The following is a 72,089-nucleotide window of genomic DNA, read 5'->3' on the forward strand; positions in this document are numbered from 1 at the left end:
TGATTTTTCTTCTTTTCCCCAACCTTCTTTTATTTATTAAACTACTCTGGATACACCTTCCAAATGACATTTTTTTTTTTTTTTGGGCTCACTGTTTGTTATAGCTTCATCAGCCTTGAAATGGGAGCTGCAGGCAGCTTGATAAATGGATTGAAAAGCTGCTTCTGCCAGAATCAAACTAACAAAAACCCCTCAATATCCATAAACCCTTTTGTTTTAGCATTTCTAAACCAAACATTATTTCCCTCAGAGCATCACTGAAGAGTGACACACCAGGACCCGTCAGTGTTTCAGCAAAGGGATTCCTTTATCCGTTTATCCACAGGGCAGAAATTTGTCACTGGGACATGAACTGGACATGCAGCACTGGAGAACCTGGGGTGTGGTAGAGGGAGAGAGAGAAACAGTACTAGGAAGGCTGAGCAAATCTTGACTCCAAAATGTGCTGTGCAGATCAATGGAGTAAACAAGCCAAGATGTATGAAGTTGGGTACTGCTCACAGAGACTAGCAGCTGTCCTGCTTCCATGTAGCTTTTTTTTAACCTAGATAGTTTCTAAACTTTCCCTTTCCTTCCAATCCTTCTTTAAATATAGACAGCTAAATATATTCCTGGTTCAAAATTTCTGTGTTCAGCATGCTTACTAAGTTCCACATCTGGTCCGGCTTGGCAGTAAACTAGGGCTTTAGCTACTGTGATTTATTGATAAAGGTAAGTGGAACAGTCCCATCTGTGAATGTGTGAAATGTTCATAAGAAAATAAATACCCATAAGAAAGTGGTAATGGACCATCAGTTGCAAAGCTCCCAAACATCCAGGGATGTTAGGGACATGTTACATTTCCTGCTGTAGTATCACAGATATTGCAGCAAAGAGTGAGAGGGGAAAAAAAACCCAATTAAACAAAAAAACCCCACCAAACAACAGAAAAAAAACCTCCTAAAACAAGCAAAAAAATGAATGAAAATGTCTGACTTCTGAGAAAAAAAGACCAGTGGTGGATCCTGAGTGCAAAATGACACAGGTTTGTGTCCCTTTCCTCACAAATCTTATTTCACCTCTACATGCAAAGCAAAGAATGTAAATGTCCCCTTGGCCTAAGCACACAGGTATGTAATTTGCCAATGTGGGTCATATTGAGCACAGTGCACCCTGTGCTCCTAACACAGTTTCCAATATGCAGCAGGATGGCAGCACCCAAGGGCTGCTGCAAGGATGTCTGATAGAAAAATGAGCTTTGCCAAAAGCAACCGTTGTCTTGTCTTTGTTTCTACCCTTTGTTTGCCTGGTTTATGACTGTCTGTGTCATCACTGGGCTGCCAAGCTCCTGGGCTGGTTAGGGTCACGTCTTCCAAGTAATTACTCCAGTGCCATGGCCATGCTGTGGGCTTGTTTCCAAATTATGGAGAGCCAATATTACTGAGTTATTGCGGTGGCCCCACCCTGTATCTTTTTTCCATCTGCTCCAGTCCCTCTTAAGAACTGCCTGGCTTCAGAATAAACTTTGCTGTTCCTAGAGGCAGGAGGTGAGTATGAGTGGAGAAGGACAGAGAGATGGAGACAGCCTTTCTCTTGATGGAAACATGTGGCATGCACAAGGCCGTGCAGACAGGAATATTAATGGGAATAAGAGGTAAGAGATCAAAAGGTACCTTGACCCATGGGGTTCTCTGGTTGTTTAGAATGCATAATTGCAGTTTGTTTAACACCAAAGGATAATGGATCATTCACAGGAAAGAAGCCAGTGGTGGGAATCAATATTTCTATTACTGTGTTAGGAAAATAGCAGAAGAATGGCTCTTTATCTATTACAGCAAAGCAGATGAAATATATACTTAAAGCTTCTTGTAGAAGGGACCAACAGAAAGTTTGTTCAATGCTGGCTGTCAATTCAGTCTTGAGCTTCAGTGACTTTGAATGGATGATGTGTATCCTGTGCTTCAGATGTGGCCTGAGTGGAGGCAGGGTAGAGAACAGCTCTGCCATCCTTGATCTAGAGAGAAAAATTAAGCCACCATTAAGGTGAAATAAGGAACATCTGGGCCACTGACTGATGTGTGGAATAGTAGCCTGAGAGATTGCAACTGAGCACTTCAATCTCCATTTTCTATGTAGGCCATAATGATGCATATTTTTACATAGAAATATGAGTTACCAAGAGCTGATTTCACTTGGTAGAGCCAGAGCTGAGTTTGCACTAGCACCTGTGGGATTATGCATAAAAGCATAGATTCTTTTTTTTTTTTTTTTTTTGGAAAAATCTGTTTTATCAAAATGTTTGTCTGAAGCATTTTGTTTCCCATAAAATATTTGTTGAGCCCTATTTGGAGGATCTCACATATGGAGTAGTAGGAGGTGACTCTGAATAGGATTTGATGTAGAAAATCTGAATTATTGGCACTGACAAAGAATTTTGTTCTGAATTAATATATTTGGACTTGTATTTGTTGTGCATCAATATCTTGATCTCTCATCCACAAAGCACAATCTGTATATAATTATGATGCCACTTCCCTGTGAAAAAATCCACAAAAGACTAAGAATTTCCCTGAAACAAGCATATTTTCAGGTCAGCTTGGCTGAGCAGGCCCTGACTCACCAGCTATGTGATGCCACTATACACATTTGATTGGATCTGATGAGCATCCTGGTTTTCTGTGGTCCTCCTGCACTGGGCTGATTGAACAGCACATGCATCTCCCTTGCTGAATGTATCCATCAGCAGACCACTGGATACTTTTGAGCAAGGAAAACAAGAAAGGAAAACATGAAAAATCTCTAAATCATAAATCAACACTGAGAGAGCTGGAACAGGTTCTATCTTGGGGTGTATTGTGCACCTCACTGCCTCATACCCAACACAGGTTTTCGTGGCACAAGACTGACCTCCAGTGGACACTGACTACCGTCGTTGGCCTGTAAATCGGTAAAGATGTGTACAAATGGTCTTCAGAGGCCAGACGTTCAGATTTCAGGGCAGGTATTTGCTCCTTGGCTTCTTCAGGCCGTTCTGTGCTAATAACAGACCTTAGGAACAGTCTCCCGATGAGCTGATAAATGCAACGTGGTTACACTGAGATAGATAATTCTGAAAATGTCTTACTGAAGCAGGGAGGAGTTATCCTACCTATGACTTATCTCCTTACAGAGCAGAGATGGACAAAGCAAAATGATGAGCAAGAAAGGGGAAACAGAGAAAGGGAAGAGTCAAAACTTTTAGGGCATAAAGAATTTAATTTTAAATGAGCTTCTATCCATCAGAAAGCCCAGGACTAAGGGCAAGGACCTGACTGCAGCTCACAGTAGTTTGTATCATTCCCATTAACTGCACGGGTCAGTTATCAGAGCCTCAGGAAGGCTTATCCTCTAGTTGCACTGCTACCAGTGTTCGAATTAGTTAACTCAAGTATACACGCACAATTTGCAACTCTACCTTTGTAGGATGAGGGGACACACACTCCAATTTAACCTGTGGTTCCACTTTCCAGGGTAGCAAAGTGCTGGACAGAAGTGCTCATCTAAATGAGGAGGAAAACATCTGCATAAATAATCAACAGGGATTTCCTTCCTTCCCAGAGATCATGGGTGTTATCTTCTAATGGTAGAAATACAGCTCTTTGATTCCTCTTACAACTGCCACAAAACCCTCCCTGACTTTTATGCCGCTAGTGGGAGTTTCGTTCCCCCTCCTTCTATGCCTTTTGATGGCTTCATAGTATTTCACATGCCCTCAACACGTCTGTTTGTTGCTGCTATCTCACAACTCTTTCCTCACTGTGTGAATACAGATCTCTTGTCATTCTTAGAGCAGCATCCTGTTTCTACCAGTGAGGAATTACTGACTCCATGACAAAACTTGATGCACTTACGAAGAGGTGTCCTGACTGGGTAATAGTTACCTGACCTCCAGCAGAAGGAAGAAGAAATTTCTTATGCCAGTGTAGAACTTTTGTGAATGGTAAACCACAGCAGTATAACGTTATCTACTAGAAAGCGGGAAACCCATCAACTGCTAGAGGTAAATCCTGCTCCTTTTTTCCTAAGAAAACCTGATATCACCAGCTAAGGAGAGGATGAGGTATGAGGGACTACCCTGGATCTAGTCCAGTTAGTGCGTTTTTTGTCTCTGAGGGGATTTTCAAGGAGAGAGCTACCATCAATATATGACTTTTGGTCAACCAGAGCTGCATTAATCAAGAGAGATCTTTGGCCTGTCAAATGTACCAGTAATAAATAGGTCATCCTGGACTGAGTACATCCAATGTTCAGAGTCAGTATTCCTCAGGTTTAGCTCAGATTTGCAGCCAGGGCAGATTCCAATAGGCACAGACTTTGAACCTCCTAGGTACTTTCCACCTATCTGAATATGATGGAAAGATCTCAGTGCCCTTAACATCTCCAGGAGAGAAACATTCACCTAGCAGTTTATACAGATGTTTACTGTAGAGCTCAATGGTTGTGATGAACTTGGGTAGGCTGCAAAATGGGTAAATGAAATGCCTCATTTAAAAGCAGCTCAAAGGAATGGCAGAAACTATAAGCAGTTGAGAGAAGTCTCTGGAGGGAGCAGGACAGACACAGCTGAGCTACCTTTCCCAGAGCCTGCTTATCATAGGCCAAGGCCCTCATTTACTATTGACTGGAGGGATGTTTTACAAGTGCCCCTTCTGGTTGAGAGAGATGAAATCTGTCTGTAATTAAGTTAATTTGGAGTTGAACGTGGGCAAAGATAATGAGCTGGAAATAACAAAAGAAGAGTAAGAAAAAGGAGAAGGAGTTGCTAAGGAACAGATCTATTTCACTAAATCCTGCACCCCTTGCCCCCAGTCAAATAAACCATTTATTTGACTGTATCAAGAGCTCAAAAGAATGAAGGAGGTAGGAAGGTTATGACTTGGAGAACTGAGGCAAAAAGGGAGAGGAAAATATTTTGCAAATGACAGCTGTGGCTGGTACAGTTTAGTGGCAGAGCAGTGGCTTTGGGATCAGCAGGGTGGTGTCCTGTGTCTGACTTGCATTCCTGATCTGAGGGAACTCATCCAATGCTCTGGGCCTCCACTGGGAAGTGCTCTGGGACTGCCTAACACCATGTCTTGCTTCGCAAAGATCAGCAAATAACCCCTCTTGAAACCCAAGTCTTTTACCTTCTCCAGTATTTGACCCTGGTGAGAGTTCTCACTGGAGTCAAGCACCAGAGTGAAGACTTAAGACCTGTTTCTCCACAGCTTTTAGAAATTATGAAAAAATTAGCACGTTCAAGCCAAAAGAAGGATAGAAAAGACGTCTGTAGAAAAGACCAGAATGTTTAAAAGCCAGCAAAACATAAGTAAATAGGCAAGTTATGATCAATGAGTTTGTTTGAATTTGACAGAGCTTTCCTGCAAACATAGGGGAGGGAAAGGGGGTGAAACATTCCCCGCCAGTATGAGCTGTAATAAAGGACCTACTGCTTTCTGATTCTCACTCTCTGTGAAAATTGAAAAGGTTAGCCAGGTAATTGAAATCGGGACTGGAATACAAATATGATGTGAACACCCTACAGCTGGCAAATAAAGTTGCAGGGAAAAGACTCAATCCTCAGTAGAATTTCTTAGTGGCGAAAAGACAGGGGTGGATTGGGGGGGACATGATTCTTCAGTATACCTATTCCTCATGGGAGAGGAGATAGGGGAAGAAATGACACCTGAAGCAGCTAGATTGAGGCTAACACTTGCATGAGTGCTCCTTGCTGTCAGTGCAAGAGACACTAAAAAGTGGAGTGTGCTAAGGCTGAATCATGTATGGCAGCCATTGCTGCCTCTTGGAGTAATGTAGTAGATTTACTGGAAATTGGTAGGTTGCCATGCCAGCCTCAACATAGGAACTATTTCTTGTTATATACAGAAAGAGAGAGCTCCACGCAATTCAGCCCCTCATCTTGGGGCTGGGATACATAAGCAAATTAGGTATGACTGGACTGATGTCAGCCATCTCTTCATCTTCATTGTATGCAGGAACACAAGCTGATTTTCATTCCTTTAGGCTAAGAGCACAGAGATAGATGGTTACTGTGAAGCAACTGAGGATTGGTTCCTTGTTACCCCACTGTGTGCTGTATGTGTTGAAGTCCCAGTGGAGGGTCCTGTTATTGCTACTGTAATGTAATTTTTTATGTGTTGCTATTTCTGTGTTCTGTTTTTTCTGCAGGATCGGGTAACTTGAGCTGGGAGGAAACAGTGGTGTAGGGCTTGGGAGAAGCTGAGGTTTGTGGTATTACCTAAGTTCATTCAAAAAACCTACTGCATGTAGTACTCCCCTAGCACCAAGCTAACTAACAGAAACTTCAGTCTGTATATGATTAAATAAACAATAACTATACCTCCAAGTTCCTGTGTTAGTGTTTTATTTCCTTCCTTATGGGAAGGTTTTGGAGTTCTATTTCCCAAAACTGTGATGCTTGTATTTTTTTGCTGCAATTGCTCAGTGCTGCCCAACCCGCCTGCACTGCAGTCAGCAGCAGCATGAAAAGACTTGCCTTTGGAGCCTTTCCATTGAGCTTAAGCAGCTATTTAGCACATTCTGTGGCAGGACATGTATCTCTCCTGCCCTCACCAGTTCCTATAGAGGTAAGGGAAGGAACACTTCAAGCTTGCAAACAAATGCTGCAAACCCTACAAGTTGGTAGAGTTTTGAATTTCCCCAGCTTGTGAGAGCATGGTCTGGGTGTCCCAAAGGCTCCAGCCCCAGATCAATGAATGAAATGGTAGGTGAGCCCCTGAGGATGCTATTCTCCTAGTGTATTGTAGTGAGTTAGCAGTTAGCCATTTCTTTTGTTCACCTGGAACGTGATTTTTCTAGTGAGTCATTTCTAAGGGGGTCTTTTGGGTTCTAAAGAAATTAATCAAATTGAAAGGGACTGACAAATGTGCCTGTTCTGCAGCAAAGAACATACAGCATTTCAGGGTGACCTGTACCTAGCTGTCTAGCTTTGTTTTTTAGTTGTAGAAGATATGCATAAAAACTATCTGTAAAACACCTAAGGTAGATGACTGAAATAGATCAGATAAATAGGTTTCAGCACAGCTTTTCTTTCCTGCTTTGACTATGAAAGGAATCCAGATTTCCTCTGATGGAGCTCTTAGTATTGTAGACATTTGGGTCTAAGAGTCTTTTGGAAAACCCACTTCTAGCCAAAAAAACAAACAAAAGCCTGTTCCTCTGGGAAGAAACTTTGCTGCATTTCACAACATAGTATAATCCGAGGATGCATGAAAAAATAGTTATTCTGTCTTTTACAATAAATACTTCAGTATTCATTCATGAATTAACTATCCTGATGGGAAGCAAATGATTCCAACAGCTCCCATACTCCTAAAATTAAATATTCTTTAAAAATTAAGTGGATTGAAGATAATTTACCTTAAAATCTACAGCTGTAACTTTTCAGGGTTTCACAAAGTCTAAACACCAGCAAAAAGTCTTCCACTTGTGGTAGCAAATGAGCTTAGCTCTCTGCCTCTGTGTCTGGGGTATGACCAAAGAAAGCTGTTGACTAGTGAAATTGTGAAATGGAAAGAAACGCGGAAGAAAATGAGCAACCCTTGAATCTCCAGGTGAGATTCTTACATTATGGTCCATGCTTATTTTATACAAGGCAAATTCATTTTTTCAAGTCAGGTAAACCAGTCCTGAATCATGCGCAAGATGGTCACTGTTTTTTGGTGCGTGAGCCCTTATGGATTGTGATCTACCCTAACAACCTCAAAAGTTGTTTCTTTTCCTGGGCAGGGAAATCTACAAGGCCCAAATTGGGCAATTCTCTGTAGAATTTCTTTTTAAACTCTTTTATCCCCCAGCTCACTCTGAAGGACATTTGCCATCATTGCATCAGCTTAGACCAAATTCTATACCCAACTTTTAATCCTTGCAAGAGTTCCTGGTTGTTTGTTTTCTTGTCCTTTCCCCTTATTCCTCCTCAGTTTATTAGAGAACAGAAAAGTCCAGATTATTATTCTGTTTTCATTACTATAGTTCTCCTATCTGTTTGATACGGAAGTGCTACAGCTCAGCAGTTTGCTGTAGATTTGCTAGTCTGTGGAACAAGAAACCTCAGCGGGGAAAAACCTAGCAAGTGTCTTAATAAGCAGCAGAGAAAATGAGGCTTGCGATTGTAGAAAAACAAGGAGGGAGACCAGACCTGGCTGTTGCATAGCCTGGGAAGCAGCACTTTTTGCTTTGGGACCTTCTTCTGGTTGACAATTGTGTTGCCCAGTTTTTAACTTCCTCCCCTGAAGATGCTGTCTTGTAGAGCACTTGGATGCAACAAACCACACTGGGATTAGTGCTGTATTTTCATGCATATATACCAGTTGAAATAATTTGCCTTTTAAAAATTATTTTTAAAGTACTGTGATTTGTAGTAAGTAATTAGTTTCTTGGACTTGGTGCTGGCTGAACATCCAGGGAATCTCCATTTTCTGCTACTCATGTGACATCAGAGGGAGAAACAAGAACCACAAAGATTGATGGAAAATGGACCAGAAATAGGAAGAGAGAGAGACTATTGTATTTATTTTCATGTTACACAGATACATATAACCAGCTCTGCAGCTGAAGTGTACGTTTAGTTTTGCTGATAAACCATGGTTTAAACACTTCAAAATACAGCAGTGTTCAAAAATTCTTCATATAAACTTAACAGAATTGTCCACTTGCTGTCATGATGTTTTTTCTAGTACGTAACTTGGGATTAGATCTGAGTATCACTCATTGGCGTGCATGCAATTCTTCTCTCCTTTAAGTGCTTCCTTGCAGCACATTTCACACTGTCCATGTTTTGTTCACAGTGCTGCAGTGTTCCCCCTGCTCTCCACACTTTCTGCTCACACACTTGCATATTTCCCATAAGGAAACAGAAGCAGAGATATAAATCAATAGACAGTTCTGTCTAGGAAGTCATGCTTGATTTCAAATGAATATATTTTTATCACACTAGACCACTTTGAGGGAAAATGAGTTGTTCTCTGTTTTCTTGCAACAGGATTTTTTCTTAGCTGGTTGCCAATGTTTTTCAGCACTTGGCTATGAATGTTGTTAAATATATAAATAAAGGAATATCATCGGCTCTCATGACATCTCTATCCATCTTCCCAGTATTTTCATGTTTGGATCCAGCTTCTAAAATTCAGCCAGGTAAATATCAGAGCAGAGTGATGAATAACTCAAGCAGTGACCTTTTGGAAGAAAAGTCTCCAGTGGACATCAACTACTTTTTAGGGACAAAGTGCACTGACAACTTTCTAGAGATCTCCCCTCAGGAATGAGGGGTTCACAGGGAACTTAACTCAGAGCATTCAACCACAAGCCAGACCACATCTTTTCCACTGTATTTATTCATTTTTGGGCAGAATTTAGAAGAATTTTGACATGTCTCCCCCAACAACACTTTCACAGAAGGTTTGACTTGGTGCAAGACTAAAAGTTTTCAGCTTTTCTTTTGATGTTTGGCCAAAAAAGCTCAGTAATTTTTGGTTATGAGTGTCACTTTTTTTGGCTGATGACAAATTAAATGCGATAAAAACTGCTTTTAGAAGAAAAAAAAAAAAGTTAGTTCAGAACTGGAGGTTAGTTTCTGGTCATTGGCTTCTCACTATTTCTCTTCTAAAATTTCCCCATCCATGCATTTTTTCCCCCCACCACTTCCTTTTCCTCAGAAAGCACTTTATCTTCCCTAAGGACAAAAATTTGGCCATTTAATTTAATATCACACAAAATCTTCACCCTACAGCTTCATAACCCAAGCTTGACTGCAGGTCTGTGTGCTCATATGCATTTAACAATCCCAAGCTTAGCTGATGAGGTTGCAATTCTCCCATGAAGGGAGAAGAAGGGAACAGCATCACTGATTGATGGCTCTCTCTGCACCGATGCAAGACGTTGTCTAGCCCTAAATGCATAAAATGCATTCAAAGAGCCACAAAATGTTGCAGAGGAATGTCTCTGTTGTATGGTGGATGTGTGAGTATGTCAAACTATACTGTCTCCTCACTGCTTTGGCTGGGTGTCTAGGGTAGTGGAGAAGAAGATATGCTTTCAGTGGCACACAGCTGATAAGGAGGGTAACCCCCTGAACTCAGTTAGGGAGTTGCACGAGGATGGAGGCACAGGGTGAGGGAGGAAATCTCTGCTCAGGCGGTCCCCAGCCCCTTATCTGGGGCACAAAGCTCCATGCCCTGCCCAGGGTGGGAGAGCAGGGACCCGGGCAGCTCACAGACAGCAAGTCAGGACTGGCACAGCAGATTGGGAGGGAAAATGCACTTTAATGTCTGGTGGAAGGGAAAATGATAACACGGAACTGGTTAGAAATGTAAATGTCACTGATAAAACTCATGTGTCCACTTGGGGGTGGCAAAGTATTTCAGCTGTGTCTTCAGGGAGCAGGAATTGCCTTTTCTCTCCAGGGCCTTGTGTGTATCTCTTATGCTCTCCATGGCTTGTTTCTCAGGATTGCAGCTGGTAAAATGGCTCTGGCAGGAAACATGGGCTAAAATTCCCCTTGAGCTGAAGAAGATGACTCCCTAGCTGCCATAAGCCCCCCAGGTCTCGTCTCACCTAAGAGTCCCACAGAGAGAGGCAAAACAGAAGACTTTGGGGCAAACAAGGTAAAACCCTGTAGTAGCAGGAGTATAACCCACTCCTATAGTGGGAAATGTCATCTGGATCTCCAGTGACCAAACTGGAATAAGCCTTTATGCATATAGCATGTCATCTTTCAGGAACTAACATTCCTTTTCATTATGATAACGCTCTGTATTCTGACTGTTTAAGTCAGTCCCAGCCCCTTGATGACACATTGGATGATCTTCTGTGGCAGTGCATGACAAGCCTCAGCCCAGTGTGGTGGCTAAGCCTAGCCCTGCATCATGATGGGGAAGCATTTCTCTGAAACACAAGCAGCAGACTTTGAAACTTGGGACACATAGGTTTATAAAATTCTCTGTCATGTAATGGATTCACCCTGTCCTCCCTCTACAAAACTCTGTAGGGTCCCAACCTTGAAGTTAGTGGAGCTCAGACACTCATCAACTTGGATATAAGTGTGCTGCCTTCAGGATTTGTTTGCATGACTGGGACGTGGGACAGTTTCCCAGATCTTATATTGTGCTCTGTGGCAAAACCTGAATTCAGTAGATGCAAAATCACTGCAAAACTTTTTTATAACCTTTCTATCAGCTTCTCTGATCCTGCAGGTTTGTTCCAATTCTATTGTGAATAGTTTCCAAATTGTTTCCTGGTGATTTCCAACCCCATATAGATTTCTGACTTCTGCAATCCTCCCAGTGTGGGCAGATGTGAAGTCTGCTGAAGTATGACCACAGGGCTTCACTGGCAGAGACAACACACAAGTATCTGAAGTTCAAACAATGATAAGAACCTGTTGTGAACTGCAGGACATGGGACATAGCAGGGACCTACCACAGTTCATTTGTACATGGTCAGGCTTTGTTCAGATGGGCAAAAATGAAGCTGTCTGATGAACAGGATAAGCCTGAAATGACTGCAGACATTTCACATTCTCTGGACAGATATTCTCTGCTAGCTGCGTTTTGAGCAAAGAAGTCACAACAGGAGCAACCTCAGCTCCCAGCAGTGTCTATTTTCCAGGTAATGTACATGAATTTGTGACATGAATGTGCCATTTCAGCATTGTGTAGATATTGTCAGACATAGTATGAGGAGATATGCTAGTAATGTTGAGACTTGTTAAAAAATAACTCACTAAAGGGTAGTTTTTTTGACAAAGTGATTCAAGTCATTAATCACCACCCCCACCCAAATCTTAATTGCTCAAAAAGCAAAAGTTTGATTTTCATAATTATTGGCTTATTGGTTCTTCTGGCCCAGAAATAGCTACTGTTGGTGTCTGATATTTATCAGCCCAGCCCAGAGCTATGCTTATTTGTGACTACTTGCTCATGTTGCCAAGAGAGGCCTGAGAAGATCGTAGGGGTGAGAAGTGAGATTGGCTTGCCTCGAGCTAGAAGTGGGTAGGCAAGGCTTGTGCAGCAGGTTGCTCCATTTCAAACCAAGTAAATTGAAGTTTAGATTGGTGAACAATAAGCCATTTGGTAAGACTTCAATAAGCTGTGTCTCCCTGGTAACATTGGGAGTGAATCTCATTTTTGTAAAGCAGCTCTTTGTTGGCATATCTTGCAACAAGTAAACTGAGATTTCCAGCCCTCCTATTAACTTGAGGGTAATACAATTTTTCTCAACCACTTGCTAATTACAGTATCCTTGTTCATTCATTCAGCAAGGTACATCTGTGAGCTCTTCTTGCTGAAATCACTCTTTTAGTAGGGTCTTTTTTTGTTTCTTAAAGTCATATTATTTAACTTTTTTCTTATCTGGATTACAACATGGAAAGTCACAGAGCAGTGGAGAGCTGAGAACTGCTGATAGATGTCCTGTGGGTGCCGGGGAGACTTGTGTCTTCAGCAGAGTCCACAAGATTGTGGTCCTCAACCATGAAGATGCTCTGCTGGGCAGGAATCCTGCTTGTGGGATGGTTGGTGACCCAGTGCTTGCAGCAAGGAGGGATCACACTGAGGAATGCCATCCTGAAGCGCTGGGACAACAGATTGTAAATGATGGGGTTCACAGCAGAGCTCAGATAGAAGAAAACACCTAAGAGAAGAAGGGTTGAGGAAAGGAGATAAAGACCTCACTTTTGTGTGGAACAATCTCAGAGGAGGAAAATCTCTTAATTGCTTATACCACTTGATCAAGCTTGGCACAAGGGTGGAGGCAGCGATAGCACATCTCTGCCTGCTACTATCCAGGCAGAGGTATATCTGGCCAAGACCAGCTCAGGCACTGCAGCACAGAGGGAAAGGAAACTGGGAGAGAGTATTAACTGGAGCTCACTACCTCCAGCTGCTCAGGAACCAGCTCTCTCTTGAGCTGTACTGACCTGCCTCCAGCACAGCCCTCATTCCCGCAGCAGGATTTGCACAGCTGGTACCCCCATCAAGGCTGTCAGAAGATAACTTCCAGCTGAGGGGAGCTAATTTCTTGCAACACATCAGGACAACTGCATGAGATTGGATTTGTCTGAGCTGCCTAATGGCCACATTCAATGTTTTCCCATGGCAGACTGAAAATAAGATTCCTTTTTGAAAAAGCCTTCATTTTATGGTTGGCAGGGCCATAAACATTTGGTTTTATCACCCAGTTCTGAGCAGTATGTAAGTCTTTTGTCTTACCATTTGGTCAGGTTTCCTATTTGCCCCAGAGACCCTCTCGAGGATGATGCCTGATGTTGTGTATTTATTAAAAGTAGCTGAATGATAGTAGACTTAATTTCTGAACATTCCCAAGAAGGAAAAGCAGCTGGTAATGATACATGATATCCTTATTTTCTTTTTTCTTTTCTTTTTTTTTTTTTTCTTTTCTTTGTGAGTATTTAGACAACTGTATTAGACAACATGTCTAGATCTTGAAAATTGCAGAAACTTGCATACATACAGTTTTTATTTCATGCACAATTCTCATCACTGTCCACCAAACCACAAGAAGTTTTCCCATGCATGTCTCATGTCGCCTACAAAATAAATGACTACATATTTCAAGTAAACCACTCACAAATACTTTTTTTTTTCTTTTTTTGCCAGCCCCTGTGCAAGTGGAAGAAGAAAGTTTTACCTGACACCACATGAAGTAAGTTGAAGATATTAGCCAGAGGCTCAGTCCATTCTACAACAAAGCTGAAGAAAAGTCGATCTATATGGAATGGAGCCCAGCAGAAAGCAAAAACCATCACAAGGACAACTAGCATGGAGAAAGGGGAGAAGAAAAGCAAGTAAGTTATAGAAGAATATGGTTCACTAGCCTACATAGGGCAGAGAGAGTTCGGAAAGCTGGATTAAAGACTAAATATATAAATTTTATTTATAGTTTCAAAACTTTTGTCATCCTTTCTGTCTTACCATTACCAGCTAAAAGAACAAACTTTCCATTGATTTCTGTGTTGTATAACTCAACGCATGCACACACACAGAGCTGGCAACAACCAAGTAATATGTCATGTACAGAGCCTAATGAAGAAAGTGCCAGTGAGACGTCTGGATTCATCTGTGGTACCTGGGACACACTGACTCCATTGTGCCTTGGACTTAATTTCCTCGGCACACTATTTGTGCATCACATAGCAGGATAAGACCATGATAAGTCTGTCTGGGTGCACTGCTCAGCATGGAAGAATAAGAGTTTGCCTCCATGCACAACTTGGCTCTGGTGAGGACTCTTGCAAACCCATTCCAGATATGGCTCCTATGAATATCTTTTGTCACAGTCATGGAGCACAGAAAATCAGGCTAACTTCAAAGTACAATTTTCTAGTTCAGATGGGGACTTAAGCTGCCTAAAAGAATAACATTGTTACAGGAAATATTGAAGGTGATTTACACTTCCTGCATATACACCACTTCAGCAACAAGGTGATCTTTGCCTTAAAGACAGCTCTAAATTAGGAAGTGATGTGAACGCTTTCAGCATTATCGGAGCATAAATTCTTCTGAATGCTATATAATGTTCAAGTCTACCTAGATCCTACTTTTTCTTGGGAAGGTCTAAGTGGTTAAGTAAACAGGAGGTGATGTATGTGGCTTGACAGGTCCTTCCTGTCCATGAGGAGAACTCATGGTGTGATGCAAAACAGATGTACATCTCTCTTTAAAAATGTGCAATATAGACTATTTGCACTCTGAAAAAGAGGAATTCTCCCTAGAGGGCTGAAAAAGCCTGGTTTGGAGTGAGGGATATTAGAGAATTTCTATGCAAGTATCTGCCACATAGGTTTGTTTGACCTCCTCATGCTGGGGAAGAAAATTTGCCTTCTGAGTCTTTTTTGCAAATTAGTCATGGTGTTTCATTCCCATGCCCTCTAAATCCAGATAAAACACCAATAAGCCTTTTTTTTTTTTTTTGATCGCAGCTACTCATGTCATAACTCTTGTATCCAGTGAATTTTCTTGATACCCTTCAGGACCTGATCACCCTTTGTCTGTGGTAAATAAAACACAGAGGGACTCACTACTTACACAACATCTTGGTGACTGATTTCCTGGATGGTCTCTGAACATTCACAGCCATTTCCTCCACTTCCAAAGATCTGTCTTCTTTCAACTGGCAAAAGGAGGGAAACCGAAGGAGAGTTTAGACAGGCGATGACATCCCCACCCGACATAGCCTGTTTGATATTTTGATAGCTATAGTTTGAAAAGGCATAATATGGGACAACTCAGGACTCACTGAAAACAAATCTACATTTAAATTTCAGTTTTAGTCTAGGGAAACATTGGAGCTTTAAGTTCAAAACAATGTGCAGATTTTATGCATCTGAGACTGCATATTTACATCAGATTTGTATTTCAGTTCCCCACTTGTCCTTTCTCAATGAGTCAATATTTGGTTCACAGTTTGTGTTCAATTGCAACAGTATTTTGTTAGGCATTACTTTCTCTTCTAGCAAAATATTGTTTGTTTATTTTCCTAAAAGAGTTCCTCACAATTAAGCACAAACCAACGATCTAAAAAATGCCCATAGAGGCCTCAGCGAAACATAGCTGTAATCACTGGAAAAATTCCTGTAGAATTCAAGGGAGTTTGTTTCATTCCCTGAGTGTTAGGACTAATTGATAGTCAACCCACCTAATGAACAAAACCCATATATGCTCACTTGCAGACAGAGGGTGTGCATGATACGCACACATTCCACCACATACTGCTCAATTATAACAAGATGGGGCTTTTTCTCCAGTAGTTTTTTCCTGGACTTCTAAAAAATGGACATAAAGAATAATAATCTGACCCTCCCTGACATGCTTCCCCAATATATTTATGGTGGGAGCACTGGTGATTTGGTGATGAAAAGAATAGGTTTAGATAATCAGGAAAATTGTTTTGACTATAAAACAAATCATCTATGGAGAGTGCGTAACTGGACCCAACTTCCTGAAGTGGGAACTTCTGATTAGCCAACGGATTTGGAGTGATGCTTTTTCAGCTGAGAGTAACTGGAAACAAAACTTTTAATGACATGGGAAAGAACATAAAGAATGAGGGAAAAGAAAGAAATCAATCTGGATTTGTAAGAAAACTTGTGAAAACGTGCTAGTTGTGCCATTTTCTTTTGCCCTTTACACTGTGATTTGCTTCCTGTTTTTTGCCTAACAATATTTTTCTGTAAGGATGATCAAATGAGGACTTTTTTTCAACTATCTATTTAATCATAAAACCTATGAAAGGGAAACACATGTAAATCAAATTATATTCAATTATAGTGGAATTCATCCTCTCACATTTTACATTATTCCCTTTGTACCTTTTAGTTATAGCCACAGTTGCTTAAGGAAGAAGCTCAGTTGATTTGAAATACATCTAACGATAAATGTCTGCTCAGATTGATTAAAATCCCTAGTTTCCCTTCAGTGGTTTTCAGTCTCAACAGCAATCTATTCCAGGCATATTCCAAAGCCTCAGAGAATACAGTACTCTGATGCTGTAATAAACCAGACACATATGTATCTTTATTTTTTACCTTCTTCCTGTCATTTTGATGATACTATAAGGCTCCTCTTTAGCCTCAAGTGATAATAGATGGAGGTATAACTAGTAAGAATAACTCAGCAGTTACAACTTAATACAACAATGAGTTATGACAAAGAAGAAGGAAAAAAAGAAAGAAACGAGTCCATGGCAAAGGTCGTAACTTGAGTTCATGCCAATGGTTTGACAGAGGGAAAACTCCAGCCAAGGTAATGGTTACTTTTACACCACTGTGGATGTATGAAGCTATGTAGGGTTGCCTGGAGATGAATGTTACCCATTCACTGAAAGACAATTAAAAGTGTCTGGAATAAGAAGCTGAAAATTGGATTTTCCCACTACACCTTTATTAGCTACAGTATTTCATACTAGAAATCAAAAGGCAGAGTGAAATTAGGGCCTAACCTATCCCCAGGAAAACCTAGTGAGGCTACTCAGCAAAAGCAGAACTGTTTTCTGTAAGCGCCTTGGCCTACCTGACATGAATGGTGACCAAACTTTCTCTCCAGCTGATGGAAAAATTGATATTTAAAAAGAACATGGCTTGTGCTAAAGCGTGTTGTCCTGCCTGTTTCAGTGATTTGGCTGAAGCAGTTACCACCTGTCTGCAGAACTGCAGCCTGGGCGTACTCTTAGCCCACCCCCATCGCAAAGGAAAATGTGTTAGTGAGCACGAGGTTTGCTGAACAACCTCCATGGAAAGGGGGCAGATGCTTCCAGGAGTGTGCTGGGCTCTGCAGAAATTAGCCCAAGGCAGTCATGGACAACAGAGGATTCTGGTTTTAACAACTGGGCATTTAGGGGGTGAAATAGATTCTGATGGTAAAATCTGGACCAGCTGTACATTGGCAAGAATAAGTTATTTTGATTCAAAGACAGCTGAAATAAAAATTAACAGTGTTTCCAAAGTGTTACTGAGAGGAAGTGGCACTAAAAAAAGTGTTGGACTCCGTAGAAGAATCAACCTGCCTGTGTGAAGTCAATCTAGTCTCATCTGATCATCTAGATCCCCTCACAGATATCTGAAGTAGGTGGGATAAATAAGTCTCTGGATTCTCCACCCTCTTCATTCACTGTCAAAAATCCTCATTAAATAGAGTATGACTTTTGGATAGCCAGTAATAGCCACTTATCCTTGTGTCCACTTAGAGATCAGTTTGAAAGAAATGGTCAGGGATCTTGCAGTAAATCCCATTGCAATGCAGAATTTTTCCCAAGCTATGCCACCCCACCTCTATCAGTGCTGCAGGGGTTAGCTTTTACAAGCAGACATTTCCCAATGTTCTCGTTTTCTCCCTCTCCTCTTTCTTCTCAGCTTTGGGGATATAGGTTGCACCCAGTAGCCCAACAGTTGAACTGGGTTTAAAGAAGAGCCTAGCTGATTTAGGGATTGTTCCTAAAGGCACCTCATGAAATAGACAGCAGGAAGCTTACACAATCAAATCTAATGAGATTACAGTGTAATCACCAGTGTCCTTTTCTTTATACTAATGCTGGAACTATCTATTGACCATAACATTGCAGTATTAAGTGATCAAGACTTAAAATTACATCCAAGTAGATCATGAGGTAATTGATCATGAGGTAATCAACCTGATGGGTCTGCTGGCAATAAATTTTGCAGTGAAAAATACAAATATATTTTTTCCTTTTTGCAAGGAATTAAAAATTAACTCAGCTACTACATGACCCATGTTTTCTACCTTCTCACATCTGCTTAACATGTCACACATGTTTCCTTCTGTATTGCATCCTGAGGCTCTCCTGACCACTGGAAACACTTGAGGGAGAGACTTTGGTGAGGAAATGCCCTTTCCACAAAATCTGGGCTTGGAAAGGTTATGTCTCTGTTTGCTGAATTTAAGCTGTTGCATAGTCTTTGGATCAACTCTGAGCTTTTCCACTACAGTCTATGAGAAATACATTACATCTATGAGAAGTACATTACATTCAGGAGACTCTGGAGTGTTGATGAAGCTTCATAGATTTCATCCTCTGTGAGTAGATGAAAAGTATCTTATCTTGAAAAATTATATGTATTTACACCATTCCTCTGTCATTTCTGATGGAAAAAAAAAATTATCTTGCTCAGAGCAATTTGGAGAGCAATGCAGATATAACCAGGATGGATGTTTTTTAAAATTTGGAAGTCTGAGTTGGATATACAGAAAAGCAGGTGCATAAACAATGAACATTGCAGCCCTTAGGAAAAACAGCTTGAACATACCTGTGTCTATACAGAAGTCCTTGTGGAGCAGCCCTCACCTGATACCTAGCTTCTCTTCTGGGATGGGGATTAGGAATATCTGCTGCCACAAATAGAATTTATTACAGTCTTCAAGACTTATTTTTATTAGTTCATGGATTTCTCTTTTTGTTTTTCTTTCTTGAAACAGCTACATTTTCAGCACTTTTTCCTGCCTTCTGGTCTTATTTTGCAAAATTTTAAATGAAACTATGTAAAGACCCTGCAACAGCCACTGGACAATGGGGAGAATTTAACACATTCATTGCTTCGAAGATCTGCTGTGTGCTATGAATTTCTGGCAGTTAATCCTCATATCTTTTCCTGGTTAAGGAAAAATTGCTTCTGTGTTACTTCAGATAACAGTAAATATCATCCAGCACAACAAAATAATATACACACCAGCAGAGATTTGATTGATTTTCTTGCACATTATTCGGTAAGTTCATTCATCTCTACTAGCATATTGCATCCCTTTCTTGTCATATGATCAGACACAGCTTTTTAAACTTTAAGTTTATTCAGTGTAATGAGATAAGATTTATGTTTTCAAAATATATATAAAGTATGAGAAGAAAAAAGCCATCAATTTGCTATGATTAGCAGTGCATTTCAGTGTTGTGCTTCATAGTTTTATAATATTGTGATACTGATTGTTTTATCCATGTATTTAAATGACTAACAGTTGGTAAAACTAGTCTCACTTTCTGAAGGGAGAATGAATATGAATGCTAAGGTAGCCTTAATCGATGATGAAACTATGCCAGAGCTATATAAAGGAACAATTGCAGAATTTGCTAGCTGCAGCAATAAGGTAACATTTCAGTTTATGGCAGCTTTGTGAGTTTTAACGACTGAATATTATCACCATCTCCAGGGAAGAAGAAAAATAAAATAATGCAATGGAAACCCTACAGTCATAAAAACAGGGAAAACAAATAATACACAAGATTCAATCGTTAGCCTGCTCTTTTTTATTCTTTTCACATTTTCCTTTTGGTCTATTTCCTTCTAGTCTCTACTTCAAAAGTGCAAATCTCTAAGATGCTGGAATCAATCTACAGTCTTGGATGTTTAAGTATCATTCAAGTGTGAGCAGCAGTCATGGTAAGTTTTTAAATAAAGATTGGGGTAAATTATTCCCCAACATATCTATATTAATTTTAGAATGGGATTACACCAAAGAAGGAATTGGATCCACTGTTTTCTGAGGTTTGAAATATGATTTTTTTTGGGGAAAACAGATAGGCAAGAAAAAGGTGTAATCACTTAGAAGACATATATAGACACAAACACACAAGAATGAGCTAAGAAACACTGAGCACAGTTGGAGTAGGACTTACTCTTAGCCCCATCAGATAGTACAGCACACTCATTACCCCCATAGGCAGCACATAGAAGAGAAAAGAAGTAATCTGGACAATACAGTTGTAGATCCACATGGGCATGACTACAGTGCAGGTATCAGAGCCAGGGACCAGGGTGCCATTGGGGAAATACTGCAGCATGATTCCATGGGTGCCCGTGTTAGGGAGGGCGAAGAGGACAGAGAGGACCCAGAGCACCACGATGGTCCTCAGGGCACGCTTGCGAGTGCTCTCCAGCTTGGCACGGAAAGGATGGAGGACGGCAATGTATCTCTCCACGCTGACAGTGGTCACGCTGAGTATGGAGGCAAAACACACCGTCTCAAAGAGGGCCGTCTTCAAATAGCAGCCAACAGGCCCAAACAAGAAGGGATAGTTGCTCCACATCTCATAGACTTCCAGTGGCATCCCAAAAAGCAGCACGAGCAGGTCTGAGACAGCAAGACTGAAGAGATAGTAATTGGTTGGGGTCTTCATGTTCTGGTGCTTGAGGATTACCAGGCAGACTAAAAAGTTACCTATCACCCCAACAATGAAGATCAGAGTGTACACCAAAGCCATGGGCAAGAATAAATGGCTCCGTCTGGGCCCACATAGGAAGGCTAAGTAATCCTCAGTGCTGTTCAAGTACCTCCTCAAATGTTCTTCACGTAGAGCAAAGTGATTAAACCAGGAGATATTGCTGATCCAGGCCATTACTGGATCTTCCAAAACTTTTCACAATTGAAATCCAGTCTTCTTTAAGTTTTTCTGTGCTAGTTTGCTCACTTTTTGCAGAGAGAGGAAGAGAGGAAGGGAGTTGTCTTGCCAGACCTCTATGCACAAAGTCACTGAGAGATGTGAGTGAGTGTGTTTGCCTGGCTTCGGTTAAGGTTTTGCCGTTGTAACAGCTGTTCTCCTGAAAGGAGTCCCTTAGCCAGAAAGCCCCTCCTTTCACACATATTCATTGGCTTGCTAAGTGCATTAGATTATAGAGTAAGAAAAGAGGTTCCAGCTACTTGTATCAGCTCCTGTAGTAGATGCATCTACAGAATCAGAAATGTGGGATTTAGAGAGCTGGGAATCTGAAATATAGGATGTGAAACAAGCTGCAAGATGTTTGCATTTGTCAGAGGGTGAGAAATCAGACAAAAAGCCCCCAAAAACTCAGTCCAAAAAGCTTTTACAAAATTATATTGATGCTACATCCAGTTATGAGCCACAAGCAAAAAAAAAAAAAAAAAATCTGGCATGATTTTATTTTTCAGATCTCTGCTGATTTATATTTTCTGTTATCTATGGCAACAAGTACTTGTAAACAGAGTTTGATCAGTAGAAACCCAACATGGTTTTGCTGGTTTTATAGTAATTCATGTGGAATTAGACTACTATAATGTTTCAGCCTTTTTTAAACATAGTATTTATTTTTTTCTCCTGAAATCCAACATAGGATTTTAATTGCTCTTCTTATTTTTATCAAAATATTTTCCCACTTTCCTGGTATGCTGGAATCTGATCCCATATTCCTAAATAGCCTTGTTTTGGCAATCTTTCTGAGGACAGTATTACTCCAAAGACATATTTATTGCCTCCAGGATTAAATTTACATGATTTTTTAATAAACTCTTATCTCTTCCTGAATGACAACCATACTGCAAACACAGTTGCTGAGCCAAAAAAGTGTATCCTGCAAGGACGATGGCTGTGTCAAAATAGATTATTTAGCTCCTTATGAAAGCTTGATTCCTTATTGAATTCCTCTAAAAGAAAAAAACTTTAAAGTGCATGGATATCATCTTCTGAGATTCAGAAAAGGTTTAGTTTTTTTTGAATCAGAGAGGTGAAAAGGCTGAGTGGTAGTTTAGGGGATTTTGTCAGCTTGATGTGCAATTTGTTTGCCCAGTACGTCTCACTAGCTCTCACTTTTGAGTACCTGCCGAGTCCTCCTCCTTGAAACCATGTAGACTTTTTACATCCCTAACATCCTTTAGCAAGGAGTGCTTTGGGTCTATTATTTATGTGTGAAAAGCCACCTTCTTTCCTGTTTGCCACTTTAGCTGAGTCTCCTTGGCTACTAACCTAAGACTGAGTAATTTTAACCATCCAGGAGCAAAAGAACAGTCCTTTTGGCTGGCATGTCCTCCAAAATCCTGACAAAAACAAGTTTACCAAGAAAGATACAAACTACTCCACTCTAAGCAGCTAGACAGTAAACTGATCCCACACAAAACCTGTTTTCTGACTCCTAAGAATTGAGGCTGTCTTAGATCCTGTCTTCTTTATTCCTTCCCTCTTTAACTTCTAGTTTAGTAGTGGTCCAATAATCTTAAAAACAAACAAACAAACAAACAAAACTATAATAAGCACAGACTGCCTCCAAAAACAACAGCAGAAGGTAAAGAACCTAGGTTTGGTCCCACAGAGTCATATTTGATGTGTGGAGCCTGAGGATTACTGTGCGTTCATTTAAAATGTTGGAGGCGTGGAAAGTGCCACAACAGCTATGCTAAAAGACAGAAGCATGTCTCTAGTGATGACTTTCAGATCTGCTGAAATTCTCTCACACATCAGAAAGACCCTACTCATTTATTTTATCATTGCACAGAGGTGTTTCTTTCAGCAGATTGAAAGGTTTTATTGGATTGGTGAGCTACAAGTGTGCTCTCCCTTTTTAAAAATGTTTCTCCCTTTTTAAAGGATTCATCTTAAAGTTTCCTTGCATTTTAATAACGTGGAAAGAATGTGAATTTTATTTTGATCTACTGTTAGTGTAAGAGGTAGGGACAGAGGAATTTTTAGTCAGGTGCCTGGTCAAGACCAAGATTTACTGTTTCAGAGCACAGTAGGAGACAAGTATTTGAGAATTTGTGCAAGACAAAACACTGGCTCTACCTCTGCTTAACTTTCAGGGGTTTTATTCCCTTTAATCTCTCAATAATATTTCATTTCTTTCAATTTCTTCTTTCCTCCCCAGTAAGTCCCATTACTCTCTATACTGCATCATAACTGAGGTGAGTACACACTTCTAAAGTAGCTACCAAATTGGTCTTCATTTTTCTTCTTACACATTAACCCCTGTAAAGAAACTGAAAAGGAAACTTGAGGTCTGTTCAGCTTGAGCTCAATCTTACAGAAAAGGAAACCAAAATGGATTGAGTTATGTATTACAAAGCCAATAGGGCAGCCATACCCATCATGGTGTCTATGAGAGGAAAGAAATGGGCTGTAGAAACACATCAGGTCACTTGAAAGTGTGGATGTGGCAGGCCCACCTGTGTTTACTGACACTTGTTCTCCCTCCTCCATCTTTTCTGATCCTGCTGGGCTCAGGTGCTGACAAGCTATAAGAATAGAAGCACAGAAGAAAAAAAGGTTTATTTGTCTAGCAGGTCACCCCTGGAACCATGTCTTTATGACCATGATTAAGTGGCAGACAGGGAGGACAAGGAGAGTGGAAAATATATTTCAGTTCATTTCTCGAAGCTTTATTTGGTGTTCTTTATCGTATCTGTCTCAATAAGAATAGCAGAGTGTGTCTAACCAAAGACTAGCTCTGGCTCTGTATGACTGGAAATATTTTATTTTTACAACTGAGACATAAAATAAAAACAGATTTTTCTTTTGGAAGTAATATTAAAGCTTTTGATATTTTTCATTATAAAGCACACTTCATTGGTGCTTGCTGTAATACACTCGAAGGAAGATGGTGTGCTACATGCTGGCCTTAGAACTGTGCAGTTTTATGTAACAGTAATGTAAATAATGTAATGTATTATGTACATTAATGTAATGTACACTATGCAATGTATGTTTACGTAGTGTAATATTTGGCAACAGTAACTCAGACAAGGTTTTTTGGCACGGTGTCACTACTAGTTGGAGTGTGGAATTGTATCCCTAGGCACTGAGTATGCCCTTATGTTGATAGTATCTCTTGTACCACATTTACATTGTGGAATCTTTCCCTTAGCTGACGCAATACACTACAGCACATCTCTGTGTTTGACTGAGAGCAGCAAAATGCACATTTAAGAAGAGGTAAATTCAAGTGCTTTCATGTTTTCCAAAGCCCTTGTAAGGGCACCCATTAACAACTAACTATATATTAGGTCTGTAAATGGTGTATAATTTTATATTTTAGGGAAAATTGGACACATTCATCAAAAGATACAGAGAACAGTGGAGGTAATCCAGACTATAGCAAATGGATAAATCCTCCATTGGTTACACTTGTAGAGGGATGTACTTTGAAGTTCTATGGGCCATTATGATGATCTGCTCTGAATACTTGTTCATCTCAGAATGTAGAATTTTATTCATACAAAAAAACCTTTTATGGATATTTGTATCTGTGTAGTGAGACAAGGAGGTTTCTCATCCAGCTTCATATGTGGCTGTGGAACTGGAAGTAATATAGCTGTGCTAATGCCATGGTGTGCCATGCTAATTAGTTCTGTTGGTTAGCTGAGAAACAATACTGCCCTGACATGTCCACTTGGCATCCAGGACTTGAACTGACAGCTCTGAGCAACCATACATGGCAGGTTGCTCAGGGTTTGTAAGAAAGTGCTGTATTGCTTACTGTACACACACTTTGGAAAGACATCCTACTTCATTGGAAGGGCTGGAAGATGTACTGAGTTTGCCATAATTTTGGCAATCGTGTGCACTAATTTTTATCTTCATCAGTTACAACCTGGCCTTTCATTTCTAATTTCTAATTTCCATTTACATTCATCAGATTCTGTTGGTTCAATGGTTTTACCCTTTCTCCAATTTGTAGATACTGAAGGTAGGTGCAAAATCCTTTAGAAATTCTGTGTGAGGGGACTTCTATCCCTCCTGTCTGAACTTGCTTTCGTTAGTCCTTTCATCCAGCCTCTTAGAGCTGCCCGTAGAGCCACACTGCTTTCAGAATTGCAGATTCAAACTGGATGTTTTAATCCTTTGAGAACTTGTCCGTACAAAGTATCTCTATCCCATAGTGTTGCAAAGAAGAGGATGCAAATAAAATGGCACGGAGCTGGTAAACTGAAAAGTTAGGCCATACTGCACTGAATATGTTATCACAAATGCTAGAAAATTATATCTCCACTCCCCTTATATGTTACTGAGCTGTAATTATAGATCATGGATTTGACTTTTTTATTTTTGTTTCCTCATTTGAAAGGCTTGTTTGGTTTACTACAGTAGCTGGAATGTGAGCCCTCATTTTTCTAAGAATATTCAGTATAACATTCAACATGCCATCAAATGCATAGATACATTTTGTATATTTTCTCTCCCTCCAGGCTGGAGGAGTCAGTTGCACTGCAATAATAGCTGGATCTGCAGTAGGTTTTCCATTTCTTATTGTAAGTCATTTTGCAATTATCTAGGCTCTTGGCAGACAGTTTTTCCATGGCTGTGCATGATATCTGAAGTCCCCAGGATATCAGTCAACACATATAAGAAGTGGATTTCATGACTACAGTACAAAATACCAAGGAGGACACCTCTTCACTTGGAGCAGCTGGCAACCTACACAGACAGTGCAGACAGAGGCCACTTCAAGAGTGGAACTCATTTTGGCTAACTTTTATGATTAAAAACAGCAAATGAGTCTATGCTGATTTTTCAGGCTCCTGCATTAGTCATTAATGAAAAGAGGAACCTCCAGAAGGGGATTTGTACTAAATCATAGAGCAAGGTAAGAGATATGAAATGGAGGAGCTTATTTTTTCCTATTGTCTGCAGAGGGAAAGTGGGTAATGAGGTTTAACAGCAAGCTTGTTAAATAGCTGAGAGGAATTTAGACCCCAGTTTTGTGCAGTCTTATCCATCCTCCTTATCCATATAGGCTTTGTCTCTGAGAAGCTGTTGGGACAGCCAGCCAGCAGGTGAAGAGTGAGGACAGTCCAGTGTTAAAAATCAAGCCCTATTCCTCTCTTATCTAGCAGGGTGGATGTACCTATTGACATAGCTTTCAGCGATGGGTTGCTTTGTTAGTGTTGATTCTGGAAATTACTGAGAATGATGCCCTTTCTTTTTGGTAATTCTTTTGTGTAGTGGTTGTGTGTGTATGTGCTCATACTTTGAAGATGCAGTGGGTGACAAGTAGGGACAGGAAATCTTGTCATATTGAATGTGTCTATTGTGACAAAGTGACTTGGATTTACATGGGGGAAGATGAATGGATTGTCATGGCAGAAAACATATTGAAGTCACAAACACGGTACAGACTGAGTCAGATTGTCTGAGTCAGGAGGGATCTGGTACAAGAGGACTCGGATTTACGCAGGAAGAATCAGATTATTCAGCATCTCTCTGTGTCTTTCTTCATCTTATTATGGTATTGATACTCCACTGAAGTTTCTTCCTCTCCTTGTGTATATGTTTCTTGGGAGAGCTTGTCTCACTTAATTGTCTGACCCAAAAGAGACTTAACTATTTTCCCTGATGTGGCTCATCAGTATTAATTTTCAATTCACACCCATTTGGCTTCTGTTCCACACCTTGGGATTTGGGCAAGGATTTTTCTCCACTAGACAAAAAACCTCAATATCATAGTCTATATAGTGCCTAGATATGTATTAAACATATGCATTGACAAGACAGAGGGAACTACAGTGACAAGTTTTAACATATTCAAAGACAGGCAGTGACACATTGTATTACTAGAGGTGGTAGAAAGTTAATGATTTGTTATAGGAGAACTGAATCCGTCAATGAAAATAGTAAATGGGACACATGGAATTTACATAGCACATATCATGCATAAAGCTAACAGTAAAAGAAATGTTAAAAGCATCCCTTTTCTGAGCATTTATTTCTTTAAGGGTTGGTTTGGAGGTAGCCTTGATGTAAGAATAATAATGTTTATTTGAAAAATTTTGCTCCTATTGCAAAACTATATACACACTATTTCCCCCAGAAATGCAGTGATGTGTTATAGCCTACAAAACAGTTTGTTCAGAACTACTTGCATAACAGTAATACTACAATTTAAGAAATTGGAAGTTAGACAGCATTTTTTCCTCTTCTAATTTCAGAAATTACTTGTTTAAATTATTTATGCATATTTAATTTTTTTTGGCTCTAGGAGAAGTATAATTCTACTGCTCATAATGGTGACTCTGGCAAAAACACTTGTCAAGAGTTTCCATTCTCTCCTGCCTCATCTACTGTTCAGATTGCTTTGTAAGTTGGACTACAGTGATCACCCGTCTTTGTGTCACATTGAGAATCAATATTATTTGACTTGGAATTAATGAAACCATCTTTATGAAGAAGGATGTGCATAATTTGGAACATTAATATGCTGGCAGATGATGTTCTCTTCCTGCTCTTTTCCCCATTAGAGTATCCCCAGGAGTCATAACTTGGTTTAGTTAAATGCAACGAGGGATGGTACTATTCATTTAAATATCTCCTACAAGGTTAGAGAGAGAAAGAAAAATCTAGACATAACAGTGATGAAAAAGGTGCATTCCAGAGGGATAATTTACCATAGTTTTCAAATAACCTAATAGACCTTAGGCATTAAAAGCAAACTGTATCAACGTTTTTAAAACCTTGTTTCAAATTTTGGTATACACATCAAAAACATTTTTGGGCTTTACAGCCCACTCAGTAGTGAGATGATCCTAGACAGAACTGCGAAGTAAGGTAAAATAACCCATCCATGCCCCCTGCAGCCGAGGATCAGAGCAAGGAGAGGTCCCCGCACAATGAGAACAGCTCTCCTATGCAGGACTGGGATGTGGGCTTAGGAGGCCCGAGCACCCCAGTGACCTGGTCTTTCTGGATTCAGTGGCTTTACTAGGTCAGTTCTTTTCCATCATGATTTAGATCAGTCTGCCAGTCTGGGAGCCTTATTCCCCTTGCTGAAACTGAAGATGAGTGTGAGGCCAGGAGCTTCCCACACAGACCCCTGCAAACAAACAAGGGAATGAAGGCTGTGCCCTCTTCATTTCAGATACAAAGAAATGCTATTTGGACATTTCCTTGTACCATGGGCACTAAGACCACAGCTGCTGCAATGCATCTCTCAATTCTTCCCCAATGCTAATTGTACAGTGGCTGTACAAATTTGGCTTAGTCTACCTCTCTTTACTGGGAGACCAGTTTAGCATCCAGACTGATAGATATTTTGCCTAGCCAAGACACCTTCATTATCTGCTCATTTGCAAACTCTGATCCACAATTGGATCTGAGCTGACTGAGAACTTTATCGATTTGCACTCATTGTACTAAATGCTAAACATATCTTCTATCGACAAACACCCTAACATATTCTACAATATCTTTAATAAACCAAATATCTGCATCAGAAATTACTCAAATCTGAATCAAGTTGTTGTTCTCTCAATACTGTATTTAAATGGGTTGTAATATTAACTCTGAAATGGCGTCAGAAATAGATCGTGTAAGGAAAACAGAACTAAAAGGTCTGATGTTTTATTTTTCAATTTCATTTAAAGATCACTGGCTAAAGATTAATGTTGCTGGAAACAAGAAAAACTTAATGATGGCTGGCTGGACAAAGAAGGAAATCAAATGGAGGAGGAGAAGACCTAACGACCTTGAAATAATAACCTGTTAGGAAGATAAACAAACATTGTGGTTTGGCAGTGAAAAAGGACAAAATGAACTTTAGAGAGGGAAATGAACAGAATGCACCAAATGAAAAACATACACAAAGGTAAAGACAGAGATGAGGAAAGAAGACAGAAAGAAAGCAACACATAACCTATAACAAAATAGGATCACAGGCTCACAGGCTAATGCAGCCTGGAAGGGACCTCTGGAGGTCTTTAGTCCAAACTCCTGTTTAGATCAGGGTCTGTTATAGAGTCAGGCCATGGGGTAGACCATGGGGTGACCTCCTGTAGGTGCTGCAGAGGCTGCTGTGGGGTCCCCTGAAGCCTTCTCTTTCCCAGGTGAAACCAGATCAGTTCTCTCAATATCTCTTCAAGGACAAGTGCTCCAGCCCCTAACATCTTGGTGGCTTCTTCTAAACTTGCTCCAGTTTATCAGTGTCATTCCCACATTGGGGGAACCAGAATTGGATGCAGTATTCTAGATATGGGCTAATGAGTGCTGATCTGAGGGGGATGAACACATCCCTTTGTCTACTGGTTATGTTCCTATTAACACAGCCGGCTGCTGCTGCCAGACATACACCCAGCTCATGTTCAGATTTCTATCTACCAGCATCCCCAGGTCCTTTTCAACAGAGCTGCCCCCCATCCAGCTTTACTTTAGTATGCACTTGTCTGCCTTTCCCAGCATTCCTCTGGATGGAAGCTGTTGCCAGTAAACTTTTAGGAATGGCTCTTTGGCATTGCTATTTCCAAGATAGCACTGTGTATAAACCCGATTAATCCACATTGTTATTCATTATTCTCTCGTCTGTTGTTTGAAATGATTCAGTCATCCCAGAAGAGAAAGGAAACAGTATCCTCTGTCCAGATTTATGAGGTGTCTGGGAGCCTAAGTCTCTCTGGTACTCATGAGATTTCAAATCTTAAAGGCTGTTCAGAGCCTTGGTTCCTAGCCTTATGTTACCAGTAACAGAAGAGAAATACTATAACACAAATTTTCCCAGCACTGAGTATGTCCTACTTAAATATCTACCCTACCATTTCCCTGGAGGGTATAACACATGATGAGTTGGTACTGGATAGTCTGGTAGCACTAATAAATGGCCTACAGAAAACATTCAGGACTGTTTCTCAAGACGTAAAAGAGTTCCAGAGTTAGAACTGAAGGTTTCCAGGCTCCTCACTCCAAGCCTTGTTGTTTGCTCTTGCATCACCACAGTGTTGATCAGTAAGTCCCCTAAAACTATGGGGTGTCCTGCAGCTTCCAAACCCTCCAGCATCACTGTAGTGGCCCTTCATTCCACTGGAAGATGCTATGCTTTCTTTCTATTCGTTGACAATCACTGTATTTTGAAATGCCTGGTCTTACACAACACCCATTTGAATTGAAGTCGTAGAGATGACATGCAGGGGATTTAACACAAAACGCAGCTGAAAGAGAAAACATGGCAGGTAGTACTTTGTGCATCCCTCATATTTTCTAATAGTTTTATTGAATCCCTGGAACAGTGAAAATGATCAGTCAGGCTGACAGCACTGTATGTGCCTCCAAGCTAATGGAAAACCAGAGATTTTGTTCATATTTGTGAAGGAACAAGGTTTAAATGATACCTAATAGTCAGATAGATAGAAAAGCAGAAGGTCCACTCTTATTGGCTAAGTGGAAAAAGGTTCAAACCAGAATACAGGGCAGTAATCCGCACATCTCTGGTCCCTTTTGAGAAATGTTTTTTCACATACCTAAATGAGACTGCTTATGGTAAGTGAGCAGCTCAGACTGGCTCTGTGCTAAATAGGTACTTTTCAGGTGAAGTGTACAGGCCATGATTTTGTCTTCAGGATGTGAAAATCAAGGCCTATGCATTTTCCCAGTGATTCTTTCAAAAGCATTCTACAATGCAATGAAGATGGTGCTTCACAGCGTTAAAAAGACTGTGATCAGTAGGGAAAAAGCTCATCTTCCTGAGCATATCTACCCTTGCTTTGCTATAAAATTTCCCATGAAGTTTTCAAGTGCTTTATAGATATGAATAACACAGCCCTTCAAAGCAAGATTGCCCCTCTGTCCCAGAAAGATACAGAGGAAGCATAAAGTTCTACAAAAATGCTTTTTGGCATTTGGCCCTGTGCTGTACCAGCAACACAATGGAGGAAGATCATGAGAAGCATTTTTGTCTCTTCCCAAAAGAAGTGCTGTCTTCCCCTCCACCCTTTTGGGAGCATTATGTAGATTCTGCTTTGAGAGACATCATGTCTTTCTCTGACAACAATTACAATAATGTCAAAAGCCTTGGAGTACTTTAAAGCCCATTTGAATTTGCTGTATGCTATTTTGAAAAATTCTAGATCACTACCAGATTTTGTGTGTGTTAACTTGAAGGCTTTTTCTTCAGACCTTATAAGTACCTATAGTGAAGAGGGTGCTTTATCTAACTGCTCTTGGCATTTTTAAAATACAGGACATAGGAGGTGTTCTCTTACTGTATCTTTGTATTAAAGAAAATGGTGAAAATAAGAAAATATGTACTTTCCATGCAACAGCTATCCTGTTGTAAAAAAGAACCTAATGTATTGTTCTGTTGCAGCTAGACTTCTGAGATCTGAAGTTAACTGTAAGATGAAAACTGGGCCCAAAAGACCAGGCTTAAAATTATATATGCTCTTTAACTAGAAAAGCTCATTTGAATAGTGCTATATGTCACTGCAAAGAGGCATTATCTTGAGTATTTTAAAGTATATGCATCACACCATTCAAATAGAAAGTGCCCAAATTTGGAGCACAAAAAGCTAAGTATCATGGAACCATGTGAAAGCATCTCCTGAAGGAAAAAAAAACCCATACCCAAGTCTGAAGAACTGAACAGCTGAATGAGCTTTTGAAACCACATTATTTTCTGACAGTAATACATTAATTCTGGTGAATAGCTGTTTACTCAGTTAGCTGGGCAAAAAAATTGTTCCTACTTTTCCACTTTAATTTCAAAGATTTGTTACCGAGTTCAGATGTGCTTTAGTCTATTCTGGAACACTCAAGATAAAAAAAGCAACAAAGCCACCTCAAAGCAGCTTAGCCAAGTGACCCTGCAGTGTCACAAGAGAGCAGTAAGGACCCATTTCCCTTTCCCACTCTTGTTGGAGACGGGAGCCCATGTATGGAGCGTGTGCTGCAGCTTGTTAGAGCTGTTTCCATCTTCAGCAGGACTAGAATGAGAGCTCACTGTGCACTGCCCCTTTCTGGTGGATAACATCAACCTCACATCTCAGTCCAAATTGCTGGTGAACATGTTGCTATGGGTTGCTGCATGCCTGTGTGAATCTTGAGCAGCATGGGATCAAACATTGGTAATATTTCATGTTTTTTAAATGTAATGAAGACATTTGCTTCTATCTGCTTTGTCTTCCCCTGCTGTTCTCTTGCCAAATCTTCCTGTCAGCATCGAAAATTTCTATGCTCCTGATCTTCTCCTTGGACAATTCATGGTGAATTAGTTGGTCCTGACCCTTGTGACTCCAACTTAAGCTCACAAAGAGCTCTACAGAAGTTAAAATAATTAAATTCTTAGTAGGAAGCAACTTTAGTTATAAGCTTGTGGTTAAAATAGCTTGCTTTTGGGAAATAATATTTTGATGAAAACCAGAGGGTTTTGTGCCTCATGAGATGCTACTGGTTTTGATGAAATTACTCCCCTCCAGAAAACTTCTGAAAGTAAAATGTGATATGCTTTGGCAGTGTTAAAATAAAGGTTTTAATATAAAAATATTGCTATGCTTTTTCATTTATATTAGTTTTAATACTTCTATATAATTTTCAGGTCTGTCGTAAATATTATTCGATAGGCTTTGTTAAGAACATGTCAAGTTACAGTTTGAAATACAGCTAGACATAGCATGACATTTACGTATTTTCTATCCTTTTAAAATAGGTTTTAAGTACTGTTACTACTGAATAGAGATTGAACTGGAAAAAAGTAACACTAAATCTTTCAAAGTGTTCCTCGTATAATCGAGAAGACAAGAGCAACACTAAAAGTATTACCCAGGGAATAGCTGTTTTCAATAGCCCAGTGTTAACTTGGAATATATATTTTTTAAATATATATAAAATCATATTATTTTATAAAAACTATTGGAATTTTGTACATTTTTTCACTCATCAGAGGATTTCAGGATTTCAGCTATTCTTTTTAACTCAGAAAGAAAACAAGTCTTCAAGCATTAGTGTTCCCACTGAACCCCAAAATTATGACAAACTTTAATAACCATCAGTTTTCTTTTTCTTAGATTGGTTATGTGCATATCTGACATCTGAGAAGTTCACCTTCACAAATAGGATCCAGAGACTTCAGGTAGGCAAGATTGCATTTACATACAGAGCAGACAAGCTTTTAAGGGGAGCATTGTCAGACACTTCATTTTCATGCAAAACAGACAAACTCTGAGGTGAGGCTTAAATTATACACAGAAGAGAGGGCAGGAAAGGCAGGGCTCCATTCAGAGATAACCTGTTAAACTGTTAACAAGATAAATTAAGGACATTCTGGACTTCTATATGTATATAGAGTCTCTATTTAAAGGGTAGCTATGAAACTACATATATGGAGAGTTTTCCCTTTCATGTGGTTTATCCTAGTTCTAAACATAAAATAAGTCTTTAAATAAATGAAAAAATAAATATATAGATAACCTGAACACTATAGCAAGCAATATTAGTCTACATTTAGAAAGACAAAAATATAACTCATGCTTCTGATGCTTGTTTTTAAAGCTTTTGTAATACTCTTAAAAGATCAAAGTATTGGTGGTGTTTGAAAGCAAATCAATGCCTTTTATTTATCGTCTGCATTTCCATTGCATGTTTAAGTGTGAGAGACTATGTGAAGTTTTCCAGGGATTTATTTGCCCAGATTTCATTGAATACAATTAATCAATTCTAAGGATTTGGGGAATAGCATTTTAAGCACAGCATTTATAGAACTCACAATATCTGTTGCTTAAGATTGAGGTCTTAAACATATTCAGTGCAGAAAAAAGTGCAATACTCCCTTATGCTGCTTAAAGGCAGATAAATACAAATACTTTCCCCCTTAATGGAATTTTCCAACTCAGTGAGATCCTGGCTGAAGATTTTGGAATAATTTAGAAGTTTTGTATAGGTAATAACTGGGGACAGTATATCATAGTATCCCAAAGTAGTGAGGGGAAGGGAAGGGACACAGAATACATTAGACTTAATTACATAAATTATTCAACTGCTAATTTTTTTCAGTAGGAAGACAACTGTTATCAGAAAATGTCAAGTTGTTGAACTCAAAACCTTTGATGTGAACGCACTAGTTTTGAATGCTTATTAGGCAAAGATTTATCTGTTTCAGGGTGGGTTTCTCAGACGCACACTGAAGGACTCTGCTCCGTTCCCAGAAGTCAATAGCCCAGTATTCTGGGTATTACCCCAGCATGTGTGACATCATGTTCAACTTCTATTCCTATACATTTATTAAATTAATTTCAAAGTAGCTAAAAGTCTGGCACTTACTTAAACTCTTTCTGTGGTGAGCAGATTCAGACATCTGATCTGGAGCTGTCAGAGCAGAGGTTTGAGCCTGACCTGGATTCACCATCATGCCGAACGCGCCCCTACCCATAGGCTCGTACTCACATATGCTCTGAGGTTTCCCAAGGTAACATTCATATAGTCTTTGTTTTAACTAGAAAATGACCCTAAAGTATTAATGAGGTAGAGAAGGCATTTCTTCTCAAGATCTGAAATTTATTTCAGAAGGTAGCTAAGATTCAGTTAAATTCTGGTGAGGATATGTACCCACCAAGCATGAGAAAATACAGAAAACAAATATTTTTGGTAAAATTTCAAAGAACAAGCAAAAATATTTTTTCTTCCTTTCTTCTCCTTTATATGACAAACAAAGGCCATTAATAATGACAAATGCAATGTAAAAACATCTGTGATTTGCCTAGGGCTGAAAAATGGGTCAGTAATTCAACTTTGATAAGAATGCAATGTTTATGGTTCCCAGCTGCCTCTTTGCCTCCTTAGATTGTGTTATTTATTTCCCTTGTGTGTTGAAAATGCCCTAAAGTATAAAGAGGAATTTTAAGAACCACATGTGATTACATAATGACAAAAATGGGATTGTTTGGAATAATTTTGAAATGATTAACTGAGCTATATATAAAAATTATTTCCTAATTTTGTTGATAGAATGTGATAGTTCAGAAATATACCTTCAGCAAATGAAACCACTGCAGCTTGAAAAGAGAAAATGTAAACATTTTTGCAAAACTAAATTTAGGCATTTTAAAACAAATAAAAAAGTGGTGGCATCTAATTTACACCTGATTTACACACAAACAAAACAAAATGTTACATACTTTTTAAAATTTTTTTTTAGGTTTTGCATATTTAGAAATATGTTCTAAGAATTTTACTTGAAAATCTATTTCAAGCAATGGAATATTGTACTAATACCTGGTATCTACATACTTTTCAGCATAGCTGCTCCCATTTTTAAAAACAATCATCATCCCAGCTTGAATGTAAAAGGAAAATAAAATTCATGAAAATATACTTGCACATGTTTCAAGATGCTTATATCAAAGTCAGGCTCATATTTAAGACCTTCATTGAACCAGATCTTTTCTATGTATAGTTCAGAATGCAGATTTCTAGAAGAAAGAGAAGTCTAGCTAGAGAAGCCCAGCAAAATGAAAGTGATAAATAACGAACTTCTGCAGACATGACTGACTTGTTTTTTGCCTCTAACTGTATACAGGTGTTGATTATTCCTGCTTTTCCTCTGAATCCAATGACAAGTACCTCATTTTAATTAATTTATTTACCTCTTTATTATAGCAGAACTGAGAAAAAGCAAAACAGGACTGCATTTAGGAAAAAACACAAATTACTTAACTGTGTTCTTAAAATGTTAGCCACAGGACTACACATACAAAAGAGAGAGGAAGACTCTCCAGAATGAAGAGTTCTGCACAGAATATTAATATATATTATGTTACAGAGATGCACATTAGGACCAAAGAACATGTAAGGATGGGAAAATGAATGGTGGAAGAAGAAAGAGAGAATAATTTGAAAAAGAATCCTTGCTAAACTACCTAAACTAAAGCATCACAAGTCAGAAAAGGAGGATGCAATCAGTTAGGAACAAAGATTAAAATCTCAGTTTTACAGTATTTGAAGCAAGCGATGTTAATCTGCTATGAAAGCTAGTTGTGATATAGAGGTTAAGGTGAAAAGCACTCCTGGTTTTGTGTGTGTGTGTTGAGGAGGACAGTAATTGGGTGTTTCACTAGCCACTGGTAACCAGAAATTTTACGGGAAGCTGTCCTCCTAAAGGAGTCATGGATCTGCAAAAAGAATGTCATTTAATCTTCTTCCACCCTTCTGTGCATCTGCTATGCACATCTAGCATCATTTGGGTCCCCAAATGAACCTACTATCTCTCTTTTCCTTGTTCATGTCTTGATTTCCCTTTGCTGCTATTCTTTCATTCTATAGACAAAAATAGAAATCTTACAAAGATTCTACCAACATAACTCGAGGCCATACTTCCACATTCCAGTGCAGGATATCCAGCAGGATAGGAAGGAAATGTATGGAAGGATCTTCCCATGCTGCAGGGTGAGAGGGATGACTGGCTTTCCCCTGTACCGCTGTTGCCCTTTGCCAGCGTTCCAGCAGATGAAATCTGCAGCAGTGAAATGTCTCACCACTCTGAAATTATCCATTCCTCCTATATAACTTTTTGTTGGATGTATGCTTGACATTTGCACAGCCTCTCTGTCTCAGGTTTTGCTAGGAATCAAATAACACCTGCCATACAAAGTGTATTAAGTCCATTTTCTACACTAACATTGATATCCATCTCCTATAAGCCTTGCCTGACATATATATGTATGTGTGTGTGTGTGTGTGTGTAAACATGCTATAAACCCAAGGGGATTAGTACAATTTATGTATTATGAAGTATTATGACACCAGGAAAGTGGAGCTTAAGGACTAAAGATGTTGATCCATCATTGCTAAAAAATAACAGTCCAACCCTTTTTCCATCAGAGCTGGCCTTCTCACCTTCTAAGCATTCATCTCTCACTTGCTTAATTTCATGCAGATATCTTCCATGATTTAATATCTTTGACAGAAGAATACATGTAGTGTTTATTATTGATGTGCCTTGGAAATGCAGATCAGCATGCCCAGAGCAGAAGTAGTTTGTTTACTACTTAATGGCAAAGTGGTTGAATTCTAAAAAGGGCACTGATGTTATTATTTAAAGACAAGCAGAAAGTAAGCAGTGAGAAGAAACAACCTATTTGAAATTCCACACTGTCTACAAGACAGTAATAACCTTCTGCCATGGTAGAGAAATAGAAGTAATTAATGCTTTTAAACTCTAGTTAGAAACAGCATCATTTTTTTTCCAATTCTTGTCAAAACAAACGTATGTGGTAGCAACATGCCAACACATCCTGAGTCCACATTGGCTAATTTAGCAGTTCCTCAGCTTTTTGTAAAGAAAGGATTTGACTTTTCTGGGGAAAGAAAGAAAAAAATTAATCATGCAATACATATAGAGCTGAGAAAGCATGAGAACTTTTTGGAAATTAAATCTTTGCAAACGCTGCCCAACAAATCTTTTAGTTTCTTACTGCAGTAAATGCTCTTAGGAACAGTGCCTCGATTTCATATAATCCTATAAATAAGGACCATTATTGTTCAGTGAATTTCTCCCTCTGGTGGAGACAATGTGATAAAAGATAATATTTCTTTCAGAAGATAATCTTTCTGTGGCCATAAATATAAGACCTGGAAAATCCCATTGCTCAGACACAAGTTTCTCTGAACCAGCTACCCAGTGTGAGGCTGTATGCTTTGCAGCTTGGGGGCAGAGCTCTACAGCCTCTGTGTGAGCAAACATTACAAATATTTGCTTTCCTAACAACCTCCAAGAATGCAGGTCTTGCTTTCCTACCCCAACTGATGCCAAAAAAGAGAATGTCTTTCATCTCAGGAAAAAAGGGAACAATGTCACAGTTTCTCTTTTGTCTGAACAAAGTGATATTTTACTCAGATTTTGGGACACAACTTCAATTATACCACCACGTAACCATTTAAACTGCAAGAAGGAACAATGCATGGACTGATGATAATCTGAAGAGGGTAGCACACACGGAACAATATCTAGGAGTCCAGTTAGCACTAGGAACCACCTACTCCTTTAAGATCACATTCTTGTACATAGAGCAATAGTACCTGCTCTGCTACCCTTCGTGGGATGTGTTTCAAAGTTTTCAATTGCTTGGCAGGATACAGAGCTGCTATTTGGGCCATTTAGCAGACAGCTCATCATACAGTATTTTTTAAAAAATGGAGCCATTTTGCAGGAGGCATTTGTGAAATAGCACATTTGTGCAATCAGAAGGAAATGGGGCTCATTTCAACCACCCCCACGATTCTCAGTACAGCACTCATCAGCATAGTACCAGAGCAACCTGCAGCCTCTGAGGCCACTAGGCAGACCTGGTGAGGTTTGCCAGAGTATGTGCTACAACATCTTGGATTTGGCTGGCTACATTTATCTGTACATGCCCACACATTGATATTTCGCAGCAATGAAGGTTTTACTGCACATACACAGATTGAACAATCTCACAGAACATGCTGCTGGAGGAGAATTTGCTTTGCTGGTGATAACTGTCTCCCACCAAGCATGCAACAGGAGTTTTCAGGACTGACATTCTGGATATTGGTGCATATTTTCAATATGTCCCTAAATGACACGTCCAGTGCACATCACTATAAATAGCAGAAATTTGAAAGTAATTTCTTGACCAATATAAAATGTTTTTTTTATATAAAACCTCAAAAAAAAAAATGACTACCAGTTATCATTACAAATACTATTTAACTCCCACCCCCAAAATTATACTTAATTATAGAGACAAGGGGAAGGGAAAAGAACTAAAAATAAAGATTACAGTCTGGTAAGAAAAGTTTTCGAGCAATTTTTAAAAGTGGCATCAGAAAGACAAGAAATAACACACTTTGGCCCTCTTTGAATTTTCTGTCTAGGTGAGTCTAAGTAATCAACTCTCACAACATTCATAAAGTCTCTGAGAATGAATTTCAGCCTTGTGAATTCATACTGTGAGAAGAGCACCATAAACAAACTCCCAGAATAATGATTTGTTTCCAGAGAGGGCCAGACCATGGGGAAATGTCATAAAATAAGATGAAGACAGCCCAAACTCTAGCAGGCAGATAATTCTCCCAAATTAGCTCTTTATGCCATCAAACAATAACTTCAGATGCTGTTTAAATATGACTGTATTGATCTGGCCAGCGTTAATCCCCCAAATACCTACTTCAATTGCATATTGCTTGATAGCTTAGTGGCTCCAAGATACTCCTTGGCAAGGGAGACTCAGCAAATGACTGTTTGACTGCAACAAGGTACATTGCAACAATCGTTCCAGCTGACCATCCTGACAGCATTCTCATTTTTATCTACCATTAGTGGACCAGGGATGGAAATCAAGCTAAGCATTGGTATTCTAGTGTTTGAATGCTGTTAACACATTGAATAATCATAAAGTTGCGTATTTTAGACTGGATTCAAGAAAGAAATGAATTTGTCACTGACTGTGTATTCCCACTCCAGTAAATTTGCAGTCATTGATTTCAATCGCATTTCAAAGTCTGAAAAGCTAACTGAGATCTCACATATCTGAGAGAATTATCAGCTGAACAGAAGGGAGTTGAGTTATTGATCCCACTGAAGGAAAAACCACGTCTTTTGTTGCCCATTTTGCTGTTCATGATCATGTTGCTTCCCTGGCCGATCAGCTCAGGCAAAGCTCTGGTACACAGCTGGCCTGCAGAGGATATTCCTGGCAGGATTCATGGGAAGAGCTTGGGTTACCATCATACGAATGGGGAACTGGTGAGGAAAGGACACAGATCTATTGGATCTATTGGCTTTCATTAGGCATGATTTTCTTGGAGCTACCCTTTTTGGATGGAATACCACAGTTTTTTGGGGTTGTTGATCATTACTTTTATGAGAGGAAATGGTGGTTTGCATGCTTCTGAAAAGCTGTTAAAGTGATGTTCAAAGTACATTAAACAATCTTATAGTATTGCAATTCTGTAGTTCAGGATGACTCATCTTAGTTTAACATCCAGGTAGTTGTAAGCAATAAAAACCTGTTTTGGTGACTTACTTCAAGTTGGGTCATGTGCACTTCTGCTGTGTTTCATAAGAACTTTTCATAAAGGATCCCATTTGCATACATGACAAATTGGAATGATCTGCAGTGCTGGATCTTTTAAGGAACTTTTCACCTTCATCTGGTGTTCAATAATTACTGGAGGGAAAAGAGATTTTAAAATAGGGTTTTAGAAGTTGTTCTTTTATTTCTGATTCAACAGATTTCATGATTTCATATTCATCTCATGCAGTATCTGTAGATTTATTTATTGAGGCTGGTTGCTCTGAAGTGATTGCACAGTCAGATTATTTTAACATGACAGCCAGGGGCTCTTCCAGTGAATTTGTATCCCACATGCCACAGAAAATCAAGGCTTTCCTAGGAATATTTACTCCACTTCATCTGAATTGCTTAAATACATTTCAATGGCCTTTCATTCCACTTAGCCTCACTGTGTTATCAGTTTGTTAAGCGCTTTTCAAATACAGCACTTAACCTCTTTGGGGTAGATTTTAATCGGTTCATCTAAAGAAAATGAACAATTGACCTTGTCCTTCTCTAGTGACCACTGTGGTGGGACTTGGTATGATTCAGTTCATTGTTTTTATTGTAAAAGCTAGACCAGATAAGTTAGAGTTCAAGTTACAGAGGGAATATATTGTATAATAATTCAAGCACAGAAAGACACTTAAACAGTATGTTATGAAAAATGTCAGTTAATTCTAATGCTTTTAATCCATACACAAAATTATATTTAAATATAACAAGACCTAACTTATCTCTGAACTAGAGGTGGGAAGGATGTAATCCATTTTAAAAATAAAAAATGTTTTCTTAATATATATCTCTCAAATATTTCCCAGATTTCAGACCTGTTCCTATTCTGCAGGGAGAGAAATACGATGTCTCAAAAAGCAGGTCAAATTGAATTCTAGAGCAAAAGTGCATACCTTGTTTTTGGGAAATGTAGGCTTGTTCCTTCTTTGTTATTTCCCCAAGTACCATGAAGGTGATATGCCATCTTCTGATGTGAGATGTAGCACAACTGGCAAACTGTTGAGATCTGGACATCTTCAGAGGACTGGAGCGCTCAAATCTTCACATGTTTTTGGCTGTGATCATGGCCAGACAACAGGCCATATGAGTAGGATGGCCCCATTGACAAGCATTAGTTAACTAATATGGAAAAAGTAGAAGATGAACAATAATTTCAGCTGATAACATCATTCACTTGCTCCTCCAAAGCATTTTCTCTACCGCTCTTCATTCTGATAACAAGAGAAAAATGTTTAAATGAAAAAAAATGCCAGTACAAATGAAGTTGCATCAGTAGCTCTACTTCTGTGGGAAGGTATAAAGGAGCTGGCAGTTCACATGTTGTATCCTGCACAACTACAGTGTCCGCCTTCTTTGCTCTGTGGATAAAAACTGATCAGAAATTAAGATCATTGGTTTGTTATCTTACAGCAAAGATAATTTCCTAGAAAAATGTCAATCTTGTTGACTTGGTGATTTGTTCATTGTTTTAAATTTCATAAATCCTTTATAATTTAAAATCTTTGCAATTTGCTACTTGCTCAACCACCTACCAGAGAGATTTAGTTACTCTGAATATTTTTCAAAAGCTCTGCTGCAGCAGCTGGATCTGTTTTTCACTGAAACACAATTAGACATTGTCACAAGCCCTCTGCAGAAGTCTGGGATTCATCTGCATTGCCCATGTCCTTGCTACAGGGCAGAAGTTTCTTTTCTTCTCAGAGCCCCATGTTACTAGGTCTCAAGACAGGAATTTGGGTGAGCACTCAATAACAGTGTAGATACATTAAGCCAGAAGCAATAAAAGTATTTCTTTTACCAAATCCATGTAGGAAATAATGTATAAAAAGGTCTATAAAGATATAGCTTTCCAGAAAAAAAAGTTAGGCAAAAAATTTACCTAGAACTTAAACTGACATTATTAATATTACTAGTTCAGTTGATAGATTGAACGGTCTTTCATGGGCTTCCTTCACCAGCTGTCTACTCCTCATGCACCACTTACAAAAGACTTGTTTTCACAGAAGGCAGCCTTGCCTTGCAAGACTTTTACCTTCTGATGTGAGTACCCTTCTAGATGCCTATGCCAGGACATCACTTCTCCAAGGGCTTGACTCATCTCAGTTCAGCCTAAATTTATTTGTATCCTTCAACAGACACATTAGCCTCAAAATATGGATTAGTCTCTCCCACCAACCTGAAGCATAACCAGGAACAACTACCAGGAATAACTGGAATATTTAATTATTCTTCAAAACCTCCAATGCTGAAGAATCCCAAATGTCCCTTGACATTGTCTAAAGCTTGAGTTTTACTAATCAGATTTTTTTTAATAATATCTCAGTTAAATGTCTTTGGTTTCATATGAAGTCCCATATTTGTGAACATGGTGAAGCACAGATCACTGCCCATTTAAAAAACCCCTTTCATGGAGTTGGAGGCTTATCAGACCTTCCCTAATACTTTCCTTTTGTAGAAGAAACAAAGTAATTCCCTTCAGCTTTACATTGTAGCTTGTCTTTCCCAAAATTATATATTTTCATTTTCATAGCTTTTAGTTGTTAGTAGCTTTTCTGTAACTATTGCAATTTAGAATCTTCTCCCTGGTAATTAACCCTTTATGTATTAAGAGAGGGCAGTTATGAACTCTCAATTAAAACTTTAATAATATTTCAGAAGACCTTCTGTGGACAGCAATATCAGAGTAGAAAACATTGTGATTTCAGTCACAGAATTTTTTAAAAAATGATTTATGAATCTAACTTCATGTTTAAATACTAACTATACTATGGTATGAATTTGATATATTATATAGCTAACAAGTTAAGGGATTCTGAGCATAACAGCAACATTTTCTGAAACAGAAAAGGTCTGTGAAAAGCATAGATTTGTTCTCCTTGTGTTGAAATGACAATTTTACCAAGCAACTGATTTATTTTGGAATTTATAGATCGCTGGAAAGTCTGAAAAATGCTGACTTCAAAAAGAAAAAAAAAGAAAAATATAACAGTTCTTTTTATTGATCTGACCCAGTTACAACTACTCATAACCTTGGGGCTTAAGTGTTCTTTCTCACTTGATGGTGACTTCATTTGGTAGGATAGTACACAAAGCAACTCAAATCCAGGTGATCTGACACTCCTCATCCCGCCCCATCCCCCAGTAAAACTGATCAGAAGTACCAGGCTTAGTCTTGTTATTTTTGTCTAATTTTTACTCAACTGGCTCTATTCATCTCATTCACCAAACACTGTTGAAAGTCCTGAGGAGTAAAGGACTGGCTCTGAAGTCATAACAGAATGAGAATATTGTTGCACTTGGAGAGGTAATGAGCTATTAGGTTTTTCTGAACAGTTGTTTATTACCATGGAAAACCCAGGAAGAGATTGTTGTTTGCCCAGGAAGTCCGTAGCTAACACTGTCCACTTTCACAGTCTACTCAGAGAACGTGGGACGGAGTTGGCACAGAGGATCTCTACTCTCCAGTTCATTTTTACCCTGAGCAGAAAGTGGACATACCAGTGAGGATTTGGTTATATCCCTGTTTTCATCTATGATGCAAATGAGCAAAGAGTTTCTTTCAATCTCTATATCCAGCACTACACTCCAGAGAAGCAAGAGCTATCTAAAGAGAGCTGAGGCCCTATTAAACATTGGAAAATTTTTCTCTTCTTTTACAAATCTTACTTAGTTCCCAAAAGCCTGTTCAACTCCATAATAAATAAAACCACAAACAAACAAACCAAAAAAGCCCAAACACATCCAGAAAAGTTGGGGAAGAACACCAGCCATCTTTAGAGCTGAAAACATTTGCAAATTCCTGCATTCTTATGAAAATATTTAGGCAAGATATCTTTCTTAGAGCTGTAGTGCCTCAGTATTTAGGAGTATTCTACTGACCTTTCCATGTGTTAAATTCCTCTGAGAAGAGAAGTTCTCCGAGATGGATAGCAAAAAAAGATATGTGAGTGTTTCTCGAGTGTCTTCAGATGAAAACAAATTGTGCCTTAAATTGTAGCCAAATTAATTATTTTAAAAACAAAATCAAAGCTTGACATTGGCAGAAACTACAAAGTTCAGGCAATGACTCCGGGAGGGTGGGCTGTGGTCTGGCACACCAACATGCTGTCAGCCTGCCGGGGACTCACTGCATAACTACAGCTGGAATTACAGCGGAGTGAGCCTTGGGCAAGCAAAAGAGAAATTAAGTGCTAATGAGCAGATTGCCCTGAATCACTCTGGTTCAAACAGACTGTAAATTTGGCCAGCTGAGGCCTCCCAGGTGCACACAGTGATTGCTGGAAATGGGGGGAGAAAAAGCAAGACAGAGATGCTTGTGGTGCAGAGAGGAACATGGTTGGAAGGGGTTTTAGAGTACCCTTTCCTTCCTGGAAGGCACCATGTGATTTAAAATGCATTGGACCAATTTTAAGGAAGGAAATTTATTTCCAAAAAAAAAAAAAAAAAAAGTGAAATATTCCAGACAGAGAGTTATTTGGGAATGTATCTGTTAATTGTGTAACTACTGTGAAATGGATGTTTCCAGATGAGACAGTGCCCTACAGGCAATACAATGAGTCTGTTTATAGTGCAATAGTGTTTTCAGGAAATATTAGCTGGGCTGCTGCTGTGAAATTCAGGCTTTTTTATCAGCAAATCGTTTTCCCCCAGTAGCTTACTGTTGTGCCAAGTTGTGATGCTGAATCCAAAGAAAATTATCCTGGCACTAGACACATGAATTGGAAATTCAAAGCTTCCAGTCTCAGTAATTTCTTGATCAATCTGTGGTACTTCTAGCAGGATGAAAACAGGATATCATAAATCTGTGGTGATTCAGAGTTGGTACAGAGTGAACACAATTTCTTTTTCAAATACAACATGCCAAGACTTACCCATGCAACATAGGGCAGTTTATTGCCTCTGTTGCCTCTATTGCTAATAAACATTGCCTTATCACAAAGATTAATGTCTACTGCTATAGCTAAATCATATAGTATATCTCACTGAAAGTGTAATTTCATTAATCTGGGTACTCTTCTCACCATTACTGGACATGCAGACTGACAGACTAACATTTATCCAGGGATCATTGCTTTAAAAGTTGGTACAAGTATGATTATGTCTGATTCAAACTGAAATATGTATTTCTTTCTCACTAGAAACAACAAAAGAGGTTTTTCATATTTTTTAATTTTAGAGATTTAGAAAACAAAGAGTGGGATCTAAAAGCTAGATATCAGCTCCATCTCAAACCCAGTAGGAGCAGCTCTTCTCTTCAAGTCAATAGCTCAACACAGAGGATGTTTTCTTAGCCCAGTCCAATTTCCACATCTTCCTGAGACAGTCTGATCTGATACCTTCTTCTTCTACAGCATGTGAAATATTCCTTAATGAGCCTTTTCCAGTCTAATCTGCTAAAAAAATTCCATTTTCCATAGACTATTGCAACATTATTTATAGCAGGAGCAGGTGCTCGCAACATCTCCCTGTTGATCAGATGTCTTCTACGGCTCTTCATTCTGAAAAAATTATCTCTCTTTAAAGTAATAATTTAGAGATCAACCTGTGTTTTTTAGATCATCAAAATGGATATAAGAATCTCAGGTTGACACAAAACAAACTGAAAAATTTCACATCTTCTTTTCCTTTCCAGAAAGAAGAAAAACAAACTTTGGGGAAATAGAGGTGGACTTCTTGGCAGATGAAGTTTGCTGTCAGGGATCAGGTAATAATGGACCCATTCCTGGGTGTTTAAGGCCACACATCCCCTTCCTTTTCCCCACTTTATTGTCACATCCATAGAGAAGATTCATCTGTTTTTTTTAGAGCCTTCAGTCAGGCTGTTATTTTGTGTTTCTAAAGCTGAAACTTTGGGCCATGGAGGTGCTGCCTCACAGAGGAGAAAACAACTGGATTGCTTGGGGCTACTTCTGATTTTTCTTTTTCCTGCAGCAGTCTGGTGTGTTATCAGTGTTTTCTGATTGTTTCTCACCATTCCTGCTAAAACCTTTCACTCCTACTCACTTCTATTTGGACATTATTTGAAAAGTAATAGAATGGCTTTTAAAAATTGTATTTGAAGCAATTGACTTTCTGGAAGCCTGAGAACAGCAAGGCTATTGTGAAGTGGAAACACCAGGGAGCAGATGATGACATTGATGGTGGTTATTGAGAGGGTTGGAGTTCTCAGTAACTGATATTTGTGGAGATGAGTGATTTTACATACAAAAAAACCCCCCCAAAATCTCCATATATGATCTGTTACCCTTCTGCATGTTAATTTAATTCTATCCAATATCCAACCCCTTTTCCTGTAGCTTCCTGAATCTTTTTGCTGTTATAAAAAAATCATTATATAGTTGTCTTGTGTCTGTCACTCATATCTACATGCAGCTGGTTGGTGAAAAAAAACAAGCTAAAAGTACAGCACAGAGTAATTCAGTAATACTCACAAACAGAGCACAAGTGCCAGGGGTTCTGATTTAGGAAGGGTGTTGAAGTCACATCTGCCCTAACACACTGTCAGAAAATGCTGCCCAGGTATAAGTTGCTGCAGAAGTGAACATGCTAATCCCTCAGCTGCCACAGACCCTCTCCAGAGGGAGGTGGGAGCTGGTACTGCAGCCTGTTGAGCCAAATGTGCAGAGGTGACACACATCTGGCTCTGCCATCTCTCCTAGAGAGATGTAACCTCTGGCAGAGGGAGAGGTGGGCTGCTGGAGGTGGACAAGCCGCTATAAGGTGACAGGGCTTGGCTGTCAGAGCCCTAATCCTACTCTTGGTCTCTGCACCTCAGGAAGTGGAATGCCACACATGAGAAACTACCCGTGAGATTGGTGGGGCCAGACAAACACCACACTTTCCAATCAATTTGGTTTCAAGTCATATTTCCTTCAAGGGGAGAGGAGGACAGGCAGGTCCAGTAAAGGCAACTCCCTTTCAAGAAAAATGAAAACACACTCTGATTGAATTTTAGATCAATTAAAAGTTTTCATTGGACTGGAAAGGAAATATTTCATTTCAGGTTGCTTAACATTCTAATTAGATAAAAGTTGAATGGACACCACTGCTTTGGAACAAAATTTTTCAAAAAAAACACAAGAAAACAAACCTCACAGCTTTTGATGTTGAAGCAAAACACTGTGGCATTTGCCAGTGAAACGTCCTAGTGCTTCATTCTCCGACCAGCAGCCAGCCAGTAGAGCTGGGTTATGGCATTTGCTGCATGATGGTGTAAGATATTCACACATTTAGCACATTAAGTCATGAAAGAAATTAAATTGGATCGTGATACCTCAGTGGCAAGAAACAATTGCAGATAAACAAGACCAAACATTAAAGTTAAGTATTTAAAGATTATGAAGATTTTGTGATACTAAGCAGTGAACCCACAATGCATCCTGAGTAGCCAGGGTTTTCAGCAGAGATCACAAATGTACTTTCAGTGCCAGTAATGAGAAGAAACAGTAGTTTAAGGAGTACTAAGATATTAAGAAATTATTTTTGATGCGTGAGTCAACAAGGCATAAAGTATTAACCATGTATGATCCTCATGGGTTGACTCTAGGCTTTAGCTCTGGGGGGAAGAATAAGAAAGTACCTAATTGTTGATCCTGGCAGGGAAGCAAAGGAAAAAGAGCTGTAGCAGCAGCAGAGCTACAGGGGTCCCAAATGTATGAGCTACCGTGCATATACCTTCTCTGGGGGGAGCCTGCACAATCCTAGAGCATAAACAGCAACAGCTGTTTATATCCTCATCCTGCTCTGGATAAAGGGGAGGTCTTTCTTACCCTAGGAGAAATGTTGAACAGTATATATATCCCACTGTGTTGTTTTGTTTTGTTTTGTTTTTTTTTTTTTTCACAGAAGTTTCCAAAGATTTAATAGGCCACAGGTAAAAAAAACCCAAATCAACATGACCAGAACAATACAAATCTGTTTAGGCTTTTATAAAAGTACGTATATTACAAAACCCTTGAAAGCTTTTGTAAAATTCTGAAGTGAAAAAATTTTGTAGAACACAAAAACTACTACTAATGATCATTAGTACTTCCCATCATTAACCAGTGAACTTCCAAAGCAAAAACTTTTGAGGATCTAGTGAGAAGCTATCACAGAGAAGAATTTAGTTTGAAGTCAAACTAAAACAATATTCAATTTTAATCATTAATAATGTTGGGCTTGAATATGCTGCGTATCAGAAAGAAATACAGCCCAGAGTAGTTGGATCCTGACTATGACTGAGACTGTTAAGCACCGAACTCATCAGTTCTTTGCTATTTTCCCCAAGAAGCAATGCAGTATTTGGCACTCGTAGCTGCCAGTTTTAAAACTCTCTTGCTGCTGGATGTGAATGCTTTCCCTTGGGCAGTCCCACCTTGTGCTACTGACCTGGTGTCTTGTCGAACAGGACAACAATTATTCTGTTGCAGCCTGTCCAGTACAAACAACCCCAAAAGGGTAAAACCCACAAAAGAGGAGTGCTGAGTTGCCTGCAAGTTTCTGAAAGGAGCTGCTGGCAGTGAGATCTTTGAGAGGACAAGTATGACTTGGGTTCCATATGGTGGCCAGGAGATTGCCTGGGGTAGCCAGAGGCTCCAAAGTGTCCACCTCGATGGACACAAGGACTCGGACAAGCAACCAAGGACCACAGGATGTGCTCTGACCATGAAGATCTGAGCAGCAATGAGGACGCGAGGGGAGCACCCCAGGTCTGCCCTGCAGACCATCTTGGATTAGAGCAGCACTGGGCATCGCCACTGCCAGAGCGAGCATTGCTGCAGCCATGAGTTCTTCAGTCAGTCCATGGTGTCCAGCTCCAGCAAAAAGAGCGTCATTTGTACCTTCTCTGTCTTTTAGAGTTTTGTCATGGGCTGTCTGGGGGAGAGAATCAGCCTTTGGAGGCTCCCCCCACCACTGTTGCATGGTTGACAAGTCTGGGGATCACTCTCTGCAGAGTACTCAGCACCCCAACACAGTGATGCTCAGTGGCTGCAGCAGAGACATACGCCCACTCCTGAGTGTGCTTATAATTTCTGCTGCCAGAATGGGTATGCGGATGCTCTGATCTATGAAAAATCACAGCATATTCTTGGGCCGAACAGTGGTTGCTATCAGAATGAAGCAGTACATCTTCCAGATGCAGCAGTGGCTTCTCTGCTGGATACTCAACCATCAAATCATTCCCAACAAGGCAATTAGCCACAGTGACTGGGTCCAAGGAGGGCCTGTGTGCTGTTTATTAACTGAAAATGTGTTTAATCTTACTAATACATTTGCACTTCCCCTCCAAAAGTAGAACCCCACCGAATTATTGTCATGGGAAGATTTACCCTCGGGCAACTCTTGGCTGGATAGTTGTGTAAGAGCTTTCTCTCAAAGAAAAACAACCACCAGATGTCACTGTAGGATAAATTAGTGAAAAAAAAAAAAAAAAAAAAAAAAAAAAAAAAAGAGAAATGCTATTCAAAGCCCACAAAACAAGCTCACATTATTTCACCGGTTCTCCAGCAACCTCATGCAGACATCATTGGGGGCATATATCCTGTTTTCCATCACTCATAATGAGAGAAACTAGGGAATTTGGATCAAAGTTATAGGCTGGATTTCGCATTAAGTTAAACTCAGAGCAACTAGCCACACACTGTACTTAGTTCAATCTGCATTGCTTCTTCATCAGTATTTTTTTTTCTAATTTACTTTTTTCCACTTCTATCAGTTGCTTTATTAAACATTACCCTTGTGTATAGACATTTTGACTCACATCTTGATACTGCCATGTTTTCAGAACTACTGTGACTCAGAAAAATGTATGCTGGTGAAAATGAACAAATGACATGTAACATCAGACACTTATTCAATAACAAAATCTTGGCCAAAACCTCATTTCTGCAAGTGAATGCTTATTTTCTTCTCCCTACTCATTTCAAGATACAAGTGATACAACCTTTTTCCCACCGTCAGAGTTATTGCTCTGTGCTGGAAATAACCACAAAAGTTTACCTACTCTCAATTGCTTCTTCAAGGTCATCTAAACAGGCATACTAAAGATGGTCATTGCATAGAGTTTCGTAAGTATGAATGAATCTTTATTCATAAGCTCTGTATGACAGAGCAAAGTCTTTTCTATAATGGAACTATTGCCCTAAAATCTGAAACAAGTTGCTGAACTTACCAAAGTTATTCTCTTTTATGTGTTACATGCTAGCCACATGTCAATGATCTCTCCTTGTCCATAAAACACATAGATCCTCAAGTGTCATCCTTCCCCTGTGCATGAAAGGTGAAAAGCTTCTCTGTGAGCACCACTGATGTTGAAGAAAGGAATACAGCTTTCAGGCAGCAACAGGGGTGCTCCTGCAGCAATATGGGAACAAAGTCCAACGGGCAGAGAAAACTTGGCAGACTTTGGAGACTTGTGTGAGTCATGGTGCCATTCAGGGCTGTCTCTCAAAGAGCAGCTCTGTCAGTGTCTCCACAGTGCTACCTGCAAATCTTCCTTCCTTCCTGTGGCATGGAATACAGGAGGGGAACCCCAAAAGGGAACCTCTTGTTCACCTTATGCAGTACTTATTTAAGAACATTCCTCATTCATTCCAGTAGACCTTCCAGGGAAGCTGTTTAATCGGCATATTTAATTGGCATAACATGACTGGAGCACACAAAAGGGGTCCAGTTATAACACCTGCTCCATCTCCAATAAGGTGAACTGCCCAAACAGCTCACGGTGCTTCCCAAATAGCTCCAGCTATTTATTGCAACTCTTTAATTGTGTCCCACAGAATCAGAGATGAGGGACACATACTGGATCTCCATCCCTCACGTCCATGTCGTGGTTTGCTGACATAAAGCAGCCCTGAGTGGCTGATAGACTCCAGTCCATTTGGCTCACAGCTGTGCACCTGAGCTTATGATCCTTTCTGCTGACTCAACCAGACAGACAGCTGGGCTCAGATAAAAATTAGCTTCCTACACATGGTGCACCACTGGTCTCATCTTAGAGCTCCTCAGCCAAGACCTGTATTGCTGCACTCTGTTTCTAGGCTATGGTTTCCTCAGTAACACAAAAACCTGTTTTATTATATGAAGAGAACGAGCAGACATAATTACAAAATACAAGTGGGAAGCATCTCTGCTTTGTAAGAGCTTTCTTTATTGGCTTTGTGGGTGATATTCCTGCTCCAAATGGGAGTTTGAATTACTGACCACCAGAGGTCCTTTACAGCCAACATTTCTCTGTTTCTACTATTTTTCTATTTGTTCCTTTCTTTGTTCAAGGGAAGGAACTGGGAAGTTAGAAAGATTATTTTTGGCAGAGAAGGAGAATTTTAGTATTTAGGATCTTATGCATGGTATTTTGGATTCTTTTACAGGTTGAAACCTGTTAACAAGCAGAGTGTCAGAGATAGCAATTATCAATATTCATATCCAGTTACATAAGTGAATGGGAAAATGCTACTGAAGACGTGTCTAGCTCTCATGTCCAACAATTTTCTCTATGTGTCAATGAGGGGGAGAAGAGGGAAGAGGATTTTTATATGGTGCTGCAGCCACATGAAGAGAACAAAGGAACTGTAAATAACCTGATTCCTTAATGAAAAAAAAATATTGATGTGGATCTTTGAGCTATTCTTATGACTGCGTTTGGGGCTTAGGACAGGTAATATATGTCCAGTAGGAGTTCTTTTAGGTGTCACAAATAGTTGTCACTTAGGCTACATGTGACAATCTTTCCAGTTTGGTTTTGACCTGCAAGACATAAAAGCACCGCATGGGTTATTCTCAAGTCAACGTGGTCTTTCCCAATAAATAAAACTATCTTTGTTTTGAACATTATAAGACTCATCATTTTCTCTTCCAGAAGATCTCCCACAAGCCCTGGGACAAGCCTGTGATTCTCTATGAATCACAGTCTCACTTAGTGTATACAGAATTCAGTGGAGCATTGTGGATATGAGTAGAGCATCTGTCTCTTGAATTCCACATCTAGACCTAATAGCGACATGTTTCACATGTGTTGATGTATGTTGGTTCCTGTTATCAGGAGGCAATATGTTATATACCAATCCTTCTCACTGACAATTTCCTTGCAGCTCATCACATCTAGTAGGGATCTAGGATGAGGCAATGGTACCTTTTCTGATATTTCACAGATGGTAATATACCACAACATTAAAGGAATAAAAATATGCCCTCTCCATTTGAGCTGCCTTGGATCTGGCCTGATCTTATGACATTCATATCTGCATGACTGAGGTGGAACCAGCTTAGAAATAAACATTGTGATAAATGAATAATAGAGCTAAGATATAATTACACACACAGTCAAAGAACATTAGAGCTGCAAAATTAAACACTGCGAAGTTAGGAAAGGTGGCCCTAAATCAGCTCTTTTAGTTCATACTGATACACATCATCATTACTTGTGCGATCATACACTGTTTCTTCTACAGTCTCATCAGCTCACAATATGGATGATGTTCACTTAGTAAGCAGCTGTTCCATACTATGTTTTCTCTTAATTTTTCAGTATGCTGCCCTGTGTATTATTTTTTGCAACGTATTACTGATTGGTGCTCAGATGAGGGTTATTCCTTTTTCGCCTGATTTCATACAGGGAAAGAACATCTAGAAATCAAACAACCCTTTCTTTCTCTCCTACCTTCCCTCTAAAAGTGAATAACCTAACTTTAATTAGTATTAGACTGTACTCTCACATGTCTTCCAAAATTGTCTCATTACTTCCTTATCTGCACATATCTCTACCTACACCTTGTCTTCTGCTTCAGACTGTGAGTGGCTTGGGATGAAATACTCTTGTGCTTTGAGCTTGCCAAAACCAAGCAGTTATTCAACAACATTTGATGCTTCTAAGTTTTCTCTGCTAACAAACATTTTGTCTTCCTTCTTCCAGGACATCTTTGAGTCTTTTCAGTGAGCTCAGTGTAGCATAGAGTTGTCAGCATGATATTACAGTGATGGATGATTTAGAAAACTACAAGGCGGATCAGTTTTAATGGAGTCATGCTAAGGTGCAGCAGGCATGGGGAGCCCATATCATTCTAGCATCAGACAGAATTTCTCAAAGGACACCATCACAGAGCTCAGAATCCACAACCTTATAGATTGATACTATTTCCATCGTTTTCTGTCTCTGACACCTGCAATCATTATGTTTATCTATATGGGTTGCCTAAACTGGAAACAAAATAAAAAACAAAACCCCCAACTTCCCCGCCCCTCCCCCCCCAACCACCTTCACAACAAAAAAACCCTATCCTGTGAATAAGGAAGTTTGGGGAACAGATAATATGCAGCTAGACTATCCTGTAGCTCTGGTCTGTAGGGACACATTCACTTAAAGTTGCTGTGGCAAACTAATTGTCTGTGCTGACTCATTCACAGAACCATGCAGGCCACAGACTGTAATTATCACGTCATAACTATCACTTCAATAGCACAAAGAGTGCACTCTTATCTGATATGATAAAATAGTTCAATTAATTTTAAACAGAGGGAAACACTAGTACATCCTTACAGCCTGGCCGCAGAGACAAAGCAAGCTGTCAGAATTAGATTATTGATTTCATGTTCTCTTCTGGCTTTATTAATTTTTGTTCATGCATTACAGTCACCATTTTTCATGCACTTAGGAGATTTTAATTTGGCATAATAGAGAAGAAAAAGAGTAAGATTAGATATAAATTCAGGAGAGAGACAGAGATAATGGAAGGAGAGGTAAACTATGGGTAATATTTACAGAGGAGGTACTGGTGATTTCAGCGAGCAGGAATCCATTCCCACTGAAAACAAAAGGTTGCAAGGTGAAAAGAGGAGAGAAATTGCTTATTGTTATCAGCAGTAGGACTTCTATTTCTCTTTACAAATCAAAACAGATTGCTGCAAAATTAAAGCTTATATCTGAAGCAAGGGAATTCTACAACGGAATAGAACAAAGGTACTTTTTAATGACAATACTTCCAATTTTTCCAGCTTGATAGCTTTCATAAGCAGTTTCCTTTGGGCTTGTTCCTGTCGTGCGCTCCAGGGGCAAATGCTGTGTAGCATGTCAGAGTGATTCTCTGCAATGTTACCTGATCAGTCAATGAGTTCTGTGCTTTTAAACAACATGGTGAACCTGGGAATCTCATAGGAAACCTAATGTACAAGGCTGTGGTAAACTAATTCTTTCAGTATCAGAAAACTTTCCAATGAATGCATTGTGTTACCATGGTTGCAAGACATTTCACTATTCCAGAACTATCGCCTGTCAGTACTGCTCAAAAAATAATAGAAAACTCTGAAATAAACTGGGGTTAAATACTTAAGTTTAGGGTTAAATGTAGGGTCAGTGATTCTCCTGTTTTCTAATGAGAAAGACAGAAAAAGCTGTGTAAGAGGGAAGTTGAATTTAAGAACCACAGCCACCAGAATATCCCAGGATATATCTGCAGTGCAGATCTTGCCAGCTCCATGAAGGGAAACCCATGCAGCTGCGGAGCGGTCTGCCCATGCCCGCGCTGTGCTGACACCAGGGCTGCAGTCACCTCCCTGGGCTCCAGGATTTCTGGCAGCACAGAATGTGAGAATTTGTAGGAAGGTGGCAGAGGACTGTTATCTCCTCAGCCTCAGATGCTACAGCCGGGGCTACCTAACAGCAGGTATCTGTCCTGCGGGGTAGCCTGCATTACCACACACCCAAGATGCAGATGCATGCCTCTGCTAGACTGGAAGGCTAGACTTCAAGACTGGATGAAAAACTTGTTTGTGACGTAGGTATGAGATTTTAGATGTATTATTCAAGGACATTTCTGTGGTGACTGCACCCACTGGAAGGCTTCCAACTGAGCATAGTCAAATTATATGAGGAACAAGGGTAAATTAGTTTTGGTTACAAAATCAGAAGTTAGGTTGTACCCTGAGTCTGTAGTTTATTTTCTCAGGTATCTCAGAAGATGAGCCAAAACCATCTGAATGCCTGTGGCAAGTTCTGTTAATCAGGGTCTCAGCAGGTCTCGGTACAACAAACTCCAGGAACTCCAGCGTTTCTTTCAGAGCATAATGAACTTTGCAGTGGCTTGTCTTCCCTCAGCACCCTCACACTCCACCCCAGTGCCTCACAGTCTTTACTGTAATTATCCTCATAACATACCTTAGGTGGGCTTAACCTTGTTTTCACAGGCTTTTTCCTATCCACAGGCTGTAGAGAGAGCATACAACAATTAGGCACCTTAGATACCCTGGTAAAACATCTAAAGTTTTCTGAGACAGGAGCCAGGTCTGAATGACCTAACAGAGCATACCTGTGATATAGGAATTTTAACTGAATTTCCCAAAGCTCTAGTAGTTTATTGTCATCTCTATCCTAGAGGTTTACCTAGAGATCTGGTGCTGTTCAAAAATACATAGCAAAGGTATACATTTCCTTTTGAAATCTGAACTAAACTTTGGGATGACACAGTCAACAAAGTAAAGAAGATTTATCTGATATACCAGTCCCAACTCTTTCTTGTGATGGAGAGTCATGTCCTGCAATATTACACATGTTGGCAGTAATTTCTTATCCCTCGTCCCTTGAGGGGGAAGCTGATAAACAGCAAGGCCAAGATCTGCCTTCAGCCAGAACACAAGCATGTGGTTTGAGGCTGCCATGGATGCCTACCAGGCGTATAGCCAATGGCACCAAAATTCATTGCATCTGATCCTCAGCTCATAAGAATTCTGGGTTGCCAGAAGGGTAAAAATACCCTAGTGCTTTTCAGTTTGCCCTAGGACTTCTCCAAATTTAGACTATAAGGCACTATGTAGTAAGATTCAGGAAATCAAGTGATTCCAGAAGCAGGTTAGGGATTCTGGTTTAGTCACTTTAACAACCAGGTTTTGCATCCAGTAGCTGGCTTCATGTGCAAACCCTTTCCTTGTAATACAAGCTCTGAAAAATTGAGCTCTGCCCTCTATCAGTTGACATTTTTGGTACAGCATATCATGTATTAGAGGCAAAGAACAGAGGTTATAAGTTGGAACACAGCATCACAAAACTGAATGTAACCCTTGAAGGTAAAAAGTCAGTAGTGTTTGCCATCACCCAGATTGATGTCAAATAGTTATCTCCAAAGAAATCCTATAAAGCCTTCGTACATGATATGAAGAGGCAGATACTGATCGTATCCTTCTTTGACCAGCTAGCACCATCAGATAGATGCTATAGAAAACTAGGAACACATACCCAGGTAAGAGGACGCTAGAATTGTCAATGAGCCCATGGAGCAATTTTCCATAGCAAAGTTTCTGGTCAATCAGAGAGGATCCAGCCAGATCCCAGTCCTTCCCAGAAGTTCTCCACTGCATGACACACTGCTTCCAGGTCCCTTTCACAGGATGCAACACCTCTGGGACCAGTGAATCTCCTCATTTGATAGCGGCCATGCAATTATCAGTGAATATTAATATGGGAATCCAAGATGTAGGAAATTCAATAGCACAAACTACTTCATCTCAATTCTCTTCTTGTGCCAACTACTTAGTCCAAGGATGAGAGGAAGGGCAGCCTCCATCAAGATGCTCCATTGTTAAAGCAGGTACAAGGGAGCAGTGATCACTGCCCAGGAGGTTAGTGTATTCAGTTCACCTGTAGTAACTTGTTCAGTGGATGTAACTCAACAATATTAACTGAGTGTCCATATTCAGAAGAGAAAACAATACTGACTTCTGCTACTCTTCTGTCCCTTCTGGTCCACACAATATAGAATGCATTTTTTATTTTCTCCACGTAGATCTCAAACACTATGTGGTACCTGGTTATCTCATACTCTGCTAAGTGGGCAATTCTTGCTGCAAGTTTTGATTACTGAGATCGCTGGCTTCTCAAAGAGAACATCAAAACTTAAAAGAAAAATCTAAGTAGTGTTGCCAATTTGATCTAATTTTCTTAGACAAATCCTAATAGCTAAAAGCAGCAAGCAGAGATAATAAATATTGTTCCTGCCTAGATATAAGAGTCTACCCAATCAATTACTGCTTAGTACATCATTGCTTAAGAGTGAACTTGATTTAATTCATCTAGTAAGTGCAGTTACAAGGGTATTTATATATTCATAGAAAAATGACATTTTTTCTGAAAGTAGGGATGTAAAATGCATTAATGTATTTATGCACATCTTAAATAAAAAGGGCTTAGCGTACTAGTTGATGTTAATAACAAACTTCCACTGACTACATTGATGCATAAATGTTTGACATATATGCACAAGTTACATAGTGTATTTGCATACTAAGCAGGGAGTTTTTGTTCTAGCTTCCTGGGGCAGAAACTGCTTTTAATGGTGTGTGATGTATAGCATGGGGAGGTTGACAGTGTTAATCGAAAGTTAACAAGCAGGAAGAATTTGTTCTTTGAAAGCTGAAGTTTCCAAGTAATCCTTTACATCTAATACAACTTCAGTTAAGAAGTGGGAGAAGAATTTCAAGTGGACTTTTGTGACCTCTTCAAAAGGTTCTCAGTCCAGTTTTTACTCTTGCAGAGAGACAGGCATTGTTCTGACCTGGTCAGGGGAATAAACAAGAGAAAGAAGTATTGCAGAAAAGCAAACTGGGAAAAAAGTTTCATCGCACTTCTCTAAGTTGACATTTTTTGTTGGGTGACTGCAGGATGTATGCCAATGCTTCTCTGTGTATTGTTTGGGATTTGCTGGTTTCATCACTAAAACGAACAGCAATGGAAGCTTTCAGTGTGTTTGAAGATTAATTTCACATAATCGCAACAAAGCTGAAGTCAACAAGCTGAATTTAATTACTACCCTGACAGCTGGGAGGCAATTAATGCCCTTAAACTTCCATAGTGCTCCCTTGCTTGTATTTTTTCCCTTACCTTATTCCTACTAATTAGAAACATGCTTCAGGGTAAGGCTGACCATGGTGTTAAATTACCACCTTGTCATCAGAACCACAGAAAATTCCCAGTTACACATCAACTCTTGCACCAGAACAAGAATCAAGGCCATCTCTGAATGGTATGAACTGCAGAGTACTGCTAACACCCCCCTGTTTTACAGTATAAACTCCCACTGTATTAGTCCTCTGGTGTATATAACTAAAGGAATATCCTACACTGACTATGGCAGGAATTTTTTATCATCTTATAACCTTTCAGATTTCCGTATTGGGCAATAAAGTGCAAGACAAGCTTGGTAAAATGATATTAGTGTGCCAGCAATTTAGTTAGGAATTTAAAGAACAGCACCTATGAATCTTAATATACCCCATCTTGCATCTGAAAGGAGTGGGGTTGCACATCTCCAGGAAAAGTAAGAATTAAAAAAAATCCCTGTTGTAATGGCATTATTAAGAGCAAGAGCTACACAACACAGAGCATCAGGACCATTACACTTTACACCAAAACTGGAAAAATCCACAGATTCATCGGAGTACAATTTGGAATTTCATCCCCAGTTAAAGTTTCAGTGTTTAAGTTTATTGAGAATCAGGAAAAAGATGAACTTCCACAGGATCAGAGATTTTTGTGGCTGTTTTTGCATTTTCACTATTCTAAAATTAAATGCTTTGATGGAGTTATGTAAACATCTTTTATTTCTGTCAACATTAAACTTCATTTTCGTATTCCAGCAGCTTTCCCAATGCACCTAAACTTGTCTATCTACTGATGAGCAAGACACTCTGTTGCTGGCCACAGAGGGGTCCATAACACACAGCTATATATCACGTGGTACAGTCCATTAGATAGCCCAAAGAGGACTCAAAAAACTTAATGTACAAAATAAATCCCCCACAACACAATAAGACAGTACAGTTTAGTACTTTACTGAAAAAGGTTACTTCATCCAAGTGAGGTACTTTGGTTTGGTTTTCCTCTATGGAAAAACAGTACTTCCCGGAACTGTTATATTTGTGAAATCCTTGGATAGTGTGAAACATGTATCTTTAAGGGTTCGTATCAGAATATATTTGGCTTTTTTGGAAAACTACCTTCATTGTACCAAGAGCTCTGTGGAGTACTGCTGGGATTAGAAACCTCTGTGGCTTCCTTCTCTGTTGGGTTCAGTGGAGAGCTAAGCCTTTCTGCTGGCAAATCACAGCTATTTCTGTATGTGCTCAGTCTTATCACTGTCAGCAGAACAGAACCTGGAAAAGAAACTCTGCCCAATAGTTTTGCTTTATGTCTACATTTCAGCAAGTACCGGCAATTAATGATCTGTTGGCAAATTAACACTGCACATGGCAATTGACTGTGGTAATGAAGTTATAGAGTCTTCTTTATGGTTTATTAGTACAATAATAAACCACACTCAGCATGTAATAATGGCACACAGTTAAATTAAAGACTTGCTGATGTCTTATAAACCATTTTGAGAAACATTCTTATAGCAATCGGTAATAGTCTTCTTCGTGAGCACAGGCAGGCTTTGCTCTGTATTCTGCAGATACAGTTCTGTCAATATATTTTTTCTATTACTCTTGCATTACTAACAAAGCAGGTCGGATAGTGGAAAAACAAATTGACTGGAACATTTACTTCAGGTTGAACTAATTTTTAAGCACTTTGGGTGAAAAATAAGTCTTGGCTTCTTCAGACTGCATCTATTTATTCTGTTGTGAGGAAATAAAATACTAGAGTTGTTCATCATTTTCCTCTCAGACAGAGCCGCCAGCTGAATTTTACAGTGTTTCTCAACACTTGGCAACTTGAATTGACTATACAGCTTTTTAAAAATTAAGAGAGGCTAAATCTATCCTCCCAAGTCAGAGAGGTGAAATGTACTGTTGTGACCCAAGTTTTACAATGAGATTTCCTCAAATGTTCTGTTTCATGTGTGTGATCAAGATCCTCCCTGTTTACAGATGAGGCTTTATTTCAGAGTCCCTGCCCGTTCACTATTTGATCCTGGAAGTGGAGAGGTGTTCACACTGAGCCAGAGCTCTGTGTCTGTGCACCTACTAAGCTCAAACCACCCAGAGAAGCCTGGCACCAAAGTACTTTCAGATCTGCTTTACAGCCCCTACTGTAATGTAAGAGCATTATTTCTCTCCTCTTCTTGCAAAAATGGCAAGTACTTTGCTTTATTCAGTGTTGCAATATGGGATTCATGCTGTGAATGATCAGGTTCTTAAAGGGGTCTGTAATGGCAACTGTATGCTGAATTTAATAACAGACAAAAATATCTGGAACTCTCCAGACTGCTCTCTGTAGGAAGCCAAAGCAATGCTTAGGGAAGCTATTATCTGCCTCTTTCCAGCAAAGCTGCATTTCTTTCCTGCAGCTCCCACCATCCACGCTGGCCACTAGAGGACATTCCAGACCTCCCAACCGCTGGCCTCATTCACAAAAGCCACGTTGACACCAACGTCCTAGTCTTCCTCAGTCCGATATTGGAGCTGACAGGTTTTTAGGTCAGTCAGGTTTTCTTTTTTTCTGTCTGACAGAATTAATATAGGAGGAAAAGCAGTCTTTCCCCTACCTTTTACCTGTCTTGTCTGCTTAAACTGAAAACTCATTAAGCAATGGCTAAGTCTGGTGTGAGATTTGACTGGAGGCCTAGATATTACCCTGTGTCTGATTTGAGATTTTGTCTTCGTCAAAATACTGAGATGATGCTGTAATCACTGTATGTAATGCACTGTCCTAATCAGAGCAAAGAGTCCATGATAGATAACACTCAAATCAGCATTTGAGATATTTGTTCACAGTTCAAAAAGATGCCAGGTCATGCTCCTGAACTGAACAAGAATAGTCTGCATTGTGCTGATAGAGGCATGCTTATGGAGACCCCACAGGTAATTTACATCTTCCACCTTTGTTCATGAAAGCCATGATTCCAAGATGAGAGACAAAGGGAATGAATCAGAACGCCCCAAATCTTTTAAATTTTCCTTTTATAAAAGTTAGAGTACAGACAAGAACAAGATGACCACTGCCTTCTAGCAGCCATCTGAGGATGTGGTAAACCCATAAGAATATGAGATTGCTTTGGGAGATGTGCATAAAAGTTCACTTTAGCCAGTGCAAGGACACTCGACAGAGTCTCTGAGGTGCTCTCAGAACTTCTCTTCATCGACTGCAGCAGGACAGTCATTTCATAAACCAAAGCTGAGGATACATCACTCTACTCTCAGCCCAGAACAATGCTTAGTGCATCTTTTTATGTCTACATGGAACTGCCAGGATCTAAAATTTCCTTTGTGACAGGCATCTATAAATCCAACATCACCTCCTGCTCACCAGCATTTGTAGATTCTCCACCAGAGCACAGTGGTTTGTGTAGGTCCATTTTGTTGTCAACTCTCCCTTTGTTTTATTCCTCAGAAAAGCTTACTCAGCATTATGTAAGGCTTTTCTCCTTGTGAATATTTTTATAATATTACCTCTTTAAGATTGCTCCCATTAAGGAGCTTAAAATATTCTTGAGGTCTCCAGGCTAACACAGTCTTAAGACTGTTTTCTAGCCACCTCTGACACTGTCATTTCCTTGAATTGCCAAATTCCCTTTTCTGCCCTGTTCTTACAGGCACTACAAGTAGTTTCTGAAGCAATTTAAAGAATACTTGTCAGATTCTGCTGAAACTGAATATCCTCACAAGGGAATGGGGAAGTCAGCGGGGAAATGGAGAGCATGCAGCTGCGTCCTGCTGTTGTGAGGCAGCCTGGTTTAATTTTCATTCAGCTGCTCTTAGCTGGTCACTTCCATGCCTAGCTTCAAAATGCTAATCCAGAGTTTCTCATTAATTAATGAGCTTTGCCCAGTGGGAACCTGCTTACTGGGGGATATCTGTGCCTGAGATGAGCAGCTTCTCTAGAAGTCTAATATCCTCAGCAGAAGATGCTCAGTAAACTCAAATGCATGTGTATGCACTGATTAATATGTAATAAATATACCTAGTAATGCCAGGGTTTAAAGAATGGCTCATAAATGCTGACTGGACTCAAGGAGCTGTAACAGTTCGTAATGAGCAATTATGAGTGATGACTTTCTTCTTCTTTAGTGCTTTGGAAAATATCTATTTAGCGCCAGTGTGAAAAAAAGACTTGCAGGAACAACTGGAGCATCACAAACTATGGCTCTTCTCCACCAGCCACCCTATAAATGGAATGATTTCTGTTGTAGCTAGTTTCAGTAGTGCTTTTTGTGGCTTGCCCTTGCCCTGTTCCTACCAACACTAATGGGATGATATATAATAGGCCAGTTAGTCACCACTAGGTAGCAACATCCTTCCTTCTTTTGCAGTATGGGAGGAATTTCAGCTGCATTATGTTATGGTCCAAATCACATTCTCAGTGGCCTAAGAGGCAGTTGAAGCTCTTTCACTCTATTGCTGTAGAAACCACTGTCACATTCTCTCTGACCTTTATAAGAACAAGAGGCTACTTATAATACTCTCTGTTCACTTCAGAAGAACCCAAACACTCATACTAAAATAACCTAGAAGGCACCTGTTCCCCTTTATTTAGAACAGAGCCCATAAGGTGTTCAGAGACATCGAAATAGTGGGTTTTGTAATGTCTGCTCTCAGAAGAGGGAATGCAGTCTGTGTCCCAGGGCTGGCAGATTGGTTAGGGGATCTCTTTAGATCCTTTTAAATATGAATCTATGGGGCCATGGCCAGAGCAGATCTGAGTATTCAGATGGTGTGAATTTAGAGGGTGTTTGGGGTCAGTAATGCAGATTTCATATATTATAACACACTGCTTTGTAAATTATCTGTAAGGGTTAAGTCTGAGACATTCAGATTTCAAAGCACATCTCCTGTAGAAAAAGAGACATTCGTACCTTCCATTCCTGTTTGAAGACAGAAGGTAACCAGCCTCACTTTCTTAACCCAAGTTATACAGTGGACTGGAGACACCTCAAATCTAATTTCAGAACTACTCTTATGTCTTAGATGACGTTATTTTAGAAGCCACTAAGATTTTCTGATTACTGATTGCTGTGCTTAAAATACAGTGACACATGCTCAGTGTTGAGACCTATCCCTACTAATGAGATGGAATGAAAAAAAGTAATCTGGAGGGTAGAAGGGTACCATGAGCAGCATCAGCCCCTCTGAGCAATCTCAAATCTCAGACTGCAACCACAGTAAAACTTTGATCTGAAGCATCCTGGATAATAAATTAGAACACTTGCTTATTTTCTTTGACCACATGCTAATAAATACGCCCCCTGCTATCTCTGGACAATTTCATCTCCACTGTTCTCTCTCAAACTGCTCAGACATCTTCACTGCAGAAAAAGAGAGAACACATGACATGGTGTGTTTGTAGGTTACCTTTGAGTTCAGACTAATTTGCAGTCTGGTCATGTGATTTCTGAAAGACACATAACAGTACTTTGCTAGTGTTTTTGCAGACTGCAATAATTTTTCTGAAAAGATAATTTAACTAGATGGGACTCTTCCTGAAGCTGTAGTATAGAGTTGGTTGTGGATTTACAACTTCATTTACCAACGGAAATATTTGAATGATCTAGCTGACAAATGAAACCTCATCAGCACTTCATATTAATTCTATTCTATTCTGTTTTATTTTATTTTATTATTTTATTTTATTTTATTTTATTTTATTTTATTTTATTTTATTTTATTTTATTTTATTTTATTTTATTTTTTAGCTCCACTGGAATGTGATTTTCCACTCTTCTGGTAGCAGTGTGATCAAATGACAATAAACAATATATCCTTAACAGTTTTAGGTTCTGCTGTTCTGCCTAAGAATAGTTATTCACTGACGCACCCCAGAAGCCAGACTATATAAGTGTTGTTAGCTCTGGTGCAGGACAGATCCAGACTGAAATACCACAGAGATCTTTCTGGGATCAGTGGAGGAATCAGCTACATTCAGGAGGAAGGTGTATGAAGAGCTTTAATCTTGGATTCTGCTCCAGTTGCATTAGAAACAAGGGTCAAAACTCAACTTCAGGAGGGATTTTGGTATGCCTTGGGTCTCTCTGATAAGAGAACTGCTCCATTCTGTTACTGGCCAGGGGTTATGGTGTAGATGCAAAGTGACTGAAGTGACAGCCACAGGGATGAATTTGTTCTTCTCTAATACTGGTAACACCAGCTGTCTAGGAAAACTTTTCTGTTAGAGGAGAAGCAACTGTAGGCATTATACCTGGCAAATCCAGAAAGTAGAACTACCTGCCATGGTCCCGTAAGTTTTCATTACAGTTAAACTCTTCTGAGTCCTTTTGCAGAAGGGAATGAAAACACTTGTTTTTTTTGTTTTTTTTTTTTTGTCCAGCCTAATTCACTATAGCAACTCATATTTAATTGGATACAAATGAATTAAATACATGCTGTGTCCAAGAGACCAAATATCCATTTCTGCTGGCTACAAAGGAAATATTTGGAAAGACACTTTCAGTTGATCTAACACCAGCTTATTTCCCCTGAAGTCCGCTTCCCTTGTCTGACCATAATAGAAGCAGAGTGTGAGTATACAATGTGAAAGGCTTGGCTCCAAACTTCAGCTGCATCTTCACCAAGTAGTCGTCAATGATCCTCTGCGTACACCATGGCCAAGTAACCTGAGCTCTCTGATGGGCCCAGCAATCAGTCCAGCCACAGGGATATTTAGAACTTGGGTAATGGTGCAAAGAGATATTTTTCTTCCAGAAAGATGTTTTCCCAGATCTTGATACCAGTCAGGAGTCACTGACTGGGTCAACTACTTGGAGTCTGGCAGTAAATCCTCATAGACTGGGACTTTCATAAGGTTTCATCTCAGAAACGTTACACAGGCTTATTTTGCAGTAAGAGAGATTCAGGTATGTACTAGGGAGGTGAAACCGGTCTGTTCCTAACCAACTTTTTAAGGAGAAAGAACAAATGAACATCTTGAAAGTGACTCCTCACCTCCAACCAGATGAGGATCCAATAATGACAGCTAGGCTTAGCTCCGACTGCAAATTGATTCTTGATTATCATGTCTGGTGAGAGCATTACTATTCAGGGTACTGATGGTGATAAAGTAGGTTGTTAACAGTGAGCCAGGACAGAGCAAGTGATTTTAACAGTTGAAATGTTATCTTCTCTAAAGAAGTCATAATAATAATAATGCAATATTATTGAGCCTTTCTAGTCTGAGGGCATCTGTCATCTGTCTGCCTAAAACTGATAGGGTAGAGTGCATTTGAATTTATTCTACAGGAAAGAAATAATAAAGCTTTATCACTGCTCTCTTTTTCACCCTTCTTTGCTGCCTGAACATGCCAATAACTGAGTTTTATCCCTTTTCTTCTTTTGTTGTTCTTTTTTGCTTGTTTGTTTGACAATACTGACCTGTTCCTACAGATTTATTGTCTAAGTTGACACAAATGGAGGGTGAACGTGATTACACACAGGTATGCTCATATCGGAAGCAATGAAAGAAGTAGTCTTAGTAAAGGCAAAACTTTTTGTTCCTGCTCTGTGCTTCCTATTCATTTGCCTGTGAGAAATCCACACCAGAAAGTCCTGTTCCAAATGTGTATGAAGGCATTAAATGTTCCTAGTGACAACCACTCACAGATGACTTGTCCGTGATGAAAGTGCCAGAAGCACCTCCTTTCCTTTTCAAGGAAGCAGAAGACATGCAACTTCTATAAATTTCAGTAGGATTCCTGAATGTTCAGCATGTCAGAAACAGTATAGAAAACACTGGCAAATAGTACTTATCCATATGGGTTACCTAATAGCACCTGAGCTGCCACAACGGGTTTTCATAATGCTGGGACCTGAAATGACACTACAAGATTTGACAACCCGTGCCCTGAAGCATAGGGTCACTGATATTAATACATTACTCAGATACGCACAGAGTTTGGATGACTCAGGACACTGAGCACATCTAATCTCTAGGTCATTTGATTTAGATCTCAATGATTCCTGATCTGGTAGCAACACAAAATGTGGTTCTAACTGTCCCATGCATGTTGATTTAGAAGGGATGACCTGCCTATCAAGCTTTACGCCTACCTAATGTATATATATTCATGATTCTTTAATGTGGTTTCATCTCTTACTCTGTAGCCACAGTCCTGCAGTATTAGAAACTTAAGTGAACCATTCATGTGAAAACATGATTAAAATGCTGTTTTGGGCTGCACCCAGAAAGATGTGGCCTGGATCTATACAAAAGAAAGGGCTAGTTAATGTTAATGTATTCAAATACTTATCCAGCCATCTAATTTGATCTGCTTTGGAACTTAACACAACCTCCACCATCAGACTCTCTGGGTGACTTTTGTTTAATCAGCTCCTACTGCTTAATGAGTGGGGTGATTAACATATGAGCAGGGGTTTTGGTGTGCAGTATGTCTCGTGCTAGTGTAGGACAAGACCTAATAGGATTCCTCCTCTCTACTTTTCTCCCTTTCCCAAATGTGAGGTGTCTCCTGTGCAAAGTATAACTCCCAACCCATTATCGATTTGGTTGGTAGCCATATTTGATGGCATTTTTGTACTTACTAACCTACAGGAGCAGATAATCCTAGAATATGATCACATGTGATTATAAAATATATGTATAGTCTGTTGTCCATGATGACAACCGAAGCACTGTCATGAGCTCTTCTTATCAACATACTCATGTCTTTCTCAGTCAGATGCCTCTGAGTATCAGGATCTGAACAGATTCGCCTATTTCTTCTGTGGGTATCTACTTTTCTCTGAACAGCTATAGCATAGGAAAGTGCTGATTAACCATCAGCATGCTTGCAGGAGTTACTGCATGTAGCCCACTGCACACAATTGCTCAGTAATCACCTGCATAATTATGATTATGTGCAGTGGGCAACACAGAGTGACTATTCCAAGCTGTCACTGTGTACTCAGGGTAGGGATGGATGGGTGGGTAGATGATACTGAAGAAAAATGAACCGATGTATCAAATATAGAAGACTGTAAGTCCAGTTTGCTTTTCTTGTGGTGTCTAAGTATGATGCATTAGATGAATGAATCCTACAAACTACAGAGTGAGAGCATAAGTAGTGTCTGGACAAACAAGCTCTTGGCTCAGGAATCCATCATCAAATTGTGTTCTTTAAAGATGACTCATACTGAATGCTACCTTCTGAAACAGTCTTGGTTTTCAAAGATCAAATCCAGAGAAATGTCAAATCCTACAAACTGCCCCTCATGTCAACTGAAGTTGCAGGTGATCAGCAGGTGTTCAGCACATCAGCCTTATGTCTAATCTTACTATAAATTCAACTATTAATAACTGTTTGCCAAAGTAATGACCATACCGCCTCCTACTCACGTCCTCTAGATGTAAATTGCAGTTGGTCTTGTGTCAGCTAACAACTGAGGTGCTTCTTGCAAGAACTCACGCTCTCTGAGCCAAACCAGAGTTTTCAAAACCTTTTGTGGCTTCTAATCTGAAAAAAAAAAAAAAAAAAAAATTGCCTGGTGATCTTACAAAAATTTAGATTTATTGTTGAATTCCTCATATGTCCTGCTCTCTCACTCATGCATGAATTCAATGCCTGCCAAAAGCAGGTACCTGGCAGAGGTGAAATACAGTGGCACAAAGAACTGAGACTTACTCTCTGTTAATGGGAAGCATGAAAATTATAGTTGCTGTTTCTGCTCTGCTCATGCAGACTCAAGACTTTTCATGTCTCCTGATGATGATCCTGAAATTCTGTAACCTTGAATCTCTGGCACCTATCTTGGATTGCATGTTTCTGTCTGGCACATCCTTGATTATAGTTGAGGTTTTTTGTACCAGTAGTGCCACATCCATTATTGTTCTTAAACCAAGGAGAGTTCTTGTGGTCTTCGTATGTCTCTTGTGATCCTAGGATGTCTTAGAACAGCTTTGACTATAATTGCTGGACTCAGTTAAAACAAGTACTTTTTAAAAAAAGCTCTTTAAAACCCTTTTTCCCATCAGGTAGTATCTAAATAACATGCTGTGCTGGTTTTGGCTGGGATAGAATTAATTTTCTTCATAGTAGCTAGTATGGGGCTAGGTTTTGGATTTGTGCTGAAAACAGTGTTGATGACACAGGGATGTTTTAGTTATTGCTGAGCCGTGCTTACACAGAGCCAAGGCCTTTTCTGCCTCTCACCCCACCCCAGCAGTGCATGGCTGGGGATGCACAAGGGGTTGGGAGGGGGGACAGAGCCAGGACAGCTGACCCCAACTGACCCCAGGGACATCCCAGACTTTATGGCATCATGCTCAGCATATAGAGCTGGGGGAAGAAGGAGGAAGAAGGGAGGGATGTTCAGAGTGATGGCGCTTGTTTTCCCAAGTCACCGTTACATGTGATGGAGCCCGGCTCTCCTGGAGATGGCTGAACCTGCCTGCTCATGGGAAGTGGGGAATGAATTCCTTGTTTTGCTTTGCTTGTGTGAGAGGCTTTTGCTTTACCTGTAAACTGTCTTTATCTCAACCCACGAGTTTTCTCACTTTTACCATTTCGATTCTCTCCCCATTCCCACCAAGGGGGAGTGAGCGAGCGTCTGTGTGGGGCTTGGTTGCCAGCTGGGGTTGAACAATGACACATGCTGTTTCCAAAGCCTGGAGGAAGCTGTTTGCATCTGAAGAAATGCTCTCAAAATGAGTTTGACAGCTGCACTTCTTGTGGAAGAAATCACTCATGCAAAGTTATTCCTGCTCATGGATGCTTATCTTCCAAGATCTGGTCAGAATCGACTTTGGACCGAGATCACCTTTCCTGCCAAGCTTGTGTCAATGCCTCTCCCACATGACAGCCTTTTTGGAACTGCTCTTAGACTCCTTTAACTGAAGAGCATATTTTAAAGCTGTGTTATTGTTACTCCTCATTTCCCCCTCCTACACAGCATGAAATCCTAACACGCAATCAAACAGCTAACCCCAGGACCACTATGTTTAATGTTCTCCTAATGCTTATCATTAGGAAGTAAAAATGCCAGAGAGTTGTCTGGGTGCCTTATAAAATAAGTATATCCATCTTTGGGGACAGATTATACCAGCTCTCCAAAAGTAGAAGAGGCTGCACAACAGGGACACACAAAGGGAAACTTTGGCCAAACCCAGCACGATGCTTTGCACTACCTGAAATGCCCATGCAGAACAGCACTTTTATTCTACAATGGCATTGAAAAATATCTCATGCAGTGAACTGCTCAATACTTCATTTATCTATTGCGTCTTGCAAGGGTACAGGACTGAGTTAACTCTGCCAAGATTTTCAATACAGGAGGTTAATATAAATCCAACACATTTCTTCCAAGCCCTATTGTACTCAACAACTAGAAATAACACCTTGTCTGCTTCCTGTACAGTAGAAGCAAAGAAACAGTAGGGCCTTTAGAAGGAGAACCTGAATGCAAGCCAATCATCTTCCTTCTGGCTCCTGCTAGCTCTTGTGTGCAATTACAAAGGAATAATTCACTATCTGGGCTATTTCTACAGCATTTCAAACTGGGCACTGAAGTATCAAAAGTTATCGTTAGCCTACTGTGCTCCTGAGAAAGGAAATAAGGAGCAGATAATAGAAAGACAGAAATGACCCAGATCAGTGAGATATTCTTTACAGTTTATCACAAAGGAGTTTCCCAAGAGACCTTCATGTCATGCCTCACACACACATGTACACACACACATGCACAACCCAGAAAGATAATGAGGGGGGAAAAACTGCAGTTTGCATCAGTATGGACACTGATTTCATTCAGGATCTTTATTCCCATAAAAATATATTCCCTTTATATCTCAGTGTGCATGGCCATACTTTCTCCTCTAGATGACACTGTGTCTGCTTGGAATTTGGAGCTGGAGTACCAGGAGCCCTTCAGCAGTGGCAAAGTCATGTGGAAGAAAATTGCACCAGCACCTGCACACACTATTCTTGTCTCCAGTGATTTCTCTACAATTCAGAGTTGCTCGCGTAAGGACTTAAAGCAACTGAATTTCAATATCTCAGCAGCAGCTAATATTATCTATGTGCAATTCAAGGTGTGAGCAAAGATGTAAAAATGGTCTGTGTATGTATATGTCTATATATACATGGCTATATCTTGGATTGTCTGTCTGTTTACAAATATCATGAAGCCAAAGACTGCAAAGTAATCTGCAGCCTCAGGCAAATCTATTTACTACTGGGTAAATTTCCATGCAGGAGTGGACTGGAGTACTGACAAGTTAGAAGAGTAAAACAGACTTGATCTAGACACTGCAGAGCCTAATACCTAGATTTTAAGCTGACTGCATGCACTCCCTGGATCCCTCTGGGGGAGAGAAATTTCACTGGGGAGAAAGGTTTTGGAAATTAGGCTTGCATCTGATCTCCCCTGGAATGCCTCTAATTTCCCCAAGGTTACTCCTGATTTATTGGGAAGTAATTGGAATCAGATTCAGACTCATGACAGTTCAAATGTATAAATAGTACCAACAGATTAATTAGCAACAAAACAGGAGATAAATGCAGATTTCCCTAAGGAAATTAAGAAAAAATGCCACTCCTTTTAGTTTGTGCCTCAAAAGTTGACAGCAGAACTCAGAAGCTCATAACTCTTTCCTGACAATATAAAGACTAAATTTCTTTCCTGTTTCACCAGGTGCAGCATAATTTTACACACTCCTCTGTGTAAGATGGCTCCAAAGAATCAGGTCAAAATCTGGATGAGAGACACCTAATACAATGACAGCAAGATTTAGGGATATTTTCCTGTTGTCATCAGTGTGCCATTAGTCATCCCCTGATGAGGAATATCTTGCAGACAAGACAGACCACAGAGTGAGCACAGGTGGGGAGGAGGGTGTTGACACACAAGCCTGAGCTTCAGGTGCAGGAAGAGTTACCTGTCTTCATAAATCTGGAAAGAGATTCGACCAGAAGTGGGATGGAGGTGAACTCTGAAGGAGGTTCCTTGATGACTCAACACCCCCCCAAAAAAGACAGAGACACCTTAAAATTGATTCCTTCCTTCTTCTTTGTTTGTCTGGAAGATGGAAGAGTGAGATTTCTGAGCTCGCTCTGAACGTGGGCTGCCAGTTTCATACTGCAGTGTCAAAAGGCTAACACCAGCCCAGGTGTGTACAAATTGACTCACAATTTTACTCTGTGTAATGAATAAACAAACCTTCCTCTGTAAGACTGAATTAATTTGGATTTATTTGCCCAGGTATAGACATTGCAGATGTTTTAATTTAGGCAGTTTGCACTGTCAGAGTGGCTGGGCTGGCTTAGCCTTCAATTTCTGTCCATGCAGGCAGAATTCAGAGTGGCTGTTGCAGGCTTGTTGACAATGGGAAGGACAAATCCAGCTGAATATCATCATCATAAGTTAAGTGAAGTTTTACTAAAGTGCGTGGAGTGGTTGCCATAGCAAAAGTGATGGAAGCCTCTTCGCTTTAGCTGTTGAGAGCAGGACTGACAAATACATGTGATACTATACTCTCAGGAACATTTCTGCAGCTGAGATCAATGTCTCCTCTAATTTCCACTTTCCTGATCAAGAAATGAATTGAGAGAGAAAGGTAGAATTGAGGAAGAAAACTTTCCCCTTCTGAAAAGGGACACCAACTCTACAGAGCTCGGGAAATGGAAGAGACTGTGGATTCAAGAGGGAGAAGTTACAAAATGCCTCCCTCAAACTGACATCCAAGTGCAGTGGTCCAGTTAAATACTCTTTATTTTGGCCTCAGGGTCCCATTGCTTGCCAATGCATGCGTTGACCCAACCTCTCTGTGGATCTATCTTTAGTTTCTTTCCTCAGTGAAGACTCAGATTCCAGGAATGAACATTGTTGATAGATTACAATTCTCAGTTGAATGCTGAGTTTGGACCATGAGATCTAATTCCCTTCTAATATGTTTCTTCTGGCTTTAACTGGTAAATCCAGAGGGGGATTTGGTCCCTCATTTGTTTCTGTCCCATGATGGAAGAAGGTAACAACAAAGAAAATATGTTTACTTCCTTTCTTTTCAATGCTCATTTTTTCCTTCGTTTCCTCAAGGGTTTTGTTTTCTCAGATCACACTCTATCAAAGGCTCTAGTTTGTGGGTGAGTAATAGATTATTCTCTGTCCTCTCATCATCCACCCCTACAAATACTCCTGCCT

The 72,089-nt window shown here is 39.7% G+C and overlaps 1 protein-coding gene across 1 annotated transcript; it reads right to left on the reverse strand.

The window, feature by feature from the left end:
- Positions 1–12,406: 12,406 nt before the first annotated feature.
- NMUR2 (neuromedin U receptor 2) lies at positions 12,407–21,087 on the reverse strand. Its single transcript, XM_009974132.2, has 4 exons — positions 20,176–21,087; positions 15,081–15,165; positions 13,684–13,809; positions 12,407–12,666 (listed from the first exon to the last, which is right to left on the reverse strand). The coding sequence occupies exons 1-4, from the start codon at positions 20,893–20,895 to the stop codon at positions 12,407–12,409; spliced, it is 1,191 nt and encodes a 396-aa protein (XP_009972434.2). The 5' UTR covers positions 20,896–21,087.
- Positions 21,088–72,089: the final 51,002 nt, after the last annotated feature.

The sequence above is a fragment of the Tyto alba genome, unplaced genomic scaffold, assembly GCF_018691265.1.
Source record: "Tyto alba isolate M040663 unplaced genomic scaffold, T.alba_DEE_v4.0 Super-Scaffold_17, whole genome shotgun sequence".
Lineage (NCBI taxonomy): Eukaryota > Metazoa > Chordata > Aves > Strigiformes > Tytonidae > Tyto > Tyto alba.

Coding starts and splice junctions, on each gene's coding strand:
- NMUR2 (XM_009974132.2), bottom strand. CDS start 20,895: ATGGCCTGGATCAGCAATATCTCCTGGTTTAATCACTTTGCTCTACGT. Junction 13,810..15,080: donor ATCAGTCACCAAGATGTTGT/GTAAGTAGTGAG, acceptor TCTCCATGCTAG/TTGTCCTTGTGATGGTTTTT. Junction 12,667..13,683: donor CTTACTTCATGTGGTGTCAG/GTAAAACTTTCT, acceptor TTCTTCTCTTAG/GTGTTTTCTTCTATCTGAGC.